We start from the raw sequence: 72089 nt of genomic DNA, 5'->3' as shown, positions 1-72089 counted from the left end.
GATGATCTCGGCGTCACGACCAGGACACGTGGCACCTCGGCTGACACGTCGGCGTCACCATGCCACGTGTTGGTATTCAGAAAATATATCCCCACACTATTAATTACTGGGATTAACAGTTGGCCACATGCAAGTCTCTGCCCTTTGTCTCCTTCGAAGTGTTTCTATTTTAAAATTGCAAAGTTACTACGAAAGTTTTATAAAATTAATTTCTATAAAAATAGGGGCATAACATCATTTGTCTTAAATGTCTTTAATCAATTATGAATATGTTTTTAAGAAAAGGAGAAAAATTTTGAAAAATGAAAGCTTAAACTATTTATTTATTTGTGGAGAGTTACATTTTGATAATTTTTGTGTAGGTACGGCTGTTTATTTGTGGAGAGTTACATTTGATAATTTTTGTGTGGGTACGACTATGGTGGATATTGATTCATCTGTCTGTTTGGTTCAGGCCTATTTTTTTAAGGTTTGGGGATGTTATTTTAGTTTATACGGTCACGCTGAGCCAATATTTTCAACCCAAAATATTAATGGGTTGGATTTGAAATTTATATTTTTAACCTAGCTCGACCCACTATCAAATTAATTAATTATTTATATACTTATAATACATTAATATATATATATTTTTGAGATCTAAACTTTGTTGATTTTATTGAAACTCACATTTATGGTGATATATGATTGAATTTGTTTAAGAAATCCTTTAATTTATACACAAAATCTTCAATTTATAATGATGTCAATATATTTATTTAAGAAATATAATATGTGATTGAATTTAACTATAGAATAATTTAATTTTTTTAACATATAACATGATGGGTGGATTTGAAATTTATAATTATTTTTTAGACTAGATTTGGACAGATATAGAAGCCCAATGTTAAGGTTGGGTCGGCCTTGGGCAGACACAAAATCTCTTATTATATGGTGTTGGCCCGGCCTGGCCCAACATTTGTCCAACCCTAGATACAACTAGTAGCAGATCAATTTTTTTGTGGTTTAGTGTGAAAGGAAGAAGGGTAGCTGTTGTGCACAACGGTGATGCTAGAGACCACTAATTTAGTGGCTCTAAACCCACCACTAATGAGGTGGCAAAGCAAAAGCAAAAGCAAAAGCAAAAAAAAAAAAAACAAAAACAAAAACAAACAGACAGACACAATACAAAGGGGGTGTTTGGTAGGGTATTTTTGAGCCAACTTATGGCTTCTGGCTTTTAAAAAGTTATTTTGGACTGTTTGGTTAAACTTATTTTAAACAGCTTCTGATTCTAACAACTTATTTTAAGTCAAAAAAGCTGATTCTGAGAAGCTGCTCACCCCTTGTTTCTGATTATCAGTTTCTGCTGTGAAGATATTAATTCACGGTTATACACTTAAATTTTTTTATTTTTTATTTTTTAAAAAATAGAAAAAGACCCAAATGGACTATAAAATATTATTATTATTTTTTATGAGAAATGTAGACTAATGGTGAATAATAAAAAATAAAAATTAATTGACAAAGCTACTTCACAGCTTATTTAACAAACACTACTCAGCAACTTAAATCTATAATCTAACAGTTATACCAAACAGATTAACAGCTTCTGATTAAAGTCATAATCTATAATCTGTTAAGTTCTAATCTATAATCTGTTTTAACAGCTTACACCAAATAGCACCAAACTGTGGTTTAGTGTGAGAGGAAGAAGGGTAGCTGTTGTGCACAATGTTATATTTGATGAAAATGTTATCAATGTTTTATTAATTTAATTCTTTATAGGTTTATTTTACTTGATATACTAAAAAAAAAAAAGAACAATTCAAATAATTAAAATGAATGTCAAAATGGACCAAATTAGTTGTAGAACAGTAGGGCATAACAGCCGCCCCAACTTCAAAGGGAGGAGAAGTTGGAAAATTATGTCTAGGGCTGGTGGTGATGACTGCTGTTAATTCCTAGCCAGTAATGAGAGGGGATGTTGAATTTTGTGGAGAAAAAAAAGAATAAAGATTAGGGGAAAAGGATGCAGAAGTAATTAAATTTAGTTAGAAAAATAAGAAGAATATGAATTGGTATTTGTCAAAATAAACTATGATTTTTGTTTAATTATTTACAAAATATAAGTATATAAATTACGTGTCTTTCATTTTTTTATCTGACAAATCTAAAGTAACCTCTTCTTTGATTTTCTGCATTTTACTAACAACTATTTCCTAATCACATAATAATAAGAATAATAAGAATACTTGAGAGCATGAGAGACTTTCGCATATTAAAATTTTTATAATTTTTTTTTAACAATTTTATGTACTCCTCTTTCGCATCAATTCAAATATCAATCAATGCCATAACACTCTTATTATTATCATTATTTTTAAATAATTGAGGGAAGCCAATTGGGGATTGGATCATGATGGTCCAGTCGAGCCTACAGTGAGCTCATTTAGATTTATTTTGATAATTTAAATTTTTTATTTTATTGATTCAAATATTTTATTTTGTAAGATCTTTTAAAAAAAATTATGTACACCAAAAATTAAGTCAATTGGACATAAAAAATCATTCAATCAAACTACATTTGTTTGTAAATAATTAACCGGTTACTTTCAATTTTATGTTGACCATTAATTATTCTTTCAGACAAATATGATTCGATCAAGTGGTTCTTAATATCCGATAGATTTGAATTTTGGTGTGTAAGATCTCTTTGTAGGGTTTACAAAATAAACAATTTTAATCATTAAAAAAAACTGTAATGCTATGTTTGGTTGATGGATTTGGGAAATGATTTGAAAAAAGAAAGGAAAAATGTGTATGAAACTATGTGAAATATTGATATATTTTATTCATATTTCACTTATATTTTTTCTTTCTTTTTCCAAATCCCTTTCCAAGTTCTCCAACTAAATACAGCATAAATGAGCTCTCATTAGGTCAAGTTGGACTGTCTAATTGAATATCCCAACGAAAGAGAATCCAATCTCAAAATATAAGAGACTAAAGCCTTGTTTGGCATAAACTAAAAAAGTCAAAAAGTCACTATTCTATTTAAGTCATATCATCTTATTTAAATCACATCACATCTCTACCACATCACTTCAAACCCAACTCATACCCAACCTATATTTCATAAAAAGTCAAAAAGTGCACTTATTTAGGATATCCCAAACCACCCTTAAACAAGTTTGGCAAGTTGAAAAAAAGTCAAAAAGTCAAATAGTTACTCAAAAAGTTAAAAAGTTATCACTATTCACCAAAAGTCAACAAGTACAGCTGCACAACTCTCAATCCTAATTTTCCCCTATACACTAATTTATACAATTTTTTAATACACATTTTTCCATAAAAAGTCAAAAAGTTAACCAAAACAACCATATTTTTTTCCTCAACTTTTTAGTTCAAAAAGTCAAAAATGCACTTATTTAGGACATCCCAAACAATCCCTAAATTTAAATAAAAGTCAGAGGGTGAAAATTAGGGGTCTTTTGGGAACACACCAAAAAAGTCAATTTTTTGACTTTTTAGCTTTTTTAACCAAAAAAATAGTTTTTTTATCCAAAATAATCCAACTTTTTGCCAAAAAAAGTCACCAAAAAAGTCAAAAGGTCAAAAAATTAATTTTTTACCAATTTTCCAAAACACCGCTTAACCTACCCCTTGTAGTTTACAAAAATGCTCTTTTTGGATTAGAATGTAGTCTTGATCTCTTTCTCGAGAAGTTATATTCGAGTAAGTGGTGTATGATTAGTAAGGTGCCGTTTGATAACACTTACGTTTTTAGTTTTTTGTTTATATTTATAAAAATTTTAAAAACTCAAATAAAAATTTGTTTGGTAAAATTTTTGATTTATAAATCAGTGGTCTCAGTTTATAAATTTGACCAAAAAATGAAAACACAAAAAATGTGTTTCCATTTTGAGTTTTCAGTTTTTTTTTTAATCACCTAACATTAGCCACCACCCGCCACCATTTTCCACTACCGTCTTCCGCTATCACCACCCACCCTTCTCCACCACCTGTCACCACCACTCACCACCCACTTGCTACCACCAGCCACCACCCGCCACCACCACCCACCCCTTGCCGCCGCCACCACCACCACCACCCACCCACCCACCTGCCACCATCACCCACCATTCACCACCACCACCACCACCACCACCCACTTGCTACCACTTACCACCCGCGACCGTCACCCACCCACCCACCACCGTCACCCACCCACCACCACCACCACCACCCGCCATCCGCCACCCACTTGCTACCACCACCTACCACTCGCCGCTACCACCACCACCACCGCCACCACCCACCACCCGCCACCACTCATCACCCGCCACCGTCACCCACCCACTCGCCACCATCCACTACCACCAGCCATTCGCTACCCACCCGCCACCACCACCACCACCACCATCCACCACCCACCACCCACCACCGTTATCCACCCACCCACCCACCTACCACCACCACCCGTTACTTACCCGCCACCCACCACCACCCGCCATCGGCCACTCACCACCCACCACCCGACACCTACCCGCCACCTACCACAACCCGCCATCCGCCACCCACCTGCCACCACCACCAACCACCCGCCACCACCACCTCCCACCTCCCACTCACTACCACCCACCACCCGCCACCGTCACCCACCCACCCACCCGCCACCACCACCCACCCGCCACCACCCGCCACCACCCACCACCACCAGCTACCCACCACCCACCGTCACCACTTTCCACCACCGTCCTCCGCCGCCACTTGCCATTTCTCACTCTTTTTTATATTTTAAATTTTTTTTAAACATTTTGTCAATTACCAAACACATTTGTAGTTTATGTTTTTCTAAAAATAAACAAAAAATAAAGAAAAACTAGTTTATAAAATTTTTGTTAATATAAACTGAAAACGTAAACGTTACCAAACACACCCTAAACAATGTGAGATTTATAATTTTGTATTCATTAAGGCTAAATTTATTTAGGATAAAAATAGTAAAAAGTGAGAGAAATAAAAATAAAATATTTTTTTGAATTTGTTAGCATGAGAGTTGTGAAAGTTATAAATAAGTTAATTTTTTTTTTATACAACTCATGAGAGTATGGTAATTAAATTTTTAATTTTCTTCTAAAAAAATAAAAAAATACAAAAAAATTAAATTTATTATAAAACTAAGGAGTACTTAAAATTAGAATTCTTATTTTACTGTAAAATTTTCATCTTAATCAATTTCATATAAAAAAATATATTTTAATTTTTTTTCTTTTTTTCACTCTGCTTTTTATCATTTATTTGTTTTTAAATAAAACCTAAAAGAAAATGACAGGCATAATAATTTGTGACCAAGGACATTGAATAAATTTTTCATACCTAATAGTGGGACCCATAATTAGTGTGAAAGAAAAAGCGAGTAAATCCAACTTTTTTATACTGACTTTTGCAAAACTTTCTCCTTCAAGATGAAATGGAGACCCCCATCACTCAATTGGCTGGAAATAGATTCTGTCCAATTTTGTAGATTGGACTGGATAATCGAGAGATTTGGGGTGTCTCTTGGGCGGTCGTTTGGGCTCATTGCACGATTTATTTCGATAATTCAATTTATTTGTATTTTAAAATATTTTAAATTAAATATATTTATAAAAAAATTAAGTTAATTGGATATTATTAATATTTTCATCTACTCACATTTATATTTATTTTAATACTTTAAATCACAATGTCATTTGTTTTTGTAAATATAAATGTGAGTGGATGAAAATATTAGCGATATCCGATTAACTTGATTTTTTCTAACTATGTTATACTCGATGTATTCTAAAGTATGAACGATTCGAATTATCAAAATTGATCCTGAAATGAGCCCATAAAATAACACGGTAGTGCTTGCTGTGTTAGGCATCCCAAATCCATAATGGAATTTGATAGCCTAAGGGAAAATTACCATTAAGTTAAAATTCATTATAAATTTATGACAAAATTTATAATTTTAATTAATTTATTACTTATTTATAATTATTTTTTAAAATTCTAACTGAACTGTAATTTTTTCAAAATTTATTACGTTTATTTTTTCAGTTTTGGCGTGTAGATTGTCAATAGATTTTTTTTTTAATTGATCTAGTAACCATAATTACATAATTTTATAATATTAGAATTAAAAATAATAATCATGATTAAGTGCAGACACATTTATTAAATTAATTTAAATTTTCATAAATGTACATTGAGACTTAAAAAAAAACTAAACAAATAAAACATTAAACATGACTCATAAAAAAGCAAAATCAATTTAGGAAAAATTAGTGAAACATTTCCCTTTAATTTTATGTAGTACGAGAGATCAAAGATATTTTTTTTTTATTAGTTAAGGTCCCTTGAATAAATTTTTCTATGATTATACTAGAAAAATTTCTCTGAGTCAAGTGAAATTTCTCTTAGTTGAATTTTTTCTATAACAATATTGAGGGACCTTAACTAATAGAAAATATTATATATCTTTTATTTTATAAAATTTTAATATCAAGAGTCTTAAAAAAAATTCTCCGTGAATTTACTATATTTTTTTACAAGGGAAACATTATAGTAGGTGTCTTCAAAGAAAATGTGTATCATATGTACCTCATAATTTAAAAAAAAAATAAAAATCATAACTTCATAATTTCTAAGTCATAATTAAAAAAAATTATCATAACTAAATATAAGGGTAAATTACAATACATCCCTTGAAATTTGTTTAAAGTACAGATTGCCTCCTGTGGTTTGAAAAATTACAATTCCCTCATTGTTAGTATTTTTTATTTAACAGAATTAACTAAAAAAATAAAATTCATAATTACTCTCTTATATAATAATAAAATTACCTAAATTATTAATTGAAATATGGGGATTTTTTTTAAGGTTCCTGGTATTAAGATTTTATAGTATAAATGACACTCAATATTTTCATAATGCCTAAGGTCCCTCAACATTGATCCAGAGAAAATTTGATCCAAAGAAAATTCGATACAGAGAATTTCTCTGGACACGTCACAAAGAAATTTCAAAATTTCTTTGGACCTCCCAAACCCAGAGAAATTCCCAGACAAGCATTTCCAGAGATTCTCTCACCCAGAGAATTTCTCTGGACTCCACAACCCAGAGAAATTTTCTAGACAAATATTTCCAGAGAAATTCTCTCAACCCAGAGAATTTCTTTGGACTCCACAACGCAGAGAAAATCTCAGACAAACCTTTCCATATTTGCCAGCACTTGTATTTGAACCCACAGTTGAAAGGCCATGGGAAAAAGATCAAGAGGATTTGTATTGCGTGTCCAGTGGAAGGCACTGTTGGTCATGGAGAAAAGCAAAAGCCTTCACACTTCGTTGAGCTTGATCCATCTTATCGATCACCACTTCATCTTCACATATTTATCATATATACACAATTATATATATATATATATATATATATATTATTCCTGTAATTCATCAATCTCAAAGACCATTTTTGTGAAATTGATTCAATTTTCAGTGTTATGCTCCAACTTTGCTTCGAAATTTTCGCGAATTTTGTCCAGGTGAGGGACAATTTCTATACTTATATACATACACATAGGTATATATGTTGGAAGGATGCGCCACTGAGTTGTCACAATGTTGGCGAGTAGGTCGGCGAAGACGGTGCTGATTGGTGAGCTGGTATGGTGTCGATGTGAGCCAACAGCGACTTGGGTCACAGTGTCAGTGTGTTCGGAGTTGCTGCGATGGGCGGTGTGCAAACGACGGTGATCCTCGGCAGCGGTGGGAGATAGACGAAACATTGGTTTGATGTAGGGGAGAGAGAGAGCAGAGAGTGAAAAGAGAGACCAAACTCAGATTTTGAAGCCCTTTCGTTTCTTCTTAAATTTCTCTGTGATATATGAGTTTGGGGTTGAAGGACCTTAGACATCGCAAAATAACATTGTGGATCTCTTCCATTATTAAAAGCGGGAGAGAGACCTTAGACTAATTTTTCCTTAAAATATATTTTTAATATCATTAAAAACGGTTAATTAACGTAATGATTTATTAATAAAAGAAACGACTTATTATGAAATTAAAAATCTCAGGAGGTGAAATGTAATTTTTAAAATTACAAAAAGTGATTTGTATTTTAATCAAATTTCAAAAGATATAGTTATAATTTACCCCAAATATAAAGATGTAATTAAAAATGTCATAAATCATAACTTAAAAAAAAAAATTATAATTAAAAAAAAATCATAATTAACAAAAACATATCATACATATATTAAAAGTATGAAAAATGCGAGGGACCCAGTACGGAGTGACCCCCAACGACTCCCGCCCACGTGGCTGTGGGTGATTGGTATGAAAGAAAAAATAAAAAATAAAAAAATTTAACGAATGACATTGCGCCACGTCACTGGGGTAGACTCCAGTAGGGTCTGTAGTGTTATAAAAGTATAATTAAAATATATTTATATATGGCCCTTATCAAATCCACCAATCAAACAGCTAAGGAGATCAGTGTAATTTAACGAATATTTTACAGTAGCAGACAATACAGCAGTGAAGAAAGTCTATGGCGCTTGATGTCTCCATTCAACCTCTCTCCTCTCTTCCTCTACTGAGACCAGAGTGAGAACAGAGACAGAGATCAGGAATCCCACTCTCTCTCTCTCTCTCCCACACACACACTCACACACACACACTACAGCTCGTCCAATCGTAAGAGAAATCGATTTGATCAAAATCGATCTTCAAGTCAATCTCTGTTTGAGTACAAGCTCGTAGAAGCGGGGTTGCACCAGAAAATGCCCAATTGGGAGCTGAAGAAGTGCTGCAACCATGAACAAGTCGTGTTCCTCTCCACCATCTCTATCTGCACTGTGGTCATTCTTGCGGTATCTATTTCTTTATCTTCAACTTTAAACCAAAATCACATTTTATTAAAGGCCCATTTTCCTTTTACACTCACTGAAGTCTACATTTGATACAAATGTTTGTTTTTCAACTCCTTTATTAGTTCATAGAAGAGCAAGTAGGTGTTTTCCATGTGGGTGGGTATGTTGTGTACCCCATTGATCAATTTTTTGGGATCAAATTGGTTTTGAAGCTGTGAAATGTTGAAGATTTTGGAATTATAAACTTTGTTTAATTCAAATAAGTGTTGAATTGGGGCACTTATAGCATTAATTTGTATACTGTGCTTTTTGTGGTCTCTGGTTGTCTTGATCTACTGGTCCAGGAAGTCTCTACTTTTGTAGTTTTGTTATAAAAACTACATAATTCAATGATTTTAGTATATCGGATACCTATAGAAGGTTATTTTCTATGTCACTTTTAGTTATGGCGTATCTTATCATGAAGATCAAGGGTTGGCCTGTTGGATGAGTTATTCTTTGCCACTTGTGATGACTGGGTTCAAGTCACCAACGTACCAGTCTGCGTGCAGCGTGCATATAGATATCGGCTGTATCGTACAATTTTGACAATGCTCAGAAAATGAGAGAAAAATTAAGGAATATTTTATAAAATTGATTTTAGTACTTTTCCTATATTGACATATATAGAAAAAGGGGTGATCCATACGAGACTCCCACTAAAGCATAGGGGCTAGGTTTTGAGAGGTTGTTTCCATGGGAGTCCGGATCCTCGGCCGCCCATTCCTGCGGCCGTTCTTGCGGCACCCCCAAAACGACCGTTTTGGGGGAAATTTCAATTAAAAAAAGAAAAAAAAGAAGACAGAACAGAATCAAAGAAGGAAGAAGGGAGAAGAAGGAAGGAGAAGGCAGATCTCCTTCTCTGGCCACCTGTGTCATGACTTACCAAGAACACAAGAATAATTTGAACAATCCAAAATAGCCATGGTCATCATCCAAAATGGCCATTTTTCCCAAGAACACAAACAATAATTTCATAATCATTATCAACAACAATAATTAAAATAAAAAAAAAAATTGCAGACCCATCTGTGAGAATCAGAGAGAAAGAGGGGAAGAGGATGGCCATGGTAATTTCCCAAGAACACACAAAGAATACAAAAAATAAACCCAGAAAAATTTCCCAAGAACACAAGCTCTGCATTTCAGATTCTGATTTCATAATCATCATCAACAACAATAACTATAAAAAAAAAAATGCAAACCCAGAAAAAAAGAAAAATATGTGAGATCTACAAATGAGATCAGAATCTGATATAAACCCAAGAACACTGATATAAATAAGACCTACAAACCCAATCAACATATATGAGATTCACTAAAACTGATATAAACCCAAGAACATCGATATAATTTCATCACCCATTTGAATGCAAATCAAACACCTTCAGTTGCATCCATGAATCAAACCCACTTTGAGTCGAGTCCGAATCAAACCCATTTTGTGCGGAGTTGAATCCATGAATCAAACCACCCATTTGAATGCAAATCAAACACCTTCAGTTGCATCCATGAATCAAACCCACTTTGAGTCGAGTTCGAATCAAACCCATTTTGTGCTGAGTTGAATCCATGAATCAAACCCACTTTGGAACACACAAAGTGGATGGATGGCATCTGTTCCATGGTGCTGAGTTGAATCCATTAATCAATCCATGAATCCATGAATCAAATCCATGAAGTGAATCCATGAATCAAACCCACTTTGGAACACACAAAGTGGATGGATGGCATCTGTTATCCATCTCTCTCTCTCTCTCTCACACACACGGCGATGCAGATTTCTTCTCCCTTCTTCCTTGATTTTGTTCTGTCTTCTTTTTTTTTTTTTAATTGAAATTTCCCCCAAAACGACGTCATTTTGGGGGTGCCGCAGGAACGGCCGCAGGAACGGGCGGCCGAGGATCCGGACTCGTTTCCATGGGAAGCCTTGCTAGCTACCCTTTGCAGACAATTATTTGCGGAAAGCTTGAGAAAATAAATTATTTGCAGAAGCTTGCACAATGTCTGAATTAAAGTTGATGATTAAGTAGAAGATTGAATTGATTGGAATTTTAGCTACTCCTAAAGCCAAATTGGTGCATTGAGCTGTCATGGTAGATTGAAGAAATTAGGAGCTTTCACTTTCTTCAATTGTTTTAGGTTGGTTGTTTGTTGAGACTTGTTATTATTTCTTTGTTTGCAACTTTGTGTTTCTAATCTCTTTTTCCTGCTGTAGCTATGGAGGACGATACTGCTATTGCCATTCAAGCTTGTTACTGTATTTCTTCATGAAGCCAGCCATGCTATCGCTTGTAAACTCACATGTGGCCATGTAAGAAGCTTTTTTTTATTTATTTTTCTTTGTTTTTACTGTCCAATATGTGTGTTAGTGTCATTTTATAGTGGTTCATGTCATAGATTTGCTATGAATATCTATATGAACGAGTCAGAACTCCCAGCAGAAACCATGTTTTTTGTGCTTAATAGCACAATAGCAACCCAAACTTGAAATTGTCTCCACTGTTTTCAGCATAATGTTCATAGCAATCCCAAGGATGCACAAATAAATATATGCTGACCATATTTGACAAAAGCTGTTTTGAACTTGAAGCAGCTTATTATATAGAAATGACAGCCCAGTATAGCTCGTTTCAGAAGTCATGTAATCTAAATCATTCGCAATTATAATTGAAGGCTTTGGTGTGATACCTGATTAGGCCATCTGGTGTCCCATGTCATTTGCTGAATGGAGGACTGTAAGAAATAATGAATAGAGAAAGAGAGAGAATAAATTGTATGTATTATTATTGATTGATATATTGATCTCTATTACAATGATTCATGATTCCTGTATATAGAAGAGGGTGAGTGTGTAGTAGGTAAGGAGTAGGTGAAGTGGAGGTGGTAGTGGTGTAGTGGGTTAGGTTTAGTGGAGTAGGTGAGGTGGTAGTGGTGTAGTGGGTTAGGTTTAGTGGAGTAGGTGAGGTGGTAGTGGTGTAGTGGGTTAGGTTTAGTGGAGTAGGTTTAAGTGGGTGAAGTAGGTGGAGAGTAGGTGGATTTTAACAGCCCCCCGCAAACTCAAGGGGGATAGGAACTAACCAACTTGAGTTTGGAGAGAGTAACAAAACAAGAAAATACATAAAAATAAAAAAGGATAGGAGACACTGTATGGTCGTGTCAGACCGTTGGTGAAGACACTGTATGGGGTGTCATAACGTTGTAGAGGACACTGTATGGTGGTGTCAGACCGATGTAGAAGACAGTTTATGGGGTCATGTCGGACCGTTGTAGCAGACAATGTGGTGACAGTTGTTGTGACAGTTTACGGAGTCTTGCTGGACCCTTGTAGAAACTAACCGGAATCAATGTCGGGACAGTTTACAGAGTCTTGTCGGACCCATAAAGGAGCTAACCGGAATCAATGTCGAGACAGTTTACAGAGTCTTGTCGGACCCATGAAGGAGCTAACCGGAATCAATGTCGGGACAGTTTATAGAGTCTTGTCGGACCCATAAAAAGTCGCACCCTCAAAAGGTGTGCCCAATCTTTCAAAAGGCGTGCCATCAAAAGGCGTGCCTAATCCATAAAAGGCGTGCCATCAAAAGGCGTGCCCAATCCATAAAAAGACGTGCCATCAAAAGGCGAGCCCAAGTCATAAAAAGATGTGCCGGACATGATGGCGAGGCACGTGAGTGCCTTGACTGGCGCGCCCGTTTGTCGTCTGGCGTCAAGTGGCGCGCGATACGCGTGGCTGCCTCGCTATTTAACCAAGGTTGATGCTGAGGCTGAGGCAGACAAAAAAACTTCTGAAAATCCTCTGAAAACAACTCTTCCTTTGCTGAGAAAGAAACTCTGTAATACTCTGTAACCAACCCGTCTCTGAAACACTCAGCAACATGGCCTCTTCTTCCCGTCCAGCTACCCAGAACATGGCCTCCTCTTCCCGTGGTCTGCTCACGCTCTTTCCAGAACTGAACGAGTCCACAAGAGAAATAACTGGTGCGGTGACCAGTGAACCTCAACCAAACACCTCTGGTTTTGCTCCGTTGAACTTTCCGATGCGGTCGGTGGAGCAAAAAATGGCGGTGCAGTCGGATGTGGAGGCCAATCAGTATACCTTGAAGTCATGTGTGGAAACCATGACTGCGGTTACAAATTTGTCGAACCGGCTGCAGAGTAGGACAAATGAGGTGCAGCAGTTAAACGCCCAACTGGCTCTGCTCCAACGCATGTATAAGGATGCGCGAGCAGAGATAAGTGTGCTAAAGGCGGAAAACAAGAAGCTGAAACGGAAGGCCAGTTTTATGTTCCGATTTGGAGGGCCGCCATATGCTGCAGTGGAGGAGCAGGGAGTAGTGATCATGCCCAGTGGAGTGGGAAACACGGAGGCAACACCGGCAAGGGCCGCCCAAGACGGTAGCAAGAAGAAAAGACCGGCGGAATAGGCGAGAAGAAAAATCCTACTGTTCCGATTTGTGTTGGTTGTGTTTTGGTTTGTTTTGTGTTTTTTTATTTTTATATTTTTTTTTTATTTTTATTTTTTTATGGTGTAAAATGCTGATCGGGGTTGATCCCCGGCATGAAGAAATGACAAGTTTGTAAAATGTTGTTTTTTTTTTTTTTTTTTTTTTTTTTTTTTTTTTTTTTGGGAGTGTTTTGTTGAAAAAATAAAAATAAAATGAAAGAAAACAAGGGAGAAAGAAAATAGATAAAAAATATTTATAGATGGATTATATGAAAAACATCAGTGCGATTGTTTCAAAATAAAGTGGGGTATTTAAAAAAGAGGAAAAGTGACTTGGAAAAAATAAATAAAAATAAGTGATTTTTGAAATCAAATGGAGGAGAGAGAGGGACAAACCCATGTGATAAAGTGGAGAGAGAGTCGGTGAGTGGGGTGCAAAAGGTGAAGGAGAAATGATGGATTGAAAATGGTTTGGGTCAAAAGTGGACACTGTTAGTGGGGAACATGAGTGCATTGATTATTTGATATAATAATAATAATAATAAAAATAAAAAGTTAGAACAGTTGGAGAGAATGAGTGGAGTATGGTAAGGGTTTCATCCAAAGCCAAAATTCCTGCAGCGAATCACTTCGCAAATCCTAGCATGAGCTTTTTCTCTTTCCAGGCTTATTCATGAATTTCCTGGTGATTTCAAGAGCCTCTGGTGGCATTGTGGCAGCAACTGAGAACACCCCAACCTGGATTTTGGGTGGCAGCAACTGGAAAATATCATAGATCTGATTTTTAAAAATCTCGTGACAGCATTTCATCAGCTTCATCCAAGACAAACATTTTGATGTAAACAGGGCGAAGTGATTGTCTCCGCAACATGTCAAACACACGACCAGGAGTACCAACAACAACATGAACCCCACTGGAGAGAATGCGCTGATCTTCGCGCACACTAGTCCCTCCAACACAAGCATGAACCTTCACACTTTGCTGGGCAAGTTCAAGAGTGGGTGGAAGAACCAAAGCTTGGCACTCAACCAAGCTATAATCTAGCTGCTGCAGAATTCCAGAGCAGAATGTTGCAGTGTTTCCAGTTCCAGACTGTCTCGTCATATGAGGTGAAGAATTCTTCTCCATCAGCCTCACACATGACTACAGTTGCACAAATCTTTGTTGATTTTATCAGCGGAATAGGTTGAGGTCCGGCGGGCGGCTAAGGTGAGGTTGCCGCCCGCCGGGGAAGCGAAAATACTAGGTTTTAAACCAGCTCTGATACCATGTAAGAAATAATGTATAGAGAAAGAGAGAGAATAAATTGTATGTATTATTATTGATTGATATATTGATCTCTATTACAATGATTCATGATTCCTGTATATAGAAGAGGGTGAGTGTGTAGTAGGTAAGGAGTAGGTGAAGTGGAGGTGGTAGTGGTGTAGTGGGTTAGGTTTAGTGGAGTAGGTGAGGTGGTAGTGGTGTAGTGGGTTAGGTTTAGTGGAGTAGGTTTAAGTGGGTGAAGTAGGTGGAGAGTAGGTGGATTTTAACAAGGACTTCGCAAGAAATGCTCCAATTTAGATTTACATACATCAATGGAAAAATTCATTCACCATCCAAATTGGATTTTAAATCACTAAATTGCTAAAGCATGGACGAGGGGAAGTTATGTCTTGATATTGTAAATGGATCTCACCTATGGAAGTTAATGATATTGTAAATGATAAAAGGATTTACAATAAAAAGGATTATGCAACCAAACATGGATCTCATCTATGGAAGTTAATGTTATCATTAACTTATTAACTTCCAAAAATGGAATATTTTCAAGACATAACTCTGATATTGTAAATGGATCTCATCTATGTCTGAATAGGGCACACTGATATGCAAGGGTCTTTGATTAAAAGATGATGTCCCAGAAACTCTGAGTTGCCTTCTTTAATGATAAAAATGATTATGCAACCAAACATAGAAACCTTGAACAATTTCCAGTGTATTGCCCTATCCAATTTTCATTAATAACTTGCTCCTACACTTTAGAGGAACTTGTTGAAGAAGTGTTGGTTTTCTTGGTGAATATTGGTGCAGCATTTGCAATTTTTTTGAGATCCCCTTGTTGAAGAAGTGTTGGTTTTCTTGCTGCTTTGCATCATTTAGATGTTTTCTCATATACTTTGATATGCAGGTGGAGGCAATCCAAGTTAATGCTGATGAAGGTGGATTTACACAAACACGTGGTGGCGTATATTGGGTGATCTTGCCAGCTGGATGTTGTCCCTTGCTCATTCCTGATAAATTTTCTTTTTATTGCCAGAATGCAAAACTATTATTTTCATGTGACAAAATGCATTTTTGGAACATGCCAAGCATCCTTGACTTCCATGTTACTGAGTTATAATGCGCCCACATTATTCACCATGTTTGCTCAAGCTTTTTTATATTGTTGTTTTTGAATGACAAGAAGTTTCTTTTGACATTTTCAAACTTATCTTTGGAACTGGCTCACATTGTTTTTTTGTGGCATTCCAGATCTTGGGTCCGCATTTTGGGGGATGGTTTTGATACTTGCATCCACAAATCTTCTCACGGCAAGAATTGCTGCTGGATGTTTTGCCTTTGCACTTCTTGTTGTACTATTTGTAGCTAAAAATGTAAGGTTGTGGATGCTAAAGACATTCACTTCTTTGCTGATTCTAGAACTCATTGGGTTTTTGAAATCCTCATTGACGTGTGATAATTCATAAGTGACTTTACAGAGCCTTTAGCATTTTTAATAATAAATATACAATAGGCGTGTACTTTTCACTGGTTTAGTGGTTAAAACTCGCTCTATCAGCCTTGAGGTTGTGCGTTTCAATCTAAGGATTGCCACTTTGTGTAAATAATGTTAAAGGTTAGGTCTGTACCCTATTTATCCCCTCCTAGACCCCCATCCAATGGGGACTAAACAGACCGTGGTTTTATATTCTGTAGACATGTCTGCATTTTGAAGTTCTGAAATGACTCTTTATAGCATGTCTTCAGGAAAAGAAAAACTTCCTTTAAGAGACAACATAAGATTTAGTGTAATTTCGGTTTTAATCAAAATTAAGTCTTTTTAGGGAAAATTACATATACCTCCCTTGAGGTTTGGCTAAATTACAGATACCCCCTGAGGTTTCAGAAATTACATCCCGCCCCCTAAGGTTTGTATTTTCATAACAATTTGCCCCCCTAAGGTTTAAGAAGCACGGACACTTCTAAGAAGGTGACGTATCCGTGTCGTGTCCGTGTCGGACACCGACACTCTTTGGACACTCTTAGGACACGTGTCCGATACTCTTCAAAACGTGTCCTATTTTTTAAATATTTTTAAAGACCCGGACGCTCTTTGGACACTTGGAGGACACACGTGTCAATTGTTTAAACAAATGTGTCTATTGATTATACATATGTGAAACTAATTATAAGTTTGAACAAAACAACTTAAGATACAATAACAAAACAAAAACCATATAAATTTATAGGAAATAGTGCTATATTGCATTTTTTATTATTTTTGAATGATATATTCATATATATAATATATAATAAATATATAAAATTATATATTTCATGCGTGTCCTCCACGTGTCGTGTCCTGCATTTTTTTAAAATTAACGTGTCGGCGTGTCTGTGTCGTATTCGTGTCGTGTCACGTGTCCGTGTCCGTGCTTCTTTTAAATTTCATAACAAATTACCCCCTAATTTGTTATGCAAATATAGCATTCAGGGGGGAATTTGTAATTTCTCAAACCTCAGGGGTATTTGTAATTTAGCCAAATCTCGAGGGGGGTATATGTAATTTGCCCGTCTTTTTATGTTAATCTGACTTTCAAATGCCGCCTTCGTGGTTCAGCATAATTTTTGAATTGTTTAAAAATATTGCATTAGTTGTACTATTTAACAGTGCCATATTTGCATGACTCTCACTTCCTGTATTTTGTGATTTAAACAGTGGACACTTCGGGGGCTTTGTATTGGTATGACCTTTCAGAATCTGGATAAATCGCGCTTCCTGAATACATACTGGCTGCAATATGAATGTGGTATTGATGTCTTCATTTTAAACCATCAGGTTTTATTATACTCCTTGGTGTAATTTGGGTTCTGCAAGAAACAACAAAGATCCGAATTCTGCGGTACATTATTCTATTCATTGGTAATGCCTTCATGCTTTTCTTACTGTTTTTCCATTTTTGTCAAATCAAATGCATCGAACGCTTTTGCTTCAGTTGAGGGATGACAGAATTGTCACTTATGTCTATCATTGGTTAAGTGCAGGTGTAATGAACAGTCTGTTTTCAGTATATGGTATGGTCTTGGAGTTAATAATTTATTATAATGTCAAGTGCGTATTAATGGAATTACAGCTGACTTGCAAGGAATGTGTGCCAATGCAGACATATACGATCAACTAATATCCCGAAGAGATCACTCTAGTGATGCTGAGAAGTTTGCGGAATTTTGCCCTTGTCCTTGTAATGGTGTTGGATGGGGTGTTATTTGGTGAGCATTTTTGTCATAAGGAAGTGCATGAATTGTCTTCTCTGGTAAAATAACACAGAGCCCCCAACAACTCTGATATTTCTTGCTCTCTAATTTTGAAGAAATGTACCTGCAGGGGATTCATATCTTTTTTGTTTCTTTGTGGATCCATGTACCTCGGCCTTGTGATCTTGTCTTGAGGTATGATGTCCTTATTTATCATTTTTTTAGTAAAGATATGTGGGTATGTTTTTTTTAAAAATATTTTTGTCTAGGATAATGCTGGGAATGTCTGACATGAGGGACATGTTATAAGCTGATTGATATTGTATAATCTCATGTGGACACTTTCTAGTATGCTCGGTTGGAGTATTCTGTAATGAATCATATAGCATTTGAATGTTCAACTAAATGGTGATAATGGTATGAGATCATCTGTTGATGGGCAAATTGATCTTACCTAACCTAAACAATTGTTAACGAAAGCAAATAGCTTGTTTCAAATGTGATGAACACAACGGGGTTCAAATGATGAATATAACATATTGGAACAATATATTTGTTTTTTTGACTTTCCAATGATCTGTTCACATAGGGGTCTCTCTGTTTTGCTTTTAGCAGCATTCAGATTAAGCTTATTTGTTACAGATTATCGTGTTGTCTGTGTACATTAGCTTTGTTGATCGCAAATGCAGGTGAAACAAAGTTCGATAAATCTCAAATATTCAATGGATTCAAAGCATGACCTAGTGGATGACATAATGTTGAAGCATGTGAGAGAATCACAAGCGAACAAATGTACGACTCACAAGCATTCACGTTACATATGACTCGTCTTTACTAAATAGAAGTACCTCTACCCTCTGATATCCTGATTCTTTGGGGATTCAACATTCCTCTTATGAGATGTTGTCCTTGACTTTTAAAATTCTAAACCAACAATAATTTTTCAGGCAACTTCAGGGGATAAATCCTCTTAACAATTTTGTCTTTTTCCTTTTATTTTTCTTTGGTGGAGAGGTTGTTGGTGCTCTTTACCCTCTTGTTATGCACATCAGATGGAATGAGTTTGTATTGTTTTGAATTCTGTTCAGTGGAAATATTATTTATAGGAGTAAAATGATTATGAAGTTTTATTTTTTGATTTTATTTCATTTTTTAGCATCTCGTAACGTTGCGTGCAAATTGCATTCTAAATTCTTTAAACTGTATGTTGTTGTCAGTATATTGTCGGTGAGATCACCATATTTTCATTAAAGAGATGCTCTAATCATGCTTTCATATCTTTATTCTCTGTTCATTAACTTAGAGGTAGGTTCTATTTTTGACCACCTTCCTCAGCCCACAGCCTTCCCAACCTCGTGAACTTTTTTTGAATTTTTTTTTTTTGAAAATAGAATTTAGTTGGACATAAATAAACAGTAAAATGTTATTTTTAAAATTTTTTGAGTTATTTTTGTACTAAAACAAATTAGGTGAAAATGATGAATGATTTTTATTTTTATTTTATCTTTTTTACTAGATTGACTTCTAAATTTTTTAAAAAATAAAACTTGAAAACCAAACCAAACCAAACAATGTGGGTAAGAACTGTTGTCAGTGTATCTACAAAATAAAAAAATATATGTAAAATATTAAAAAATTTACTAAAAATAAAAAATTATAAAAAAATAAAAAAATCAATTTTTAGGGAAAAAAAAAATTAACCAAACAAGTTATTATGGAAAAAAAAAAAACATATTAAATAAATTTTTACAAAAAAAGACAAACATAAACATAAGGGAAATTCTATTATATACGCCCTTTGAAAGGGGTATACCATATGCATTCCTAATTATGTAATTTTTTTTAGTTATGGCTAATTTTCTTCTTTACTTAGTTATAACTCAAAAAATATGAAATTATACTATTTATTTTTTCAGTTATAGTGTTTCCCAGCAACAGGAGAGTTCAAGTAGATTCAAACATTCACTTTGATTGATTTGAGTGATTTGGAGAGAATAAAAAAAATTGTGGGAAATAGATTTCAATCCCTTATTTGAATTACCAAATATGAGAGAAATGGAAAGAGCATTGTGTCGTGTGATTATTATCATTCTGATTGTTCAACATTATGGCTCATTGTGTGTGCGCACATTTAGCCTTCTATAAATAAAACCAAAATGTGAATGTGCACATTATGAAATCTGGTAGAACATAACTCTATGACACTATATGTATTCAACCTCAATCTCTCCTTATGTTGGAGAATGATATTTGTCATTTTTCATCCACTAAAAAATAATATAATATAGTCCCTAACCTATCTTTCTCGGTCTCTCTTCATTTCACAACAAGTTTAGATACAGAATAGATTACGGATGGTAAACTTGAGACTCTATCTAAAGCCAATAATGATCGACCTAATCTTGAACCTGAATCTCCATCCAAACCTTGAACCTGACTCTCCATCTTCCCTTTCGGTGAGAGTTAACATTATCGCTGATAGGTGTAACGCAAGGGATATATATACCGTATATTCTATGGGTTTTTCTGATAAAATATTTATAAGGCTAGAATAGGCCACAAAAAACCTCCAATATAAGAAAAAAGATTTGATGAAATATAAGTTCAAATGTATAAGATTTATTAGAATACAAAAATATCTTATAGACTCATTGTGATACAAATTCATTAAAAATGATTTTTAAATGGGAAAATAACTACACAATGGAATGGGAAAATGACTACACAATGGCATAGAAAAAATAAAAAAAAACAAATATGGAGAGATGCAAGTCTTGCACTCCCACAACTTTTTGCTTGTACCCTATTACATAATGACTTGTATCCCACATTTTGAAAATTTTTTTTGTCTCATTGTGCTATAATTTCTTTAAAAAAAAAAAAGAAGAGAAAATTAGTGAAACGTTCTTTCTAACTTTGGGTAGTAGGAGAGATTCAATATGTTTTTTTTTTTATTAACCAAGATCCATCGATGAAATTTATATGTGATAATACCAGAGAAATTTTTAAAATTTTTTGTGTTAGGGCGAAATTTCTGTATGTCAAATTTTTTTTATGAAAATGCTAAGGGGCCCCAACTATTATAAAAATATTATATATCCTTTATCTTATAAAATTTGAATATCAGGAACTTTAAAAAAAATGAAAATGATTAGTAATTCGAATTTGAATTTACCCAAAAGCCCATATTTGTGCTTGCCTGTCGACCGTTCGGACGATCGCTCGGCCAACCACCCATACGACCGATGCAATACTTTTCTATTGCAGTTGTTACTCTTGTCAACTGCAACTATTATCTTCTTGTCAAATGACTAACCGAACAATTGATAAATTAAAATTTAGATGATTTGAGTAAGTTAAAATTCGGGCAATGTAACACTGCTAAAAAAAAAAATTGAAACTTGAATAAAATAACATATGCCCATTGGCGTACCGATTAACCCAATAATATCAATAAATACTTTCCGCAAAAACCCCAATTTGGGAACCCAGTAGAAGAAGAAGAAGAAGAAGAAGAAGAGAAAGCACAGCTCAAGCATCCAAGAAGAAGAAGAATAGCAATGTCGGACTTTCTCCCAGACGAAATCATGGTGGAAATCCTCCAAAGACTACCCACCAAATCCCTAATCCAATTCTGGTCTGTTTCCAAATCATGGTACTCTCTTATCACAAGCCCTAGTTTCATCAATACCCACCTCAATCACTCACTCACTCACTTCCAATACCTTCATAAACAGCTATGATAATTTCCCACTCATGAAGTATCATCTGTTTAAAAAGTATAATATTTGTGACGAAAAAAAAAAAATCACCAATTGCAAAAATACAAAATAAATACAAAAATTCAAAAATATGAATTAAGTGGATGTAAAAATGAAAAATAAAAATTGATTAAAATATTTAAAAAATCATTAAAATACAAAAATATGAATTAAAAATTTTAAAAATTATGTTTGAAAATTCAAAACCAAACAGGTTTTCTGACACTTATCTTGGCATGGATTTGGTGAGGGAAAAGTGGGAATATGAGGGGAAAAGAAAAAAAAAATGAAAATGATTATTCCTTGGTTAGTTACTATAGAATACAAATGATGAAAATTAAATACATTAAAAAATATTATTTTCTTAAGAAATTTTCATCCAAGATCTTTTTTATTTTTATATTTGTTGGTGATAATTATAAATAAAATACCAGAAAATACAAATAATAAAAATTACAATAATTATTGTAAGGGCTGAGGCGCGGGAAATTCGCTCTCTTTAAGGAGATTCAAGCCCTCTGCGGTTAGGCAAAGTCTCACACTGGTGTAACAAAAAAAACCTTAACTTGTCTCCCTCAAGATATAACAGTCCGACTAAGTCGTATGGTCAACACTGCACAATTGGTCGAATCCAAAGTTTCATCACATATACCATTTTTTATTTGCCTGATAATCTTACACAAACATAATAAAACAACAAACACTCCTTCTATCCGTCAAAATAAGAAGTTAGCTCAATTTATAGGAGATGAAAGCTTGGTGGACAAGTTTCATGGAGGATTTTTGGAAGTTGCTTGGAGGATTCGTGGAAGTTGCTTGGAGGATAAGTATAGGTGAGGAAGCTTGGTGAGAAAGTTCCTTGGAGGAGACTTGGAGGCAAAGAAAAAGACTTGACTTAAGCAAAGACTTGGAGAGAAAGAAAAGAAAACTTGAAGGGAAAGAAAAGAAACCAAACCTATAACACATTATAATATTAAAATATCTGTTAACATTTCGCCACCTATTTTAATATTATAGATAGCAAAATTTGAGATTATTAGGCAAAGAAGGATATTATGCATCATGGTAGGTGTGCTCTGCATTGAACCTCTATTAGTGAAATAATAATATCTACTCCAGAGCCAATTGTATGCTCAGTATTGAACTGTGACTATTTAAGGGAAATAAATAATTATTGTACACACATAATATTCCAAGTGTTCACATAAGCTTTAAGTGCCAGCACATTATAGCCTGGTGCGATCGTAGGATTCATGAGTGTGTTTGAGAATTAACCCAAATCTCATAGGTAGCAGCTTCACTACCACACTCATATAGGTGAATTCTGTCAAGGGTGCTCTTATAACTATGACACCCCACTCAATAAAAGCTATAGAAATTCATTAAGAGTTTTTTTAATAACTCAACCTGTACAACGTTACATGATAAATGAACTTACATCATAGGGATGGATAAAAAGGAATTTAGTGCATTTCTTACGGCCATCATATGATCGTTCTTCTCATTGAACCCAGTTACAAGATCTCTGGTCCCTGTGTTGAATATCCTCATACATGGCTCCTGCTATATTCAATGGGCTTCAACCTCATCCCTCTTGATGTATTACAGACTCTATCCCTTGCTAAGACCTTAGTTAATGGATCAGCAAGATTATCACCAGATTTAATATAATTCACATTTATGATGTCATTATTCATATAAGATCTCACAGTATTGTGTTTTCTTCTAATAGGTCTGATTTACCGTTATAATAACGGTTATTAACTCAACCAATTGTTGCGGTGCTATCACAATGAATCAATACAGGTGGAATCGGTTTTTTTTCAACAAGAGATTTCATTTAACAAATCTCTTAACCAATTTGCTTCTTCACTAGCTGTAGTTAAAGTAATAAGCTCAGCCTCCATTATTGAATTAGCAATAATGGTTTGTTTTTTCGATTTCCAACTTATAGCATCACCTCCCAAATGTAAATAAGTAACCAGTGGTTGATAATGAATTACCTGACAAGGTATTCCAATCGGCATCATTGTAACCTTCTAATACTGCAGGATACTTATTATAAAATAAGCCATATTTTATGGTACTAGGAAAATATTTCATAATCCGCTCAATGGCTAGCCAGTGATCACTGCCAGGCTTGCTAGTAAACCTGCTAAGTACTCGTACTGCATAGGCAATATCAGGTCTAGTACAGTCAATAATTTTGACCCCCACCATTTTTAGGTTTAAAGGAAATTTTTCTTCATGAAAAATTACATCACCTGATTCAAAAATTATTTTGTTTTCAATATCAAAAAATCTATAGTTTGTACCATTTGTTGCATATCCAAGAAAAGCACAAGTGGTAGCTTTCACACCTAATTTATGTCTTTTAGGGTCCACAAGTCTGACAAAAGCTAGACAACTCCAAACCCTCAAATATCCCAGATTTGACTTATGCCCTTTCCACAACTCAAAAGGTGTAACTTTTGTTTTTTTATGTGGCACTATATTCATAACATAACATGCAGTTAAAATTGTTTCTCCCCACAAATTTGAAGGAGCACTTGCTTCAATTAGCATAGCATTTATTAAATTAGTTAAAGTTCTCTTTTTCCTTTTTGCTACACCATTAGATGCAAGTGAATATAGTAGAGTAGTTTCATGGATTATTCCTAAAGACTGAGCAAACGAGTTGAATCCAAAAGATTCATACTCCCGGCCTCTATCACTTCTATATCTTTTAATATTTTTACCAAATTGATTTTCAACTTCAAGAAGGAATTCTTTAAATTTTTCAAAAGCATCACTTTTATTTTTCAACAAGTATACATAAGTGTATTTTGAAAAATCATCAATAAAAGTGATAAAATATCTATTTCCACCACGTGTTAAAACTCTTTCAAATTCACATAAATCAGTGTGAATTAATTCTAACAATTCAGTATTTCTCACCACACTTTATGAGGCATTTTAGTTATTTTTGCTTAACTGTAAACTTCACATTTCTCAAACTTATTTGTTAGTCTGGGAATTAATCCTAAACTACTCATGACTCCCACATATCGGCTATTAATAATATGACACAGACGAGCATGCCAAAAATTTATAGAAGATAACATGTAAACAGAAACATGTGCTTTCTTATTCTCTGTTAAAATCCACCTACTCTCCACCTACTTCACCCACTTAAACCTACTCCACTAAACCTAACCCACTACACCACTACCACCTCACCTACTCCACTAAACCTTCACCCACTTAAACCTACTCCACTAAACCTAACCCACTACACCACTACCACCTCACCTACTCCACTAAACCTAACCCACTACACCACTACCACCTCCACTTCACCTACTCCTCACCTACTACACACTCACCCTCTCCTATATATAGGAATCATTGTAACCATAACTAAAAATCAATCAATATAACATTAATATCAATCAATAATACAATTCTCTATTTCTCTTTATACATTAAATTTTCTACATGGTATCAGAGCAAGGTTAAGCACTTAGTATTTTTCGCTTCACCGGCGGGCGGCAACCTCGCCTTGGCCGCCCGCCGGACCTCAACCTAATCTGCTAGAATTTTCTACACATACCTTGAAATTTCTTCGAGTCCACCACCACTGCCCCTCCTCTCACTGTTGTCCTCCCATACACCACCGTCTCGGTCGTCTTCATCTACAATGTTGCAGTGAAGGATCTCAAGCGTGGTTTTGTTGCATCCAACTCAAAGGATGATCCAGCCAAGGAAGCTGCAAATTTCACCTCCCAGGTTATTATTATGAATCACCCGGGTCAGATTGGTAATGGGTATGCTCCAGTTCTTGACTGCCACACCTCCCACATTGCTGTCAAGTTTGCTGAGATTGATCGTCGATCTGGCAAGGAGATTGAGAAGGAGCCCAAGTTCTTCCGTGAACATGCTCTCCTTCCTTTTACTCTTGGAGTGAGGCAGATGATTTGCTGCTGTAACAAGATGGATGCTACCACTCCTAAGTACTCAAAAGCAAGGTATGATGAAATTGTGTAGGAAGTCTCTTCCTATCTGAAGAAGGTTGGTTACAACCCTGACAAAATTCCTTTTGTCCCCATCTCTGGTTTTGAGGGTGACAACATGATTGAGAGGTCCACCAACCTCGATATGATTACACAGCCCAAGAGGCCATCAGACAAGCCTCCTCTTCTCCACATTCTTGATAACACCAACAGCAATAGTTTGACGCATTTATTAGAGAAAAGGTCCAAAGGCAGCTCCTGTCAAAGCTGATGCTCAGCAGGCTGTACCACCTATTGAAGTGCCAGCACTATCCTTGCACATGGGGGGCACCCACTCATTTCTTTATTGTTTTCTTTTACTCACCCATGTGACCCACGATGCAACCTATACTTTTTCTTTTCTTTACACTCTTGTTCCCCACTTTCTTTATTATATATATATATATATATCTCTTTTTATTATATTATATTAAAAAAAAAAAAAAAAATCTTCATCTCTCCTCCGTTTGATTTCCAACTCCATTATTTTTATTTTTATTTATTTTCTCCAAACCACTTTCCTTATTTCCTCCATCTTTCATTTTTTGATTTCAAATATATTTTTATTATTTTTTCTTTATTTTTCTTTCACATTCTTTTTAATCTTTTTCCAATTCCCTTCATACCATATAGCTTTGCACACCAAATCATATTTTATTCATCTCAGGGATCAACCCCGATCACAATTTTACACAAAAAAAAAAAAAAAAACAACAAACAAACAAACCACCACAACACACCCGCACCCACAGTGGGATTTTTCTTCTCTACTCTGCTGCAGGTCTCTTCTTCTTGCTTTTCTCTTGAGTGTCCCTTACCGGCGCTGCCTCCATACTACCCACTCCACCGAGCACATTCACTCCTCCCTGCTCCTCCACTACAGCATATGGCGGCCCTCCAAATCGGAACATCACGGTGGCCTTCCGCTTCAGCTCCTTGTTTTCTGTCTTTAGCACACTTATCTCTGCTCGCGCATCCTTATACATGCGTTGGAGCAGAGCCAGCTGGGAGTTTAACTGTTGCACCTCATTTGTCCTGCTCTGCAGCCGGTGCAACAAATTTGTGACCGCAGTCATGGTTTCCACACATGACTTCAGAGTATACTGATTGGCCTCAATATCAGTTTGCACCGCCATTTTTTGCTCCACCGACCGCATCGGAAAGTTCAACGGAGCAAAACCAGAGGTGTTTGGTTGAGGTTCACTGGCCACCGCACCAGTTATTTCTCTTGTGGACTCGTTCAGTTCTGGAAAGAGCGTGAGCAGACCACGGGACGAGGAGGCCATGTTCTGGGTAGCTGGACGGGAAGAAGAGGCCATGTTGTTGAGTGTTTCAGAGACGGGTTGGTTACAGAGTATTACAGAGTTTCTCTCTCAGCAAACGAAGAGTTTTTCAGAGTTTTTCTAGCAGGTTTTTGTCTCTGCTTCCAAGCCTTAGCCTCCACTTCGGTTTATAAAGACCATGACAAAGAGGCCGACACGCGTTCTGTCGATCACGTGCATCGCCGCATGTCTGGCGCACCTTTTGATGGCACGCCTTTTTATGGATTGGGCACGCCTTTTGATGGCACGCCTTTTGAAAACATGGGCACGTCTTTTGATGGCACGCCTTGGGCACGCCTTTTGATGGCACGCCTTTTGAAAGATTGGGCACACCTTTTGAGGGCGCGACTTTTGAGGGCTCACTATATATATCCATATATATATATATATATTTGGGCAGCCTATATACACCATCATACAGTGTATTTTTTAAGGGTCCGACAAGACTCTATAAACTGTCCCGACATTGATTTCGGTTAGCTCCTTCAAGGGTCCGACAAGACTCTGTAAACTGTCCCGACATTGATTCCGGTTAGTTTCTACAAGGGTCCAGCAAGACTCCGTAAACTGTCACCACAACTGTCACAACATTGTCTGCTACAACGGTCCGACATGACCCCATAAACTGTCTTCTACATCGGTCTGACACCGCCATCCAGTGTCCTCTACACCGTTATGACACCACCATACAGTGTCCTCTACATGGTTATGACACCCCCATACAGTGTCCTCTACAACGTTACGACACCACCATCCAGTGTCTTCACCAATGGTCTGACACGACCATACAGTGTCTCTTATCCTCTTTTATTTTTATGTATTTTCTTGTTTTGTTACTCTCTCCAAACTCAAGTTGGTTAGTTCCTATCCCCTTTGAGTTTGCGGGGGGCTGTTAAAATCCACCTACTCTCCACCTACTTCACCCACTTAAACCTACTCCACTAAACCTAACCCACTACACCACTACCACCTCACCTACTCCACTAAACCTTCACCCACTTAAACCTACTCCACTAAACCTAACCCACTACACCACTACCACCTCACCTACTCCACTAAACCTAACCCACTACACCACTACCACCTCCACTTCACCTACTCCTCACCTACTACACACTCACCCTCTCCTATATATAGGAATCATTGTAACCATAACTAAAAATCAATCAATATAACATTAATATCAATCAATAATACAATTCTCTATTTCTCTTTATACATTAAATTTTCTACATTCTCAATATTTAATTTAAACATTCCATCACATGCATATCATTTTCCCACAAATATGCCTTTTTTAGTGATTATATATTGGTCAGATTCAATAATCTACTTGAAACCAGCTTTGTTGAGCAAATAACTCGACATCAAATTTTTCTTCATAGACGGTGCATGCAACACATCTTTTAAAATAAGCACACGTCCAGAGGTAAATTTTAGCTCAACATCCCCACACCCGAGCACTTTGGTTAAACTGGAGTCACCAAGCATAACAATCATCTCCTTATTAAAATAAGTAAAATCTTTGAACCAATCTTTATCATAGCAGACATGCCTATTGGCACCAGAGTTTGCCCACTACCCTTCCACAGATTGAACCATAAAAATATCTGTAATTATAACCACAAATGGTTCCTCGGTAACATTAGCCTGCGGTCGAGACTGTTGTTTCCGAAATTTGCAAGTTTGAGCAATATGCCCACTTTTGCCATACACAAAGCATGTCACATTTGTCAGATCTTGTGAAGGGGGTTCTCGGTTCCATTTTTTTTTCCTCGGGTAATTTTTATTTTGTGACCTTCCAACATTTTTCCAAAATTTCTTAACTGGCTTTAAGTGACTATTTTTATAAAATCAACCTTTAGGTGAAGTATTTCCAGAAGTTAAATTTACGTTTGCTGTGGAATGCTCTTGTGTCATAAGCGCATCTTGTCCTCGTGCTTCCTCCTCCACCCGAATCCGTGTGATTAGAGTCTCCAATGACGTCTTTTTTGCTTGTGACGCATTGACTTCTGGAACTCCTTCCAAGATGATGGTAGTTTGTCAATAATACTTGCCACAACAAGATTGTCTCTAATTTTGATGCCGTCGGATCTAACTTCAGCCATTAGCATTTGAAAATCTTGAACTTGCTCCATCATTGATTTTCCATCTATCATCTGATAGCGGAAAAAATGGCTTGCAGCGTATTTTTTCGCGCCTGCCTCTTCAGTGTCATATTTATTCTGCAAGGCTTTTCAAATTTTCTTGGCAGTGGTGTAAGTAGTATCATAATAATCATAAAATTGATCCGAAAGACAATTCAAAAGATAATACCGACATTTATACTCATCTGTGTTGTATTTCTCGATTTTTTCAAGATAAGCGGCATACTCCTCGTCAATCATCTCTTCAAAGGGGACTTTGTTCGGATTTTTCTCGATCAGGATATAGGCTATCTTGAGGAGATTGAGGTAGAAAAGCACCTTACCTTTTTATCTTTTGAAATGGGCTCCCTTGAATCGGAAGGGCTTGTTGAGATCACCGGTATTCTCGTTGGGCTTCTCCAATACTGGCTCCATGAATTTTACTGTTTGAATCCCCTTAAAATTGTTGGTGATAATTACAAATGAAACATCAAAAAATACAAATAATAAAAATTACAATAATTATTGTAAGGGCTGAGGCGCGGGAAATTCGCTCTCTTTAAGGAGATTCAAGCCCTCTGCGGTTAGGCAAAGTCTCACATTGGTGCAGCAAAAAAAACCTTGCCTTGTCCCCTCTAGGATACAACACGCCGACTAAGTCGTATGGTTCACCAATACTGCACAATTGGTTGAACCCAAAGCTTCATCACATACACCTTTTTTTTATTTGCTTGATAATCTCACACATATATAATAAAACAACAAATACTCCTTCTATCCTTCAAGATAAGAAGTTAGCTCAATTTATAGGAGATCAAAGCTTGGTGGACAAGTTTCTAGGAGGATTCTTGGAAGTTGTGAAAACCTGTATTTAATTATTCAAAATAATAATAATAATAAATAAATAAATAAATTAATTAATTAACTTTATCCAGAGTTTATATAAAATACATAATAGTGTAAAAATTAGTTTTAAATTAACCAAATTCAATCACTAACAAAGACATTATTAAGAATAATAATTTTGTGGGTATTCAATATTTATTATTTATAAATTATTTTAATTAGGATTCAATATGATAATTATTCTTACTAAATACCTTAGTTAAAAATTTTAGTGTATCAATTTTAAGCAATTCAAACAAATACAAAAAAAAAAAAATAAAAAAATAACAGATTTTTGGTGGCAACTTTGCCACATATTTATTTGCATGTAAAGATAAGAACTCTCACCTCATCATAATTCTTGGGTTGAGAAGATACCAAGTGACAAAAATGATGAGAAGAAAGACAGAGAGAGAGTGAGAGTGAGTGAGTGAGTGAGAAGCCTCACTCAGCATGTTTATATACATGAGCATGCTACTCTTGGAATAAAGAATGTAAAGGAAACTAAGAAAAGAAAATGTGTGAAGGAGTGAGTTAACAAGTGGAGGAGGTCAAGAAGGTTTCATATTTTCCTACCATTTCACTATTCCATTTCAATCCTACAACTAAGTAAGAAAACTCTCTCAACTCACTCATTTTTTTAATTATTGGAATTTTCAGATTATATTAATATGATAAAATGACTAATTTATAGATTAGAAATTTATATATATATATATATGTAAATTTTGTGATGTATATATCAAATATTTGAAGATATTAATAGTCTTAAAGTCATGGCATTATTATGGAAATAAGCTTGTATGTATAGTTTATACCATTAAAGAGAGGATTGAAGAATTTATTTGGTTCTTGAATCTGCTAGAAAATTTGTATGAATTTTTAGACAATTTTATACTCAAAATTTGAAGATGACTTCTTTTACAAAGTTGTTTAGAATGATGTCTACTTCGTCTCTGAAGTTTTGTAACAATTATGGAGTTTTGTACGAATTTATACAGATTTTTAACCAAATCTGGGGCTATAGGCAGATTTCACTATGTGTTTGAAAATCATTAAAAATTTTATATTAAACCAAATCTGGTAATTGCTAAACAAAAAATGAAATTTGAGAAGTCTAGTTTCATAATAAATTTTTAGATTATGGAATTGATTTATAAATTTAAGTATGGAATTAATTTAAGAAAATGTGACAAATCTGTGTCATAAATTTCTCTTGGAATTTTTCATAATTATTTATAATTTATTTTTGGAAAATGCTTTCTGAAAAATGACCATAACATGTTTATTGAGTATTCTGTAGATTTATATGAATTTTAGAGTTGTATAAGTAATTTATTTATAATTTTAATTACGAGTTAAGCATTCTGAAAATTCTGGCAGATTAAGGAGGAATAAAAAAATTATCTCTTCAATTATTTATTTGGACTAAAAATTTAATATTGTGCTAGTCTAATATTGTAGATTAAAAATCCATGCATGTGTGTAATTATGATTTATTGGTATCTAAATTATTATTTCATACCATGGTTTAAATAAATTATTTATTTAAATTTTGCACATTTGTTTACTATTGTGTGACATGTGTAATATTTTATGTTGAGAATTTTAATGAGTTGGTATAACATTATTGGTAATTAAAGTTGAATTATTGTGAATATCTCAACAAGTAAAGAAACACGAAATTTAACCAATGATACATTAAAATTTAAAAGTGATGGGGTGAGCCTGGTTTAGAATCTTGCGCAAGTGAGTTGCGAACCTTAACATGGCACGGGAAGGTATTTCAGCTCTAATCGGTGTAGGCGATACAAGGTTGGTAGTGCGGGTGTTTACAACATAGACTGTTTCCTTGGAGCAGACCGTGATATCACGACTCGGGTATGTAACCCTGGTGCGTGGGCATCATTAGTAGTTACAGTAAGTAACATTTGAACATTTGACCAAGGGAGAGTCAGAATTGCCCGTGGTCATTGCTTAGCGGTTGAGTGAAAATAGTGCTCCGCGGGGAGTTATTTAAATTTATCTGATAACCTAAATCTATAAAAATTTAAAAAGAAAGGTGGGCATATTCCTTATGATGAAATACTGCTTCCGTTTGTTATATTTTTTTTTTGATTTATTATTATCTATTGTTATTATTTTAACTGATAGCATTCATTTTATGCTTACTAATGTTACTTATTATTATGTTACTGCACATTATTCATAAATTGTGAGTATTATTATCGGGGTGGGTATTTTCGGGTTGTAGTATCTTATTGAGCTCGTCCCTCACTGGCATTCCTGTTGCCCTGGCGTTTTATGCCAGGTACCAAAGAAACCGAAGGAAACACCGAGGCCTTACAAGGTGACACTCAGCCTTGGTTAGCTTGAAAAGTGCCCAAGATCCATGAACCATTTTTTTAAGTTTCTAATTTATTTTATTTGTTATATTCGTGTTGCTTTTATGTACTAAGACTAAGTTTTAAGTTTTTATTGGAGTTATAATTTAAGAACTTCTAATTTCTGAGTCGTTAATTAATGCTAGTAATATTGGTGACAACAATTGAAGAGCGGTTAATTATTAACAAAATTGATTTTAAGTTCTAAATCTTATTATGATGTCCTCAAATCTTGGGGCATCACAGAAGTTGCTTGGAGGATTCTTAGAAGTTGCTTGGAGAATAAGTGTAGGAGAGGAAGCTTGGCAAGAAAGTTCTTTGGAGGAGACTTGGAGGCAAAGAAAAAGACTTGACTTAGGCAAACACTTAGAGAGAAAGAAAAGAAAACTTGAAAGGAAAGAAAAAAAATCAAACTTATAATATATTATAATATTAAAATATCTGCTAATATTCAATGGGAGGAAAGATACAAAGAATAGCAAATTTTGTTCTCACTTTTCTTTCTTTTGCTTTTTCCCTCCCTTCTTTATGATCCCAATCATCCCAAGTGGCATCCACATCAATTTTCTTGGTTTTTTTTGTATTCTAAAAATTTGGTCTATTTAATTTTTTTTAGGGTTCTTCTAGTCTAAAAGCACCTGGATTTTTGAAAAACGACAATTTTTAAGAAAAGTCATTAGAAACCAATAAATTCAAAATAAAATCCATGTATTAAAGCACTTTACCAAACAGATGGAATTAGAAATTGAATTAAGATTTGGGCGATGGGATGATTGTGACATTTACCAACCTTCTATCCAATATGGGTGTTGACATTATGGACTAAATGATTATTGAAAATATTTTAACCAACCTTCTAATCCAATGTTTTTGGTTGTGACATTATGGATGAAATGATTATTGTGCAATATTTTAGTAAAATCAATGGAATGAAAGAGTGGGTTTGGATTTGGGTTTGGGTTTGGGGTTGGGTTTGGTCACAGGTGACAAATGAGGGAATACGGTAACTCTAGATTAAAATATAAGGTAAAAAAATAAGTGTATTTAAGGAGTAGTTTGAGATGTTTTAAATAAGTATATTTTTTGATTTTTTATAAAAAGATATATATAAAAATAGAGAGGAGATATTAATTGATGTAACCAAAAAAAGATAGAAAGATAAGAAAAATGCTTTACAGCTCTAATTTTTGAGTTTTAAAGCCAGATCTAATGAGCTGTCAGTGGATCCTACCCGCTATGATGTGATGCTTTGGTCTTGGTTTATTTATTTTTTCTTGCCATGTCATTAATGCTCTGAATCATTGCTGAAAAGATAAAAAGATGGACTAAATTAATGTATGACAAATAAGGCCTTAGAATAATTTTTTATTTTTTATTTTTTTTGAAAAGACATAAAAAAAAAAGAGAAAAAAAAGAAAGTAAATCTTCAATTTTTTAATATAAATTATAAGTTTTTTAATTTTTTATTAAATTTTTAAATTTTAAGTTAAAAACACTACATGCCAAACGAAACCTACGTAGTGGGGAAAATATGAAACTGACAAACAAAGGTTGAAAATGGAATGGGATAATGGTGAATAAAAAGAGATGCCAAGGGTGAATAGGAGTAGGTAGGGGTTGCTGGAAAAGATAGGGAAGTGATAATAGGTTGAAAATCTGGAGTAGAAAGAGAAATACAATGGAGAAATAAATAATAAGAAAAGAAAAGAAAATTATATTTTTAATTAAAAAATTGTCTAGGTGGGGGTCACTTGATTTTATTTGACAATAAATGAAAAATTACTTCACAGTGGAATCTTAAAAAAATTATTACATATGCATGTAAAATTTTATAATTTTAATTATGGATTTATTATATTTTTTACTCTTAAATTATTACCAATACATAAATCAAACTTTTTTTAAGCTTTAAATTATCAATTTAATCTATTAAACCCTTAAAATATTTATTTCAAACATATTTAGTTCTTGAAAGAATTATATAAATAAAATAATGCTCTTAAATATTATAAATTAGTAAAAAATCCTACTTAATTAAGATTTTATTAGAACAAAAAATTTAAAATTTTATTGTCTTTAGAAAATATTTTATTTCGTTGTTAGTTTAAATTAATATTAAAATATGGTTTATCAATCTTATCAATAAAATTATACAAATATTATATATACTAAAAAATAATTTAAATAATAATATTTCGTCACAAATAATAATAGAATAAAATAATATATTAAGGAAGTTATAAAAGAATTTAGTGAAAAACTTAAAAATAATAAAGGAGAAATTATGAATGAAATTTAGCATATAATACTAAATAAAGACAAGCATGTAGTCACTGTAGAAGATAGGTAAGAAAATAATAACGGGTATAAATAATTATCCTTATTCTTATAAAAAAATTGACAATAAGAACTAACGTCCACTTTTTAAAGACAATAAAAATTTAAAGTTTTTGGAAATAAAATCTTAACTGCATAAGCTCTTTTACTAATTTATAGGTTAGAATTAAATACTTTAGGGACTAAATAAATTTGAATTAAATATTTTAGGGACTTAATTGATGGTTTAGAGACTAAATAAATTTTAATTTATATATATGAACGATAGGAAACTCAATCGATAGTTTAAATACTAAGTAAATAATTTGACAACAGTTTAGAAGTATAAAGTGTAATAAACCCTTTAATTATTACTATATGCATCTTATAACTAAAGAAAAAAAAAGGGCATAATTTTATATTTTCTAAGTCATAATTAAAAAAAAAAATCATAACCAAAAATCTCATAAGTTGTAATTAAAATAATATCATAATTGAATAAAAAAAATTAACTAATAAATACACGAGTATGTAAAGTAGAATTTCCTAAATTCAATTTGAAGCAAGTACCAAATAATTTTTCCTTCCCTCCAAGAATCTTGGCTCCGTTTGATTAGAAAGAAATAAATTATAAAAAGTAAAAATGGTAGAAAATAAAATGAAAGAAAACAAAACAAAAATAAAATATTACTTCTCATATAAATTTAATTAAGATAATATTTTTGCAAAAATATAAGAATTCTTGTAACAAATTTAAACTTTCTTGTGTGCTAAGAGCATTCCAATCAACTCTCTTATATTACTTTTTAGTCAAAATAAGTTCTTTTGTCAAAAAAACACCTCCAGCATTTCCCTTATCTAGGGGTGTAATTTTGGCCCGTGGCCCGCGAGCGGCCTGAGGTGGGATCGACTCGTTAAGGCCCGAGCCTAAGCCCAGCCTGAGGCTTTGGGTCAGGGCTTGGACCATCGTTTTGAAAGCCCGACCCAGCTCATGGGCCCGAAAAGTTTGGCCCGACCCATTGGCCCGCTTAAGGCCCGCTCGGCCCACCCGATGTTTGGTGTTATTTTTAATGGAAAAAATAAAAAAAAATTATTTTGGCTTGCTCAAGTCCACCCAAAGCTCGAGCCCAAGTCCATGGGCCTGACTCGAGACCCGACCCGCTGGCCCGCTCAAAGACCCACCCCTGGGCCTGGACTAGGGCTTGGGCCTAGTTTTCATGCTCGTGGCCAGGTTCGGCTAGGCCCGATTTTTTGGCGAGAGCCCACCAGGCCCGACATCGGCTCGGCCCGGCCCGAGCCGAGCCCGAATGGACTGGGCCGGGCCAAAATTACATCCCTACCCTTATCCAACCTCCTAAATATAAGAGTTGCTATAGTCTCTCCCTATTTGTAGGGAGTTATTGTAGCTCTCTCAAAAATGCAATTATGTTTTTTTGTTATTTTTTTAGGGCGAATTATATTAATGGTCTTTATAGTTTGAACCTTGTATTAGTTTGATTCCTAATTTTTCAATTGTGACATATTTGATCATGAATTTTGAATTTTGTTCCAAATAAGAATAATTGAAAATATCATTGCTCAATTTCAAGGGCAAAGTCGTTAATTTGATAAAATATAAAATAATTTGACAAAAATAAATGTCAAAAAAATATTTTTTAATTTTTAAAATTTATTTCTACCCACTAAAGATAAAATTATATAAAATTGATAAATTTTCTAAACATTATTTATTTATTTTTACCAAATTAATTTTTATTATGTGTTTGGATGAATAATGTAATGGACATTTGTTTTTGTTTTCATTAAATTAGTTTTTATTTTTCCAAAAGTAAAGTATAGAGACAACTTAGATATCATTATTAAATCAATCCGTTAACACTTTGTTTGGAAACTTAGGAGAGAAAAGAAAAGAAATGATTACTTAAGTTATAAGAGAAAAGAAAAGAAAAGAAATGATTGTGATTTTTTTCCTTTTTGTTTGGATAAGAAAGAAATAAAAGAAAAGAAATGATTGTGATTTCTCTTATTTTTGTTTGGTTAGATTTCATTAAGAGAAAAGAAAAAAAATTATTTTATGTTATATTACTAAAATAACATTTTTATATTTTCAATCATTTTATTTCTTTTATTTTTATAGGGACAAAATTGATATTATGAAAATAGTGGTTTCTTTTCTCTCCCAATCTCTCCACTTTTGGGAAGATTAAAAATGAGACTTATAAGGGAAATGAGTTTCTCTCAATTTTTTTCATATTTCTCTCCACTTAGGTTATCCAAACAAGTAAAAGAAATACATATCGCTTAATTTCTTTTCGTTTCTCTCCAAATCATTCAATTCAAACATAGCATAAATCAAAAAATCCAAAACAAAAAATATTTCATATATTAAAAGCCTAGCAACTACCTATTACATGATTATCAACCAAACACATAATAAAAATTAATTTGGTAAAATAAATAAATAAATATCTGAAAGATTTATCAATTTTACATAATTTTATCTTTGATGGGTAGAAATTATTTTTAAAAATTCAAAAATATTTTTTAACATTTATTTTTATTAAATTGATTTATATTTTATCAAATTTATGACTTTACTCTTGAAATTGAGCAATGATATCTTTAATTGTTCTTATTTAAAATAAAATTTAAATTTTAAGATCAAATATATCATAATTGAAAAGTTAAAAATTAAAATAAGACAAATACCAAATTATAAAAATTGTAAGGGTAATTCGTCTTTTTTTTTTTAAAGTGTGACTGCACATTGTTACAATAGAAGAATAATTAAAAATAATATTTTAATAAAATAAAAAAATAATACTAGAGAGTTTTTTTTTTTAAGTGCGACTGCACGTTGCTACAATGGAATAATAATGAAAATAATGGAAAATAATATTTTAATAAAATAAAAAAATAATATTAGAGAGTTTGTTGAGGTTGGTAGAAGAAAAAGTGACTCTTTCAAATAAGGGGTAGGTGGATGAAGACTCTTTCAAATAAGGAATTAATTTTTTAATGATATTTATTTTAGGATAAAATTAGGGTGGGTGAGCTGATAGGAATGCTCACCAAACTGAGCTGAACTCAAGGCCTATAAGACGAAGAAGAAGAAGAAGAAGAAGAAGAAGAAGAAGAGAAAGCACAGTTTCTCTTGCGATGTCGGACTTTTTTCCAGACGAAATCGTGGTTGAAATCCTCCAGAGACTACCCACCAAATCCCTAATCCAATTCAGGTCTGTTTCCAAATCTTGGAACTCTCTCATCACAAGCCCTAATTTCATCAATTCCCACCTCAATCACTCCCTCACTTCCAATACCTATAAAAACAGCTACGATAATCTTCCACTCCTTATAGTTAGGCAATGTATTTCTGTTCCACCACCCAGAACAGAGCACTACAAACTCTGTATTGATACTGAAGAAGCATTTGATGAATATAAACAGCTTGAATTCCCTTTTAAGACCTGTCGTCTCAGCTTCTTTTTCGCAATTGGGTCTGCGAAAGGTTTGTTTTGCTTTTTCGAACAAGATCGGTATTTTCTTTGGAACCCATCGATTAGAAAGTCCATGGCCATACCCAAGCCTACAATCAAGACGTCTTTTCATCGTCATGGGTTCGGATTTGATCCACGTAACAACGATTATAAGGTGGTTAGAATAGATAATTTTTATCCAACTAAGGACGAACCAACAACACACATTGAGGTTTACTCCCTTAATGCGGGCTTGTGGAAAATGTCTAGCACAGCCATCAACTCTTATCCGGATGGGATTACTTTAGGTTATACGGAGCGATTCGCTTCTTATTTAGAAGGGGCTGTTCATTTTGTTGCAAATATGAAGAAATCCAATGATCCATTGATTTTGTCGTTTGATTTGTCTGATGAGGTGTTTCAAACGATGATGTTACCAAATGGTATGGTAGGTGTGAGAACTGAGATGAGTACTTCAGTCTTTGGGGGATTGCTTTCTCTGTTATGTTATGAATATACTGCGGTGAACAAGTCCTGTTCCATTTGGATAATGAAAGAGTATGGAATAGTTGATTCTTGGTGTAAACAGTTCACAGTTGATCTAAGCGGAGGAATTGCACAGGTATTAGGTATCCGAAATAACGGTCATGTATTACTGGTGGCAAAAGCACCAAGGGATTGGGTGCTTTCTTCATATGACCCTTCGAGCCAACAAATTAAGAATTTGGGTATTTACGCTACTTCAAACCATTTTGTTGTTGATACTTATGAGGAGAACCTTATCTTACTCAACAAACCAAAATGATGCATTTTCTAGAAGGCTAGTGTGCAGGAAGAGGAAAGACATTTAAAAGCTCTATTCAACTCAAATTTCAACATTTTTACATTTCTCAGTTATATCTTATACTAGATTTGGTTTCCTGCCTATATGGCAAACCTTAATATTCTAGTTTTGTATGTAAAATTGTTATCGAATGCTATGACGACTGGTCAGCATTGTTATATACTGTTTTGTGGTAATGGTTGATAATTGAACATTAGCAAGTAGAAAATGGTGGGAAATAGTTGAAATATTAATGTTCTATATATATATTTTTTATAACCTGAACTTGTCACATCTAATCCATATTTAACCTGGAGATGTGTTTATTCTGCATTGATATAATTTGACTATGGGTTCAGGCCAAACATTTAAGAGTTATCATATTAACCTCATAATTGTAGCAGGTATGGTATGGGTCATGATCTTTTTTTTTTTTTTTTTTTTTTTAAATTTTTTTATGGGTTTTGATTGACTGAATCTATTACGTTGTCTTAAATGTGGGTTTTTGCTTATGGTGGTTAGTTAGCTTGGTGAACTGATTTTAGATCCTTAAGATACTAATTGGAAATGGAATTGGATTGTTAGACACGAAATCGGAAGCACTTAAGGTGCATACTGATCAATACGGAATCTAAGCTTGCATACCATCAAGTACATATAAGCATGCAGGAAGATCCCCAACACCTCCAACTCCCAATCATTAATCTTTCTCCGAAGGATAATATCGACACATGGTCATCGTCCCTCCTCAAATACTCACTCATTGAAGCCTCCCTATTGAAGGTGACCTTGGCAATATTAGTGAAGGTCACCTCCAACTTCTCCTCTCCACACCAATAATGACCCCAAAAGCTCACTTCATCACCATTACCCACCACAAACAGGAAGTTACAACTGAAGGCATCTCACCCCCTTTTCAGACTGTGTCCCAATCAACCAAGTGGTATTTAAACTCCTCCCATGCTCCTTCCCAAAGAAAGTGAAGTATTTTTATGGTTGGTAATGGTAGAAGTAATACTTGTGCTTCATTCGGAGAAGAAGACCTTATGCTTTGTTATCTCTCAATTGGCATATTTTGGGGAAACACGAAGTGAGTGATACCTTTGGAACTTTGGTCATCAGCTTCATTGTGAACTTTGGTCACAAAGGAATGTCAAGATTATCCTTTCTTTGTCTTCATTCTGATTGGATTGTAACTTGTTTGTGATTTTTGTTTTAGCGGAATGTATTTCTTATATTTGTTTCATTTATGTATCGTTGGACTGTTTGTCCAACAAAATTTCTACTCACACTCTTTTTTTTTAATGAAATTTTGTTTATTTTGAAAAAAAAAAGGAAGAAAACTTTATCAATATGAAAGGAAAATTACATAAATTGTTGATTAACAAGCTGTCCAACTTAATAACAGTAAAACTAAGAGACAAAATCCAGCATGACAACAATTGTGACAAAATAAACTACAGGCCACGCTCCAATCCTGACGATGCTTGTCTTTACCTTAAACATAAAAAATAAAAAAAAGTTACTAGTTATTTATAATAAATAAATAAAATTGTTAGTTATTTACAATAGTAGTCATTTACGCATGGCTAAATAAATATATCAATAAAATCATTTTTATTTGTTTCTTGGAGAAGGTTAGATTTAAATGTTGATTTCCACTTATGGCAGTGGAAATTGTTATGAAGTTGTAATGCTTCAGAAATCTTATCAATATGAGTTGGTTATTTGTGAATTTAATTTTGTGGTTCCCAGGTCAACTCATGACCAAAGCACTCAAGCACGAATAGAGACACTTATTACTGATACTAAGGCTGTATGGTGAAATTGATCTCCAGTTTGAAGAATTGAACAGAGAGATAGAGGTAGCATATGAAAGTTGAAACCATAGCAAGAAACAGCATGCTGAGGTCTACCCCAAACTCCAGACTATTTTTTCTCAAATTCATCACAGAGATGTTTCAAGCAATGTAAGTTTATGATGTTTTAAGGAAACTCTGGAAAAAACTGCCCACTTCTTGTGTGAAAGGCATGGGAGTGGCATTAACACTTCTTTTTTCTGAATGAGTGGGATTAACAGTTAGAGTAACATATTTGTAGGGAAAGATATTTCTCAAAACTTGTTTGAGATTCTTGGACCATGTGTAAATGAATTCTAAAAGAACTAGTGTTATGAACTCTGGGCAAAATTGTTGGATTCTCTTTGAATGGGTGGTACTTGAATGAGCACGTAGGTTCTAGGAAACAAACTTATTGAAAAAGGACGACAATAGAAATAGATGTCTGGTTAGGAATTTAGGATGAAATGTAGATTCAAGGAAATCTCAAGGGGTTGGTTTAGTGGGTGCAACTTGGGGTTTGGGGGCGTGCTTCCTCTAGGTCTCAAATTCAACTCTCACTAGGTGCTATCAATTCTTTGGGTCCATGTCCGCAGGATCTGCTCGAGATTTATCCGATCTATGTGGAGGGTGTGCTTTTCGTGGGTCTTGGATTAGTTGAGGTGCGTGTGAGCTAACCTAGACACCTGATTTTATAAATAAATAAATAAATAAAATGATTCAAGGAGAATTTTTTTTTATAGAACAAGTGTTGAGAAACTTTTATGGCAACAACATGGGATTCTTGCCCAGGAGTCATGTCACAGGACTAATAATTTAGTATATATATTATAGGTGAAAATTTGTGGTAGAATAGATTATCCAGAAATAGGGTCTAGTTGGTATTCTAGCTCCATAACAAATATGGCCTTTTGTGAGAGTAGCAAAATGCCCTAAGAAAATGCCTATTTGCCTAGGTTTTATGTCCATGCAAATACTTGGTAAAATGTCAAAACAATTGTCACAAAAGAGAGAAACTACAGGAATTACATCATCTAGTTATCACAAATGAAAATATTTTCGGAGGAAAATATTTGCGTAATGTTTTTTTTTTCTTTGCAAAGGTATAATGACTGCCCTCGCAAAATGCGTCTTGTTGGCTATGGCAAAATATGTGCCTTGTGAATCATCATGTGTTTTTGATGGCTTACATTGATCGTCACTATTAATTTTTAAATCTCTAGTTTTCTGGAGGTAGTTATTGGTTCCATATTTTCATGAGGATAAATTCAATGCCTTTAAAAAGAGTTTTTAATTATTTATTTATGCTTTTATCAAAAAATGATTGAAGAAAATAACTCGTTTTATTGTTGATAGAACTCCTTATGTTACAAGCAAATATATGCATCTACGGAGATCCAGGAGCTTAGTGATCTGGTAATTTCTTTTCAGTTTAGATTGAGTAAACTATTACGTGATTTCCACATTCATCAGTTACTTTGTAATGTTTTTGATGTTTCTAATATATTTTTTCTGGAACAAATTGATTTGATGAGGTTCACTGCCATTTCTCAAGGTCATGTCCTTGACAGGGGTGTAGGTGTCAAGGGCAAAGATTTGAATGGCAGCACCTCCTCAGAACAAGGGTCTTGCAATAAGGAATATAAGAGGGATGATGATTTGGAGGAACATTTAAGAAAAATGAAGGCTAAATCTGCTAAAATGCTGAAGAAGTTGTCTTAAAAAAAGGATCAAATATTGTAGACAATTGGCAAATCATTAATACCTACAGGGCAGGCATCTAATGCACAGCTATGTTCCAGGTGCAAACTAAAGCTTATTAAAAATTTCTATTGAATTGTGTAATTTGTGTCATATTGTCCATTAATAATTGTGTTCAAAGTTCTTTATTGAAATTTAAGATATTGAACTAGCCTAACAATTTGAGTTAATAGATTATGTATGTATACTATTTTGATTTTTTTTTTTTCTCTTATATATTATGAATCCTTTTTTCTTAAAAATTATTTTTTTGAAAAGTGTGTGCCATCAGGTATGCACTTGCACTTTGCACTTTGCACATAGGCTCCAAGAGCCTTAATGTTCTCAAGTGCACCTCCCATTTTTCATCAACATTGGAATGAGAGGATTTTATTGAAGGTTTGCCATTTATACACTTCCACCTAATTCTATCCACTCCATCCAGCTGAATACTTACACCATAAAGGGTTTCAAGAAAGTTTTCCAAATTATCCAACTTCCCAATCGTGGATAGGCCAAAAAATCTAACTTGGTGAATCTCAAATAATCTCTTACTAAAGCCTCTTTATTTGCTGCAGTATTGTAAAGAGCAACTTTGGCAAAAAGGGGATATCTCCACACCATACATCATATCAAAAAGAGATCCTACTTCCATCTCCTGACTTGGAACTTCACGTGCGTGGTAAAATCTGTCCAACATTTGCTCATCCCCTTCCTCAAACCCTTCCTATGAGGTACACTAAACTATTCTGATGTCCAGCCTCCTCGTTCCATGCCAAACATACAATTATTCATCCTTGTAAATTTTTCTCTTCTTTAGCATACCTCTAAAGCCAGTTTCCTAATAAGGCTTCATTAACGCTGTATTTGGTTGGGGGATTTGAGGAGGGATTTGGAAAGAGAAAGGAAAAAATTAGGTAAAATATGAATAAAATATATCTATATTTCATCTAGTTTCACACACCTTTTTCCTTTCTCTTTCTCTTTCCCTTTCCAAATCCCTCTCCAAATCCCCAAACCAAACACAGCATAAAAGAACGGAAAAGATGCAACCCCAAGGGGTTGGTGTGGTGGCAAAACCTTAGGTCTTGAGGGTGTGCTCCTTCCAAGTTTCAGAGATCGAAACTTCTTAGGTGCTAACAATTCCGTGGGCCATCGGATTGGGAGAAAACCCTTGAATTAATTGAGTTGTATTTGTGGAAAACTCATTGCCGAGAGCCTGTGCACCCTGGGGAGTAGTCGGACTTTGATTCGGACACTTCGGTGCCAAAAAAAAAAAAAAGAAAAAAAGAGAACTGGAAGGATGCAAACCCAAACCACCAAACTCCATGGGAGTCCATACTATTCCAACTTGAAAGATGGATCTTTGGATTCTTCATTCCAACTAAATTTCATATAATTAACCCCAAAATGACAATATTGGTATGATATCATCTGTCGATGGTAGATTCATCCTACCTGACCTAACAACTGTTGAGGAAAATAAACAGCTTGCTTGAAATGTGGTGAACACAATGGGTTCAAATGATCTATATAACATATTGGAATAATATATATATTTTTTGTCTTTCAAATGACCTGTTGATATATAGATTAAGTTTATTTATTATATATTATCATGTTTTTTTGTACATTAACTTTGTTGATTGCAAATGCAGGTAAAACAAAATTGGTTAATTTCAAACATTCAATGGATTCAAAGCATGACCTAATGGATGATATAACATATGACTTGTCTTTACCAAATGGAACTGCCTCCGAGATTCTGATCCTTTCGAGGCATACCAGATGAAAAAGTCTCTATTGTTTTGAATTATGTTTAGTGGAAATATCAATTTTAGGAGCAAAACGATTTTGGAATTTGAAATTTTTTCTTTCAGCATCTTGTAATGTCACATGCAACTTGTATTCGAAGTTATTGTTATCAGTACGTTTTTGTTGAACATCATCATATTTTCATTGAAGAGGTCTTCTAGTCATGCTTCTTATGTTTGTTTCATGTTCACTCTGTTCAACACTATTTTTTATTTATTTATTTTTGGGTACCATTTTGCGGAGATTTTTTTCTATTCTTTGGGAGTGAGCTCAACAACTAATGTTAAAAAAACTAATTCAGTCGACAAACTCCTAGTTCTTGGCCTTTTTTAATGATTTTTTAGAGTGATTGAAAGTGCGTTTTTGACGATAAACAAGTTTGTTAAATGAGTTAAAGATTTTTTAGTAAAATAATTTTTTTTTAGCCTCAGTCAAACTTAGCTCATGCTTGGCTTGGCACCAACAAAGCGAAAAGAAATCTATCATTATTCCTTGGTTAGTTACTTTGGGAAACAATGATGAAAAGAAAATCTACGAAAATTTATTAGTTTCCCAAGAATGTTTAATTTTTTTCCCCCCCCAATTTAATCGGAGACCCAAACAAGATGCTAGAGACATCAATTTATTATTGAACCAGAAGAACACTTTTAATGGCGTTTGTATGACTCTGTTCTAAGAACGTTAGAATCACATAAATTTATTTACTTATTTATTTATTTTTTCACATCATAGAGATTATGTTAGGTTTTATTCTTGGCAATTCCGTTTGACAAAATTCTTTTCAGTTGTATTTATTTTCGCACCTTTTATTTCAGTGAGGCTATGAGTTTAGTAGATGCGAATCCAACCCGAATCGTGCCTTTGTCAATTTCCATGGATCAAAACCGAGGTTGTAATAGGATCAAGTTTTTCAGATTTTTCAATTTTGATCGTCCCGCTCGAGCGGGAAAAGTGACGCTCGAGCGGGGATTGCAAGCTCACAACATCTCTGCTTTGCCTGAAAAAGTACTGGATGGTGTGATTCTCCGCTCGAGCGTGGAAACTTCCACTAGAGCGTGAAGCCTATAATTCCCACTCTCGAGTGGACCGCGCGAACACAGATTCTTGGATTTTTATAAGGAATTGGTTTTCTTCCAAAACTAGAATTACTTTAGTTTTCTATAAGTAGTTGGATTTCTCCTAAAACTTGGACAACTTCTCCAGATCTTCTTTTTGGATTCCAATATTTATATCTGGGAATATTTTGCTAGTTTTCTTTGATGTTTTTATTGAGTATTCAACTCATGGTTTAAGAAGCATACATCAATAGTTTGTTTGTTTATTCTACACAAAAGAGAGAGTTGTTCTTCGGTGGATTCTGAAGAATTCGAGCCTGAAGCTTTGGTGGATTCTGGAGTGGCTCATCGCCAAGACAATTCCGAGGTGAAGACGGGGTTGGAAGAGACACTTAGAGGTTGGTTCAATTCGGGCGTAGATTCGCTAGGTAATTGAGAGTATACCTGTGTAATTCCTTTATATCTTCTTAGTGGATTGTTTTGTGGCTGTTGCCCATGGTTTTTTTATCACAATTGAAGGTGTCCAATTGTGGTTTTTCCACGTTAAAATCGTTGTGTCGATTTATCTTGATTGTTTGATTGGGATTGCTATATATTGCTTAAAATTGATACATAATCACAAATCAACATCTAGGGAATTTTTAGATTTTTCAAATTAGTATATTAGTAATTAGATTATAATATAGACCAATATTTCTCTATAAACTCGAACTTGAAACCACGTAAGTACCCTCTCCACGACTGCTTTGGCAATTGCCCGGGTGTACAAACTGGAAGAAAATTTACTCAGAGCCGAACTAAAAAAGAGAACTATAAAAGAGAAAATTATTTGTTAATTCAACATTGTCAAAGGCTTCTTAATTTCAAATATCAATTACAATTCTCAATGTTATCTATTGCAGGTTAATAAACTGAGATACTCTTGTTCAGTTCATTAAAAATGATTTGAGATCTGCTTGAATAATTCAATGATATGTACTATAAAATTTGTTTGAGACTAATTCAAAAATAAACAATTAAATTTGAACATATTTTCAAATTCATTAATTTTACCAACTCTTACCAGATGGGATTACTATAGGTTATTTATTTCACTGCAAATATGAAGAAATCCAATGATCCATTGTTTTTGTCGTTTGATTTGTGTGATGAGGTGCTTCAAACGATGATGTTACCAAATGGTATGGTAGGTCAAAATACCCTTTAATCCATCAAAATTGTATCAATTCGCATCAATTCGTATTGCTCTGACTGTTAACCGCAGTTTAAACTTTAAAATTTATAATTCGCCTTCTAAATTATTCCGCTCCGCTATAATTAATGTATATATTTTTTAACCTTCAATAAAATATCAATATAAAAATGAATGTGAGAGAGATTTAAAATATAAAATTTATTACAAATTAGTAGTTATATATATATATATATAACATATTATGTAAAATTATTTTGTGTTATATATATATAAAATATTATACAAAATATATTATGTAAATATATGATAATTAGTTAAAATATTTTTTAATCCGCCAATCTGCTAAAAACCATCTGAACCGTAATTTGTCAATCTACAAATCCATCAACCTATCATTTGGTTTGTAATTTTACTTTCAAATTGCCCGAACTGGATACATCTCTAGGCGTGAGAACTGAGATGAGTGCTTCGGTCTTTGGGGGAATTGCTTTCTGTGTTATGTTATGACGATGCTGCTCCAAACAAGTCTTGTTCCATTTGGATAATGAAATAGTCTGGCGTAGTTGATTATAAACAGTTCACAGTTGATCTAAGCGGAGGAATTACAAAGGTATTAGGTATACGAAATAATGGTCATTTCATTTGTTATACGAAAAAATTTACTCCGACAGACCAAAAAAAAAAAAATCAAAATATACTGACTCAAATATTTGTATTATTAATTCTTAAATGAAAAGTTTGCTATCGTTTTGGTTTTTTTTTTTTTTTTTTTTTTTTTTTTTTTTTTTTTTTCATCTTTAGTGAACTTTTTCCTTTTTTCAATTAAATTTGTTTTTTTTTTTTTAGGTAAATCTAAGTTACATACATCTATAATATAATAATGTTGATCAACAAATTTGAAAAAAATTGCACTAAAGACTAAAAAAAAATTCTATTTTTTGTTTTTTATTTTTCATTTTTTACATCTTTAGTAAATTTTTTACATCACACATGGAGCTAATGTGTTGATGATGTGACAGATTCGGTTAGTTTTTTGAATGAAAGTTAGTATAGGAGTAACGTGGAAACGATTACAAATCAGAAGGGCCAAAGTTAGAATGATTATAAATATGAAGGGTCAAAGTAGGAAAAATCAAATATGAAGGGCCAACGTGAAAAGAATTATAAATATAAAGGGCTAAAATTAAAAAAAAAAATCAAATTTAAAAGACCAAAATAAAAAATAGATAAAATATTAAGAGGGTAAAGTGTGATTTACACTTTAATAAAATACAACTATTTTATCATACTGTCAGTGCAGTAACTCTCATCAAACTATATATATAGAAAAAAAAGGGCAAGGACAATTAGGGATGGCAATTCGAACCCGGCCCAACGAGGACCTGATCTCGATTTGAGCGGTTTTTTTCTGAAAAATATTCCCAACGGGACGGGGATGGTATTCAAAAATTAATTCTCGATCAATTTCGGGCCAAGGACGGGCATTAATGTCCCAGCCCCGTCCCCGACTCCGACCCGTTCTCGTTTGTTCCCAAAGTGAAATTACAATTTTACCCCTATATATATATAAACCAATCACCAAACCCTCATCTCACTTCATCTCTCTCTCTCTCTCTCTTCCCTCTACTCTCTCTCACACTCTCGTACCTCTCCTCCTCCTCAGCGCCACCGCTGCCACTGTTTGTGACGCCGATTATCTCCCTCCGTCGTCCATCGCCTCCGTCGTCGCAGTCACAGCTTTCGTCTATCGCCTCAGCGGCCCTGTTGTCTTTCTCTGTTGTCGTCGCAATCGTTCATCGCCTCCGTCGTTCATCGCCTCATCCGTCCTTCTCCGTCGTCCATCACCTCTGTCCTCTTCAGATTTGTTTCTAGATGTATTTATACATGTATGTGCGTGCTTTGTCCATTTTTTTTTTTGGGTAGTGGACAGATCTGTTTGTGTATGTATGTATATATGTATGTGTTTGTTCTGTCCATTTTTTTTTTTGGGTAGTGGATCTGTTGATAATTTTGTTGATGTTGATGTTGAAAATGAAACAATTGGGGATGATGATGATGATGTTGTTGTTGATGGTGTTGTTGAAACAGATTTGGGCCGGAGAATTTTCGAGGTCGGGGAAACCCGATCTCCATTAGGGGCGGGGACGGGGACGGGGACGGGGACAGTGATAGGTTTTCCGTCGAGGATTTGGGCCGGGGACGAGGAGATTTTCACAATCGGGGATCGGGGACGGGGAGTGTGATCCTTGATTTTGCCCTGACCCGTTGCTATTCCTAAGGACAATCATAAACAAACACTATCACCAGTCTTGATATATGTAAAAAGTTCCTAAATAAATAGGAAACACTATGGTGTATACCCTTTTAAAGGTGTGTTTCATATATACTTTATAGTTAAAAAATAAAATAAAATAAAATAATTATATATTTTTTGAGTTATAACTACAAAAATTTTAAAAAAATTATCATAATTAAAAGCCGCATGAGACATAATTAAAATAATATCATAACTAAAAAAAATAAAATAATTAAGAGTGTATATAGTACACATTTGTTAAGAATGTGCATATTATAATTTCCCTAAATAAATGCATGTGAAAGTATATTAAAATTTGTAAGAATCTTTAAAGAATATGCCAAAGGTATTGAAATTAGGGTTAATTACATGTTTATCCCCAAACTATACGCGTTTTGTCTATTTGATCCCTTAACTACTGATTGTGTTTCTGTAGTCCCTAAACTTTAAGAAAGTATGTCTGTCAAGTTCAATTTGTGTTTGCCGTCCAAATCATTAACGAAATAGCGTTAGTGGAGGGTAAAAGTGACATTTTACAGACACATAAAACTGAAGAGAATGTTCCCGCCAATCCTTTGATATCATTTAATTTTTTCACTATTAGATTAGGGTTAAAAAATATCATTTGAAATAGACTTTTTGAATTTTTTGACTTTTATAAAAAAAATAAATAAAATGATTATACTTTAAATGTGACATTTTATCTTATTAACTATAACGATCCTAGGTTTTCCCCTTTATGTACAGTATTCTGTACTTAGGTTCCGCGGTTGAGTATTGTTGCATTTATTCCATTTCCGTCCTTTAATTCCTTATATTTGAATTTTAGGATGTGTTGGGCAGGTTTGTATCAGGTTGGGAGTGTTTTGAAACAAATGGTTGTTGTCCAGATTTTGGTGTCTTTGCTCAAGCAAGACTTTTGTCGCTCGAGCGAGCTCTGTGTTTTAGATCCTTCGCTCGAGCCAGGGTTCCTTCGCTCGAGCCAGAGTTGGGTGATGTGTCTGGTGGCTCAAGCGAGAAGTCTTGCGCTCAAGCTTGCGTCTGCGTCTGGTTCTGGACTTGAAAGTTGCAATTCTTCACTTGAGCGAGATTTCCTTCGTTTGAGCGAGCGAGGTCTATGTTTTGGGTTTCTTCGATCGAGCGAGCTTTTCTTCGTTAGAGCATGCTTTTGGGTTGTAGACCTGAAGCTTCGATTTGTTGGCTCGAGCGAGGCTTTCTATGCTCGAGCGAGGTTTCTTTGTGTTTGGTTGCTCGAGCGACCACTCCTTCGCTCGAGCGAGCCTCGAATATATCAGTTGGCAGCAGCGGGTTACACTTCACTTTTTCATCATCTTCTTTTATACAAACCCTAGACTAGCTGCTCTTTCTCTCTCTCTATATACCTTCTCTCTAGGGTTTCATCTAGTTCTAGTAGTCTTCTACCCTGGTCCCTTTGGAAGAAAGGTAGAGCTTCGCGAGGGCTTCGCTTTAATCTAAAAAGTTGTGGATTTGGAGCACTTTGAGTTTCACCTCTCTTCTCCTTTGAGCTCCGAAAATTAAGATAGGAATAACCTACTCTATTCTATGAGTTTTAACATAAATTTTGGTCATTTTGATTAAATGTTGTTGCTTAGTCATTTTGAGAAAGTTAGGGTTTGATTTGAGGTTATAAAAAGGGGGGTTTTCAAATGTTAAAACCTATGTGTGTATGAGTCATTGAAAAATGAAATTGTTGTTGTTAAATCGATGAAATTAAGCCTTTGGGCTAATATTGAGAAAAGGGGAAAAATGCCCTAATTATGTTGGATAATTAATTTGGGGAAATGTGAAATTGAAGTGAAATTCATGAAATTGGAAAATTGTGGGAGTAAATAGTGTAGTTAGATAATTTAATCACTCACTTATGAAAATGTCGATATTTTATCTGTTGATAAATTTATTATCTGTTTAGAGATAACTGCTTTGGGCTATCGGTGGAGGATAGTCTTGATTGTTGTAGACATTGTATGATGATTAGGGAAAACTGAAACTAATTACATTGAATATATCATTGAATATGACGGTTGGGATAATACAACAAATGTGTGTATTGATAGATTATTGTATATGATAAGTGTTTAAATACATTGTATACGTATATTGTTTGGGAGGAGATAGGGGATGTACTCCATGGTTTGAGAGGAGACAGGGGATGGACTCTCAAACCTATTTCAGACGAGATAGGTGATGGACTCCACTGATACAGCAAATCTGTGTATCACTTGAAATATGGAAGTGTTGAAGTATGGAAGTGTTTTAATATGTGTTATAGTCTCGTTGAATTGTTTGGCTAAGTTCTGAGCCATATGAATCGAAACTGTATAAGTGAAGGAAACTGAAATGAAAATGGATGTACTTGATATTGAATTGAATAGTGTTGTAAGTTGGTTTATAAGTGTCAACCATATATCAAATGCTATTGTTTTAGTTATTTCTCATACTTGGTTTAGTATATCTCTACTGGGCATTGGCTCACCCTATATGGGACATCATTTTCAGGTTCAGGTGATATGCCACCTCCAAGGACATAGCTTGGGAGGCTTAGAGGTTGAAGATCCCTTTTTGTTGTTTACCTTCTTGTGTATCACATGTAAATTCAAGCTGAGGGCTTAATGTGTATGAGTTAGTACTCTTTTTTTTTGTAACCAAGTGTTGGCTTGGAAAGTTGTAAGCCCGTAGGGTATTTACTTTTGTTGTCAACATGTAATACTTTTGTGATAAATACTCTGATAAATAGATGTACTATAGCGATCCCGGTTGTCCCTTTACTGTTCTGTTGTATTCCGGACTCGGTTCCGTGATATTGGTGGTGGTATACCTTGTTGTCATCCTTTAATTCCACTTGATTGAGTTTTAGGATGTATTGGGCAGAGTTGTTATAGGTTGGTTAGGTTTTGGTTTCAATTCTTTGTTGCCCTGTTTTTAGGAGGTCCGCTCGAGCGGGTCTTCTTGCGCTCGAGCGGAGATTGTACGCTCCCAGTTTTTCGTGTCCCCGCAAAACTTTTGCAGGTGTGATTTTTACGCTCGAGCGGGTTTCTCTACGCTCGAGCGGTGGCGCTCGAGCGGGTAGTATCTTTGGGTGTAAGTTTTGGGAGGGGGAAATCTACGCTTGAGCGGACTGGTTTTTGCGCTCGAGCGGATGTACTTTATTCTTGTGTCTTGGCGCTCAAGCGGGTCTTATTGCGCTCGAGCGGACCTAGTTTTTTGTTCTTGACGCTCGAGCATTGTGTTCCCCGCTCGAGCGGGAATGTCGTATATCAGTTAGCAGCTGGGCATTTTAAAATCACTTTTTACATTCTCACTCTCTCTCTCTTACTTTCTAAAAAGACTTTTTAAGAGTTCCTCTCTCTAGAAACTCCCTTCTCTCTAGGGTTTGATCTAGCTAGAGTGTTTCCCTTCCCTTCGACCTTTGAAAGAGTTGGGTTGATCGTTGAGGGCTACGTTTTGATCCGAGTATATTGAGTTTTGGAGCACGTTGAGTTTCTTCACATTCTTTCCTTGAGCTCCGAATTTGAGGTAGGGATTCCTATTCACTCTTATGGTCTTTGACCTAGATTTTTGGTTGTTTTGATAAAGTGTTGAAGTTGCGAAATTTTGGGACTTAGGGTTTCAAAATGTTGAAAGAGGGTTTTGTTATTTTGATTTCAAGAATGTGTATTTTGAGTTTCAAAATAATGATATTGTTGTTGGTTGTTGAAATATAGACCATTGGGTCAATATTGGGAAATGTGGTAGAAAACCCTAATTGGTTATATAAATTAATTGGTATGATTAATTTGAGAAAATGGTGGTTATATGGAATTGAGTTGGAAATAATGAAATTGGTTCATTATATGGTTGAATAGTGGAGTTAGATTCATTAATTGCTCACTTTGGAAAACATTGATATTTTATCTGTTGGAGCTTTTATTTTCTGTTTAGAAATAATTGCTTGGGCTACCGGTGGAGGGTAGTTTTGATTGTTGTAGACAATGCATGATGATTAGGCAAAGTAAAACTAATCAATTGGATATGTCATAGAGTATGACGATTGGTAGAATACATTAACGTTATGTATTGATTGATTATGTGTATGACCTTTGTGTATATACGTTGTGTGTGTGTGGGAGGAGATAGGGGATGTACTCCACGGTTTAGGGGAAGATAGGGGATGGGCCTCTAAATCGGATGTTGTTTGGGAGGAGATAGGGGATGGACTCCACTGATACAGCTCATATGCTTATCAGATAATGTGTTGACATAGCTCATATGCTTATCTTTGGAAGTGTTGATACAGCTCATATGCTTATCTTTGGAAGTATGGATATAGCTAATATGCATATCTGTTGAAATGTGGATACAACTTGTATGCTTATCTGTTGAGATGTTGATACAACTAGTATGTTCATCCACTGTAAAAATGGGAAATGTTTAATATGAGTCACTGTCTCATATAAGTGGTTGGCCAGGTTCTGAGCCATTGATGTAAATTGTGAAATTGATAAGAAATGGAAACTGAAATGAAACATGAACATAGTGGTCATAAAATGGAAATGGGTTATGAATTGGTTTATGAAAATTGAACATTTATCAATTGCTAATGTCTTAGTCTTTGCTCATACTGTGTTTAGCATATCTCTATTGGGCATTGGCTCACATTTTATGGGACATTATTTTCAGGTACAGGTAGTATGCCACCTCCAAGGACATAGCTTGGATGATGATGAGAGTTGAAGGCTCTTTTTGTTTATTTTGTTTGTATTACATGTATATCAAGCCAAGGGCTTATTTTGTATAGAGTTAGTACTTTTCTTTTGTGTAACCAGGTGTTGACTTGGAAAGCTGTAAGCCCATAGGGCATTTGCTTTTGTTGTTAACATGTAATACAGTGTAAAAAGTACTCTGATGAATGGAAATGGTTGGTTTCTTTTATATCAATGCATGTTTAAAGTAATGGGTTTTATGTATTATTTTGAGGGCGTTACAACTTGGTATCAAAGCGTACCGGGTTCGAATACTTTGGGCACGTGGAAAGTGATTAGGATCACAATGGGTTTGTCTCGCTTGATAAAGACTTAGATGTAGTGTCATATGCTATGTGCTTAAATTGATAACATGCTTATGTGACTATGTAGGTATGGAATGTAGTTTCTAGGATGTTGGTTGGATCCTTGGGTTTCTGGGAGTCTTGTTGGAAAAGCACTTGATCAATGCTGTTTCTAACCGGAACTCTAGTAACGCCACGGGACTATCATTATCCGGAAATGAAATTCGTAAGTGCTTATGTGTCTATGTGCTTACGTGGAGTGAATTACAGTTGTCCATGTATTAGGATGCGAATGTTTAGTTTCGGCACATTTATGAATGTGCTAACGTTCTTCGTTACCTTTATTAGGATGTCAGGACGAGGACGTGGTAGATGAGACAGGCATGGTAGGCAGCAGATGCCTTTACCGGATGATATTCCGGCACAGCAGGAGGGGGTTAGCCAGGCCAATGTGGCCGAGCTAGTAGGTCAGGAGGCTATAGGCGCTTTAGCCCGAGGGATAGCCGATGCTTTGAGGGAGTCTGTGGGTATTTTCCGAGTTGAGAATCCAGTTCAGGCTCCAGTTCAGGCCTAGGTTGTTGAGGCAGGGCCTTTCTTCTTGAAGAGGGAATTCTTCTAGTCCAATCCGGACGAGTTTGTTGGGGATTCGAAGGAGCCACTTAAGGCTGACGAGTGGTTGGAACAGATGGAGAAGACGTTCGAGATGCTTGGCATCGAGGACGAGGCTTTAAAGGTGACCTTGGCATCCTTCTAGCTGAAGGGAGATGCGGGTCAATGGTGGAAGTACGAGAAGGGCAGTGTTGGTGGTGCATGGGAGGCGTTTGTGAATGCTTTCCAGGAGAAGTTTTTATCTTTAGTTGCTAGGGAGAAGCTGAGGGAGCAGTTTTGCCAGCTTAGACAGTAGAGCTTGTCAGTGGCCGAGTTTGAGGCTACTTTTACTAGTCTGTCCAGGTTTGTACCTGAACTGGTGGCGTCCGAGGAACGCCGTTGTTTTGAGTTTGAGCGGAAGTTGAGGCGTGGACTCAAGTTGAGGGTTGGAGGGTCCTTTATTCGAGAGTACAGACGTTTGGTTGATGTTGCTGCTCATATGGAGATTATGATACAGGAGGAAGACGAGGGGCAGAGAGGCTCCAAGAGGAGCCAAGATGGTCAGGGTGACGGCATGAGACAGAGGGGTTCTAACCCTCAGCAGTCTCAGGGTGGTTTGGCTAGATCGACCTTTCCAGTGCCGAGTGCGGGCTCTGGGAGAGGTAGTCAGGGAGGCTTGACTTGTTTTGTGTGTGGCCAGCTGGGTTACAAGTCTTCGGTTTGCCCGCAGAAGGGAGGGGGTCAGTGAGCTGCTTCTTCTTCAACTAGACCTCAGGGCCAGAGTCAGGGCAGGGGCCAGCCTTTGTCTTGCTATCAGTGTGGTCAGCCTGGGCACCTAAAGAGGTTTTGCCCACAGTTGAGTGCTACTTCAGGAGTGTCTGGTTCTAGGCGGACGCAGAGTTATCAGCCAGCTCAGTCTGTGCAGGCCTCGAGGGCCAATCTGGGAGCTTCGTCATCCCAGTCAATGCAGCAGTCTTTTGCTCCTAGAGGTGAACAGGTAGATCAGGGGCCTACAGGGCGCGTGTATGCTGTTACCGCGTAGGATCTAGTACCGGCTCCATCAGTTGTGAGAGGTACCTTCTTGTTTTGCAACTCGGTCGCTAATGTATTGATTGATACGGGTGCATCTCATTCTTTTGTATCTGCTACATTTGCATCTGTTTTGGAATTGGAGTTGGCACAGTTAGCATCTCCTATATGTGTGGTATTGCCTATTGGTGGTGAGTTGATCTTGAAACAAGGTGTTAGAGGTTGTGATATAGAGGTCGCCGACCATAGGCTTCCTTTCCCGTTTGTTGTCATGCCCATGAAGGGTTTTGATGTTATTTTGGGTATGGACTGGCTATCGTCATACCGAACTGTTATTGATTGCTACCACCAGAGGGTCACAGTTTGTACCTTGAGCGGAGAGTATTTCCATTTCTTGGGGAATCGGGTTGGTAGTGTGTTGCCACCGATGTATGATCCGCGAGGGCGGAATAAGCTTAGTGGTCTACTTGCTAGCTTTATAAGTGGTGAGTGTGATGAGACTCAGATTGTATTGCCGAGGGTGGTTTGTGAGTATTCGGATGTTTTTTCCGAGGATCTCGTTAGTTTGCCACCTCACCGAGAGATAGAGTTCTCTATTGATTTAGTGCCCGACACAATGCCGATTTCTATGGCACCTTATCGTTTTGCCCCAGCCGAGTTGAGTGAGTTGAAGATTCAGCTCCAGGAATTGCTAGATAAGGGTTTTGTTCGCCCTAGAGTTTCGCCGTGGGGAGCACCAGTCCTCTTTGCTAAAAAGAAAGATGGTGCCTTGAGATTGTGTATAGACTACCGGAAGTTGAATCGGGCTACAGTCAAGAATAAGTACCCTACGCCCCGTATAGATGATCTGTTTGACCAGTTGAAGGGTTCCTGTTGTTTCTCTAAGATAGACTTGAGATCGGGTTACCACCAGTTGAGGGTTAGGGAGGAGGATATTCCTAAGACGGCATTCTGTACACGGTATGCCCATTATGAGTTTCTGGTGATGCCATTCGGGCTTACCAATGCACCAGCATCTTTATGGACTTGATGAACCGGATCCTCCGGGAATTCTTGGATCGATTTGTAGTCGTTTTCGTGGATGACATTCTTATCTATTCGCCTTCTGAGGAGGAGCACGAGGAACACTTGAGAGTGGTGCTCGAGTTGCTTAGAGCCTATAAGCTGTATGCCAAGTTTGGAAAGTGTGAGTTCTGGCTAGGAGAGGTCAAATTCTTAGGCTATGTGGTATCCGGGAAAGGGGTGTCTACTGATACATCCAAGGTAGAGGCAGTGCAAGATTGGGCACAGCCTAAGAGTGTGTTTGAGATCTGTAGTTTTCTGGGATTAGCTGGGTATTACAATCGATTTGTGAAAGATTTCTCCAGGCTAGCTTCGCCGTTGACTAGATTGACGCGAAAAGGGGTTAAGTTTGTGTGGAGTGAAACTTGCGAAAAGTCGTTCCAAGAGTTGAAGGTTAGATTGACCACCGCTCCGGTTTTGATTATTCCGGAGAGAGGGTTGGGTTATGCGGTTTATTGTGATGCCTCACGAGAGGGTTTGGGTTGTGTGTTGATGCAAGAGGGGAAAGTGGTAGCTTATGGCTCACGTCAGTTGAAAATACACGAGAAGAACTATCCTACACACGGCCTAGAGTTAGCAGCAGTGATCTTCGCTTTGAAGATTTGGAGGCACTACCTTTATGGTGAGAGGTTCGAGGTGTTCTCGGACCACAAGAGTTTGAAGTACCTGTTTACACAGAGAGACTTGAATTTGAGGTAGAGGAGATGGATGGAGTTCATTGAGGACTATGATTTTGAGTTGCATTATCACCCGGGAAAGGCCAACGTAGTGGCCGATGCCCTTAGTAGGAAATCTATTAGTGATGTAGCTTGTATAGCCATCCGGGAATGGAAGATGTTGGGTGCACTTGGCGAGTTTAACTTGCTTCTGAGTGAATCAGCTGAGGCTGCGGCCTTGTTTTCTGTTATTGTGCAGCCTACACTTGTGACCTGAGTGTTAGAGGCACAGAGAGGTGACCTTGAGGTAAAATCCCTCCGAGAGAAGATCTCAAATGGGAAGGTTGAGAAGGGTTTGATGGTGTATCCCGACCTGAGTGTGAGATACTGAGACCGTTTGTTTGTGCTGGAGTCTTGCCGAGAGGAAGTACTCCGAGAGTTCCATCATTCACGTCTTGCGGTGCATCCGGGAGGCACTAAGATGTATCGAAATTTGGGTCGCCAGTTCTGGTGACGGGGTATGAAGAGAGATGTGGCTGTTTTCGTATCGAAATGCCTTACTTGCTAGCAAGTGAAGGCCGAGCATCAGAGGCCAGCGGGTTTGTTGCAACCCTTGCCTATTGCCGAGTGGAAGTGGGAGCATGTCACAATGGACTTCGTTGTAGGTCTTCCGAGGACTCAGCGGGGTAGTGATGCCATTTGGGTGATTGTGGACCGGTTGACTAAGTCGGTGCACTTCATTCCTATGCACGTGAGAGATTCGGTAGATCATCTCGCCGACTTGTATATTCGGGACATAGTGAGATTGAACGGGGTCCCAGTGACGATCGTCTCAGATAGAGATCCTCGTTTTACTGCTAGGTTGTGGCAGAGCTTACAGAGTGCCTTGGGCACTAGGTTGACCTTTAGTACGGTTTATCATCCTCAGACTGACGGGCAGTCCGAGCGTACTATTCAGATCCTTGAGGATATGCTTCGAGGTTGTGTCCTTGACTTTAGTGGGACGTGGGAGAGGCACTTGCCCTTGGTGGAGTTTGCCTACAACAACAGTTTTCAGTCTAGTATCGGTATGGCACCGTTTGAGGCCTTGTATGGCCGACCGTGTAGGTCTCTAGTGTGTTGGGCCGAGGTGGGTGATGCACCTTTGTTGGGTTCGGAGTTGGTTAGGGAGACCACGGAGAAAGTTGAGCTTATCCGTAGAAGGCTTGTTACAGCCCAGAGTCGCCAAAAGAGTTATGCCGACCGTAGGAGGAGGCCTTTGGCGTTTGAGGTAGGTGATCATGTCTTCTTGAAAATATCACCTAGGTGAGGTTTGATGAGGTTTGGGAAGAGTGGGAAGTTATCCCCTCGGTTTATTGGTCCCTTTGAGATCCTTGAGAGGGTTGGCGAGGTTGCTTATCGTTTAGCTTTACCGCCGCAGTTGTCCGGAGTGCATGACGTGTTTCATGTGAGTATGCTTCGGAAGTATGAGCCGGATCCGTCCCATGTGTTAGATTGGACCGACTTGGAGATAGATGAGGATGCCTCGTATGAGGAGAGACCGGTTCGGGTCTTGGATAGGCGGGATCAAGTCCTGCGTAGCAAGACCATTCCTTTGGTAAAGGTTTTGTGGAAGCATCACGGAGTGGAGGAAGCCACTTGGGAATGTGAGTTGGAAGTCTGCGAGAAATATCCGGACTTGTTTGTTGATGTGTAACCATGTATTGGTAATTTTGTAATATCGTTGAACTTTAAGAACATTACATGTGTCTTAAGTTGTACAACATTGTGAATGTTTTGGTTAATGGAAGTTTGTTTTAACATTGCGTATGTTAAGTATATTGTGAAAATGCAAGCATAATGATAATGTTGCATGTATTTTGGAATTGTGGAAAATGAGTTGAAATTGGTAAATTTCAAAAGAATGCATATTGATAATGCAGGTTGTTATGAATAATGTGATATGCCTCTTGAAAAGAGATGGGATTGACCGGTAATGGGTCGGGCTGTTTAATATTATGTTGTGATAATGTTGGGAATTGAGAAAATCTTGTTTTTGAAAAAGTTGTATTTAATTTCGGGGATGAAATTCTTTAAGGGGGGAGGTTATAGCGATCCCGGTTGTCCCTTTACTGTTCTGTTGTATTCCGGACTCGGTTCCGTGATATTGGTGGTGGTATACCTTGTTGTCATCCTTTAATTCCACTTGATTGAGTTTTAGGATGTATTGGGCAGAGTTGTTACAAGTTGGTTAGGCTTTGGTTTCAATTCTTTGTTGCCCAATTTTTAGGAGGTCCACTCGAGCGGGTCTTCTTGCGCTCGAGCGGAGATTGCACGCTCCCAGTTTTTTGTGTCCCTGCAAAACTTCTGCAGGTGTGATTTTTACGCTCGAGCGGGTTTCTTTATGCTCGAGCGGTGGCGCTCGAGCGGGTAGTATCTTTGGGTGTAAGTTCTGGGAGGGGGAAATCTACGCTTGAGTGGACTGGTTTTCGCGCTCGAGCGGATGTACTTTATTCTTGTGTCTTGGCGCTCGAGCGAGTCTTATTGCGCTCGAGCGGACCTAGTTTTTTGTTCTTGACGCTCGAGCGTTGTGTTCTCCGCTCAAGCGGGAATGTCGTATATCAGTTGGCAGCTGGGCATTTTAAAATCACTTTTTACATTCTCTCTCTCTCTCTCTCTCTCTCTCTCTTACTTTCTAAAAAGACTTTTTGAGAGTTCCTCTCTCTAGAAACTCCCTTCTCTCTAGGGTTTGATCTAGTTAGAGTGTTTCCCTTCCCTTCGGCCTTTGAAAGAGTTGGGTTGATCGTCGATGGCTACGTTTTGATCTGAGTATATTGAGTTTTGGAGCACGTTGAGTTTCTTCACCTTCTTTCCTTGAGCTCCGAATTTGAGGTAGGGATTCCTACTCACTCTTATGGTCTTTGACCTAGATTTTTGGTTGTTTTGATAAAGTGTTGAAGTTGGGAAATTTTGGGACTTAGGGTTTTAAAATGTTGAAAGAGGGTTTTGTTATTTTGATTTCAAGAATGTGTATTTTGAGTTTCAAAATAATGATATTGTTGTTGGTTGTTGAAATATAGACTATTGGGTCAATATTGGGAAATGGGGTAGAAAACCCTAATTGGTTGTATAAATTAATTGGTATGATTAATTTGAGAAAATGGTGGTTATTTGGAATTGAGTTGAAAATAATGAAATTGGTTCATTATATGGTTGAATAGTGGAGTTAGATTCATTAATCGCTCACTTTGGAAAACATTGATATTTTATCTGTTGGAGCTTTTATTTTATGTTTAGAAATAATTGCTTGAGCTACCGGTGGAGGGTAGTTTTGATTCATCAATCAACACGTTATGTATTGATTGATTATGTATATGACCTTTGTGTATATACGTTGTGTGTGTGTGGGAGGAGATAGGGGATGTACTCCACGGTTTAGAGGAAGATAGGGGATGGACCTCTAAACCGGATGTTGTTTGGGAGGAGATAGGGGATGGACTCCACTGATATAGCTCATATGCTTATCAGATAATGTGTTGATGTAGCTCATATGCTTATCTTTGGAAGTGTTGATACAACTCATATGCTTATCTTTGGAAGTATGGATATAGCTAATATGCATATCTGTTGAAATGTAGATACAACTTGTATGCTTATCTGTTGAGATGTTGATACAACTAGTATGTTTATCCACTGTAAAAATGGGAAATGTTTAATATGAGTCACCGTCTCATATAAGTGGTTGGCCAGGTTTTGAGCCATTGATGTAAATTGTGAAATTGATAAGAAATGGAAACTGAAATGAAACATGAACATAGTGGTCATAAAATGGAAATGGGTTATGAATTGGTTTATGAAAATTGAACATTTATCAATTGCTAATGTCTTAGTCTTTGCTCATACTGTGTTTAGCATATCTCTATTGGGCGTTGGTTCACCCTTTATGGGACATTATTTTCAGGTACAGGTAGTATGCCACCTCCAAGGACATAACTTGGATGATGATGAGAGTTGAAGGCTCTTTTTGTTTATTTTGTTTGTATTACATGTATATCAAGCCAAGGGCTTATTTTGTATGGAGTTAGTACTTTTCTTTTGTGTAACCAGGTGTTGACTTGGAAAGCTGTAAGCCCATAGGACATTTGCTTTTGTTGTTAACATGTAATACAGTGTAAAAAGTACTCTGATGAATGGAAATGGTTGGTTTCTTTTATATCAATGCATGTTTAAAGTAATGGGTTTTATGTATTATTTTGGGGGCGTTACATGTACACTTTATTCTCTTGAATATATTGTCAATTTCTTGTATCATGAATGTATGAAATTATGGGTTTATTTTGAGGGCGTTACATTAACTTTTTAGTTTATTTTGTTTTTTTTTTAAAAACTATTTTAACCAAAAAAACCAACCTAACCAATATGCCAAACAAGTACGTAATAATTTGAGACTAAAATAACTACAAAAATACAAAATAAACTAAAAAACTAATAAGATAAAATATTATATCCAAACTATAGTTATTTCATTTTATTTTTTTTACAAAAGTTTAAAAAATCAAAAAAACTCATCCCAGACAAAACTTTTTAACTCCAAACTAAAATAACTAAAAAACCAAAAAACCAACCCACATCTCAAACAAATCCTCAATAAAATCATAACTTCATATTGCAATTAGGCCCAACAATTTGTCATTAGAGCTAATTCTCATTCTTACCATGTTTGACATATCATTAAACCTTGCCCCTGTAATATATACTAATCTTGTCCAAGCAAAATCAACACAACAATTTCATTTTTTCTTGAAATTCTTTCTTTTCCCTTGTATATTCATTTAATTCAAAGATTAAACACAAATATCAGACCAACCAACAAACAAACACAGTTAAACAAACTTTCACATCTTAAAAAAAAAAAAATACAAGAATTACCCAAAAAATACTAAAAATAGTTAGAAATCTTCATCAAGCTTGAAGACATGAAGCCAACCATTCCCATTCAAGCTATTCATCACAGAAGCCTTCTGATACTCCCCAACTCTCTTTTCAAAGAAATTAGTCTTTTCTTGCAAACTAATCAGCTCCATCCAATCAAATGGGTTCTGGGCATCATACAATTTTCCATATCCCAAAACCCCCAAAAGCCTATCAGCCACAAACTCAATATACTTACTCATCAGATCACCGTCCATCCCTACTAGTCCACACGACAAAGCGTTGCACAGGAACTCTTTCTCTATCTCTACCGCATCAGCAACGATTCCCTTAACTCGCTCCTCACTTAGCTTTTGAGTCAACAGCTCGCAGATCAAGCAAATGAACTCGCAGTGTAAACCCTCGTCTCGCGAAATCAACTCATTCGAGAAGGTGAGTCAGGGTATCAAGCCTCGTTTTTTGAGCCAGAAGATTGAGTAAAATCTACCGGAGAAGAAGATTCCTTCGACGCAAGCAAACCCTTTTGAAGACTCAATTTCACACACCTTAACCCGATTTTCATACCACAAACCCTAGCCTTGACCTCATTTTTGTCACCCTAATTCGCCTTACGTGTTTGGCACATGCGTTGAGAATGAAATGTCCATTTTGACCTTCGTAGCAGCCTTTTGTATCACATGAAATGCACGTGCAACGCTATTCCGTTAATGATTTGGACGGCAGACACATATTGGACTTGACAAACACACTTTCTTAAAGTTTAGGGATTACAGAAACACAATCAATAGTTAAGGGACCAAATAGACAAAACGCATATAGTTTAGGGGATAAAAGTGTAATTAACCCTCGAAATTATTAATATTTTAGCATTACATGCTTCTTAATGAAAATTTATAGAATTGTCGTCAACATTATTCATCTATTCTAATATATAAAGTGAGGGTTGCTGTGGGTGTTGACATATATATGTCTCATAGTTTTGGTATTTTCAAAATATTTATGTAGTTGATATTTATGTTAAAAAAAAAAAATAAAATAAACAAAACTTGAAGCTAAGATCATTAATTTGGCAAAACAAGCTTTTATCACTTGACCAACACATACTATATCTATAAGTTTTTATCATTATTTTTAGGGTTAATTACACTTTTATCCCCTAAACTATATGCGTTTTGTCTATTTGGTCCCTTAACTATTGATTGTGTTTCTGTAATCCCTAAACTTTAAGAAAGTATGTTTGTCAAGTCCAATATGTGTTTGCCGTCCAAATCATTAACGGAATAGCGTTGCACGTGCATTTCATGTGATACAAAAGGCTGCTACGAAGGTCAAAATGGACATTTCATTCTCAACGCATGTGCCAAACACGTGAGGCGAATTGGGGTAACAAAAGGAAAATGTTTGGTGGTCACAAATTCTGCGACTCAAATGGCCCGAAAATGTCAAAACGACATCGTTTTGGCATTTTTAGAGTTGTTTTGTACCCAAAACGACGTCGTTTTGGTATTTTCGGGCCACTTGAGCCACAGAATTTGTGGGCATCAATCATTGCCCGTAACAAAAATAAGGTTAAGGCTAGGGTTTGTGGTATGAAAACCGGGTTAAGGCGTGTGAAATTGAGTCTTCAGAAGGGTTTGCTTGCGTCGAAGGGATCTTCTTCTCCGGTAGCTTTTACTCAATCTTCTGGTTCAAAAAACGAGGCTTGATGCCTGGACTTACCTTCTTGAATGAGTTGATTTCACGAGACAAGGGTTTGCACTGCAAGTTCGCTTGCTTGATCTACAAGCTGTTGACTTAGAAGCTGAGTAAAGAGTGAGTTAAGGGAATTGTTGCTGATGCGGTGGAGATAGAGAGAGAGTTCGTGTGCGACGCTTTGTCGTGTGGACTAGTGGGGATGAACGGTGATCTGATGAGTAAGTATATTGAGTTTGTGGCTGATAGGCTTTTAGGGGCTTTGGGATGTGGAAAATTGTATGATGCCTAGAACCCATTTGATTGGATGGAGCTGATTAGTTTGCAGGGAAAGACTAATTTCTTTGAGAAGAGAGTTGGGGAGTACCAGAAGGCTTCTGTGATGAATAGCTTGAATAGGAATGGTCGGCTTTATGTCTTCAAGCTTGATGAAGATTTCTAAATATTTTTTGTATTTTGTGGGTAATTCTTGTATTTTTTTTTTATAGATGTGAAAGCTTGTTTAACTGTGTTTGTTTGTTGGTTGGTCTGATATTTGTGTTTAATCTTTGAATTAAATGAATATACAAGGGGAAAAAAGAATTTTAAGAAAAATTTGAAATTGTTGTGTTGATTTTGCTTTGACAAGATTAGTGTATATTATAGGGGCAAGGTTTAATGACATATCAAACATGGTAAGAATGAGAATTAGCTCTAATGACAAATTGTTGGGCCTAATTGCAATATGAAGTTGTGATTTTATTGAGGATTTGTTTGAGATGCGGGTTGGTTTTTTAGTTATTTTAGTTTGGAGTTAAAAAGTTTTGTTTGGGATGAGTTTTTTTGATTTTTTAAACTATTGCAAAAAAAATTAAAAAAAATAAAATAACCATAGTTTGGATATGATATTTTATCTTATTAGTTTTTTAGTTTATTTTGTATTTTTGTGGTTATTTTATTCTCAAATTATTACGTTCTTGTTTGGCATATTGGTTGGGTTGGTTTTTTTGGTTAAAAAAAATGAAATAAGCTAAAAAGTTAATAAGAAAAAATGTTACATTTAAACTATACTCATTTTTTTTATAATAAAAGTCAAAAAAATCAAAAAGTCTATTTCAAATGATATTTTTTAACCCTAATCTAATAGTGAAAAAATTAAATGATATCAGAGGATTGGCGGGAACATTTCCTCCAATTTTATGTGTCTGTAAAATGTCCCCTTTGGCCTCCACTAACACTATTTCGTTAATGATTTGAACGGCAAACACAAATTGAACTTGACAAACATACTTTTTTAAAGTTTAGGGACTACAGAAACACAATCAATAATTAAGGGATCAAATAGACAAAACGCGTATATTTTAGGGGGGTAAAAGTATAATTAACCCTTATTTTTATATTATTATATTTTCTTGAATTGCACACACATTGTATGTATAGCCCCTTAGTTAATATAAAATGTATATCTCAATTGGTGTGAACGATATTGTGTATATGTGTCTGTGTTTTTTTTTTTTCCCCAAAAATAATCTACCGATACAGTAATTATCCATTTAATAACAGTTATAATCTAATAAATTTTGAATGACTTTTCCTAGACAACAAAAACTGTCCAAATCACTTTCCTCCATCTTTAAATTATCTAAATATAAAATCACAACCCCATCATTAAGCTCTGTTTGGTAAGCGATTAAAATAATTAAGGACAGTCGTGCTAGAGGCCTTCAAATTTCGAGGCTCGAATGCCTCGAATCATGATATATATATATATATTTCGTGTTGGTTTGGTTTTTTTTTTTTTTTTTTTTTTTTTTTAAGGGTGGTTATGTGTAGGAGTCTGCTAAAAAACTAGACATTCCTCACAAACTCAACCTGTGTAGTTTGATAAGGTGAGTGAGTTGGGTTGGACTGGTTTGATGATAAAATTGACTAATCAGTTAGGTTGCTGGTGAAGATTTGTTAATTCCGTACAGTTTTGTATGAGTCCCTACTATATTTTTCAAATCAGGACGACTAACTGATCAGTCAATTTTATCACAAAATCAGTCCAACCCAACTCACTCACCTTATCAAACCACATAGGCTGAGTTGGTCCGAGATGTCTAATTTTTTAGCACACCCATACACATAACCACCTTTGCTAAAAAAAAAAAAGAAAAAAAAAAAGAGAAAAATCAAACTAACACATAAAAAAAAAAAAATGCCTCGAAATTTCGAGACCTCAAGCATTTTTCAATTAAGAATTCAAAAAGTGATTAAAAAATTAAAAAGTTAAAAAATCATACAAAAATCTAAAAATCTTTTCCATTATCTTTACTTTTTACATGTTTTTGGGTAAAAATTAAAAATTTATTCTAAAATATTTTAATTTTTTCACCTTATTTTTTAAGAGAAATTACAATTTAATAGGTTTTTCAAAAAATAATTACAAATTAATGAGAAAATTTATGATCTTAATTGTTAATATTTGTAAAAGTTATCATTGATTTGTAATTATTTTTTCAAATTATCACTCATTTGATATTTCTTTTACATTTATAGCCTCTCCAAATAACTTTTTAAATTATTATATTTTAGTCATTCTAATGGATTAATTTTTACAATAGTTATTTTAACAAAATTTTTCAAGACTAGTTACATTTGATGGCTTTTTAAATAATTTGGTCATATAAATAGGTAAAATAAAGAATACCGCTGCTATACATAGATAAAACAAATTAAGCCAAATAAGAAAAAATATCGTTTTTATATTTTAATTAGAAGAAAAAGTAAAGAGATTGGTTGGAGTTGTTCTTAGCCCCCTCCCCACTCCTAACACACACACACACACACACAAAAACAATTACGTGTAGATTGTAATAAGTAGTTTTATTATCTAATATGTCATATGATAATTAATAGTATTTTTTATCAAATACTATTAAAAAAAGTCACTAATTATTAATTTTTAGCGACAATTTAAAAAATTTGTCACAAAATATGTCACTAATTATAAATTTTAGTGACAGTTTAAAACAATCATCAAACAAAAATCACTCATTTTCAATTTTTAGCGACAGTTTGAAAAATTTGTCATAGAAAGACATCAATAATTGTTAATTTTTGAAAATTTATAAAAATCGTGACAAAAAAAATCACTAATTGTCAATTTTTAGCAATATATGCAAACAATCATCACAGAAAAATTATTTTTAACGATGATTTTAGTAGGACTTATTTTTAATAGGACTTGATGGGAATTAATTCTAACTATTAGGACCTATTAGTAGTTTACTAAAAAAAAAAAAAAACTCTAAAATAAAAAAATTTCCAAGCCAACCCTAACACTATATTAAGATTGAGTGATTTGGAGAGAAAAGCAAAGAAATTAGGAGATATGTATTTCTCTTACTTGTTTGGATAACTTAAGTGAGAAGAAATGAAGAGAAATAGAGAGAAACACATTTCTCTCATAACCCTCATTTTCAATCTTCTCGAAAGTGGAGAGATTGAGAGAGAATATAAACCAACAGATTCTTATAATTTCATAATACCAATTTTGTCCTTGTAAAAATAAAAGAAATAAAATGATTGATACCCATGCCCTTATTAAGGGCTTTTCATATCCAGCACAACGTTTTTGACTCTCCACTTCTCCAACTCTCTCTCCGCTTTCTTCTGGCTCTTCTTTGCCGTGTAGTTAATCATCAATCCTATTTTCATTGTTTTATTTTGTTATGTATATATGTACTATGGCTTGAGATCACCTGTCTTAATTTGTTATACCAATTTTCTGTCTCGTTATTTCGAAAGTTTTTGCCACGGCCGACGATATGCGGAAGAGGAAGCAACAAATAACCACCAATCTGGTAGACATTTAATGAACTATGTAATACTTGGAGCAAATATAAAGGATTGCAGGGCTGTTGAAAAGCCTCTGGTACCTAATCTCATGTTTTTCCAATGCTCTATTTTTTCTTTTTCATTTTTACTAGATCTTAGCAATCTAGTTCTATAGAAAAAAAAAAAAAAAATCTAGAACTGTAAGGTTATGTCTTTATTTAACGAAATCACCATTAGTAGAATTAGACGATTTAAAGGAAGTGAAATTAATTATATTGAATCTTCACAGTGGCGATTGGTCAAAAGATTTTTTGTGCAAGAATTGGAGATGAGTAATCTACAGGTATATAATGGGAACCAAGAAGAGGAAAAAAAAACCCAGAAGAAGGGATTTCATATAACAGAATAATGTAGCTCGGCTTTTTCGGGCCCCCTTTCGAAAGTTTGAAAAAAGGCTTACAGTTCGGACTCCCGCGGTTCTGAATCTAATCTTACAAGTGCAATGTGAAATTGATAAATACCAAAGAGTCCAAATCCGACAAATCGTTTGGAAAATTGATTTTGAATCAAACATGCCAAAATTGGACTGCTTTGCCAGATATAGAGTCGCCGCCTAAATATTTTATTTTGAGAAAATTTAGGAAACTCATGACTCGTGCCAAAGGCCACGTGTCCGTCATCACCAAGATTGTCTCGGCTCGGGAACTTAAGTAAGAGAGGGGAAGGTAATGAATTGGGCACCCCCGCTCGCCCGATCAAAGATCGGCCTTTTCTAATCATAATATGATTTTTATCAACATTATATGCTCTTGTTCTGGTTTATTAGGCTAGCATTTACTATGTGATGCGCGCATACAAGGTATAGACTAGTTTGTCTGAATTGGAACAATTCAATTTCATGTTTTTCGAAAAGGGGTTGATTTTTTCACTTGACAAAGTGGGCTTAAAGTTTGTGAATTTGCTACTTGACAAGTGGGCTTAAACGTACATTCATTGAATCATTCCAATTCAAGCAACAAGCCTTTATCCACAAGCACTCAAACAGTTTAACAAGTAAGCACTTAGCCTCATGGCAAACATGCTAGTCATGGCAGTCACTTACACTCATGCAAGTATGCTAAAGCACTAAGAACTCACCTAGTACTCCAAGCTAAGATAAAACAAAAAAGTTAGAAAAAATATGCATGATACCTTACTATACAAGATGGCTAATGCAACTAAAATAGGCTCAGCTACTTAACATGTTATTTGTAACAATTTCATAGCACGCGTTTAAACACGTATTCAACGAGGTAATAAATGACAATGCAAGTTTGAATGATGAACCAAGCCTCGATGTATGCAAGACAAATGAATTGATGAAAACATGCGATATGCTAATTGAAACGTGATGCCCCTAATCTAACAATCAAAAGCGGATAAATAAAAAGGAGAAAGACGTGGGGTTAGAAGATATACACATTATTACAACATTGATGCCTTCGCGCAGGAGGGTTTGAATGAATAAACTAGCTAAGCTAAACTGCTTAACTAATTTATTACAAACCGAATGAAATAAATTAACTAACTATTCTAAGCTAATTAATTAATTATTACAACAAATTAATTAACTATTCTAGCTAATTACAAAAACGACTAATTAACTGTTCTAGTTAACTAATTAAACAATTACAACAACTAACTAACTAATTAATTACGTACAAGAAATTAACTAATTACAACAACGAAATACTATGCTAAACTAGCTATTCCACCTCAGGAAATGAGGAATGCATAAGGATGCAAGTTTTTCCACCCGAAAACAGCCACTGTCTTGCTACTGTATGCCTTTGTTGCACAACACTTACATTATTTTCCTTCTCTAGATCAACTCTGCTTTGTTTTAGAAACCACTACTGAATTTTTCACTTGTGGCCGGCAGGCCAGAAGTGAGGGGTTACCGGCCATTAGAGGTGGCCTGCCGGCCACTGTCCTTGCTGCAATAGAGGACAAACAGAGCAAGAATAGGGTATTCTCAAGGGTTTTTTGCACACTTTGCCTCTCCTTATTAGCAAATAGGTCGAGGGAGGGACAAAATTTGGTTTACAAACCATCAATTAAGCAATTTCATTGCATGATGGCTTATAGACCAAATTACAAGTTCAATAAATGCAACAAAACAAGACTCCAAAAGCCACCTCCCTATTATGAATGATCAAGGGAAGTAGTTAACAATGAATCTTGAGCCGTTTTCATCACTAGTGAGCATGAAACAACTCAAGACTCAAGGGTTCAATTAACGTCCGATTGAACCCTACCAAATTGATTATCTTACACCATTTTAGTCCATTTAACTCCATTTTAATTACCAACCATCTTTTAATTCATTAAGTCTAAGAATGAGTTAAAGTCCTCTAAGGGAGTGAAGTACCAAACCAAGAGTTAACTTAAGACATGGAAGAGATGTCATGCCGTTGATAATGAACCCTTGAAAGGGATTAAACCATTAAGCAAGAGAACCTCAATCTCATGCTTAAAAGAACAAGAGGTTTGAAGCAACTCTCAAAGAAAAACAAAAGCCAAGAAAGGGGAGAGATTGTAGAGATTATTAGTGCTGAAAATAAGTGAGGAAAGCACTAAAACATGTAATCAACTCAAACAAGTGGTGTCTAGAGGCCTAAAACACCAAGCATGTGAGGACAATTACACTAGAAGCATGCTATACAAAGCTCAAATACAACTAACAACCCAAAACAATCCTAAAACAGTCTAAAAATAGTCCTAAGACATGCTGGAATTAAGACAAAAATGGCTAGAATAATAAGCTAATACATTGAGCAAACTAGGCAAGCAAGCAAGACACAAGGAGAGGAGGTTAACCTCTCCAATTTTGGACTTCAAAACATAATTTTAGCCACTGAAATGACTCTGAAAAATAGTGTTTAAAAGCTCAAAAAAAGATAATGCAAAGGTGGGAAACACAAGGGTAAAGGCCTTGAGAGCAAGGTATAAAAAAGGGTGGACCACCCCTCTTTAAAACCACAAGTTTCAGCCCATAAAAACAGAGGTTTTACAGCCCAAAAATAGTGGAAAAAAGATAGAAAAACAAGTATGCAAATCAAGATAAAAGGGCAAGTGTTATACCTCTTGAAGCAAAGATCAATTCTAGGCAACAATTCAAGCCAAAACCAACTTCAAGAGCTCCAAGAAGGCCTCAAGGAACCTCGGTCCAAAGGTGATCAACTTTGATTTAGGAGGTGTAGGCAAAAATGTAGTGTATGTAGGCTAATGTGTACAAACTTGCAAGAGAGAAAGAGAAATGTAGAGAAAGAGATTTTTGTTCCAAAAATGCTAACCCTCAAAAATGGGGGAGGAGACCCCCTATATATAGAAAAACATGCATTTGGCTGAGATATATCCCTCTATGGGAGAGTAGTTCGGAAATACTCTTGTGATCCAATGAGATGCTCGAGATCCTCAGCTAATAACTTGAAAATGAATGAACACTCTGGTCGGGGGTGCCGGAATTAGCACTTTAACGAATAAGTCAGTGTATACTCTCTTGATTGCTTGTATCTTAAGTTAAGCATGCTAGTTCTCACATACCTCTTTTGGTTGATGCTCCTCTTATTTATAGTTGTTCTTGATGTTGATCGTTGGGCCCACCTTTTGTCCAATGAACAATCGCTCACCCGACTATATCTTCATATTCGCCCCTATTTACAACTGATAGAGCCCAATCTAGCTATTCGGCCTCTTTCCCTCGGGGCTGGAGCTGTATTGTACACGATCTAATTTCTTTCTTTTAGTATATTCGACTATCCTATGTAATAAATTATTCGGCCCCCACAATTGCCCCCCAATCATCCTATTAACGTCAGTTAGTCGGCATGTTTGGTTTTAGACCTGAGAGGGTCAAAAAAAAGTATGGCGGTTTCTCTTTTTCCAATGCGAGCGTCAGATCGCCTACTCTTTTTAGGCATGATTGCAATTTCCCATCCCTTCGTACGCTTCATTCATTTAATATGATTTGAAACCATGTTGTTTCTTCGTTTGTATGCTTTTTCAAATGCACAAGGCTTCTAGTCAGCTGTCAATTCAACTTCCTCGCTTCACGCCCTCTGCAACTTCTTTCCATTCCTCATTGCCTTCATTTCTTGTAAGTTTATCTCTCTTCCATTTCGACTCCTTTTCCTTGTTTGTTTACTGTTTAGAGTACCCATTTTTCCTTCTATGATAGCAAAACATCTGAGAGCCCTTTTTTCGGCGGAGCGTGTCTTTGGTTTCCTTCGTCATTTCTCCATTCCTGACGAGGTCCATCTGCCACTCTTGGCAGAGAACATGATTGATATAGAGAGGACTGATGAAAGTACAATCGTCTTTCCTCTCTTGT

At 35.5% G+C, this 72089-nt stretch overlaps 2 protein-coding genes and 2 pseudogenes across 6 annotated transcripts; 3 read left to right on the top strand and 1 right to left on the bottom strand.

Annotated features, from left to right (window-relative positions):
* The first annotated feature begins 8488 nt into the window (after positions 1-8488).
* Positions 8489-19001, top strand: LOC114320756 (uncharacterized). Of its 2 annotated transcripts, XM_082908998.1 has the most exons (11): positions 8507-8884; positions 10800-11019; positions 11142-11237; positions 15545-15629; positions 15889-16010; positions 17336-17360; positions 17456-17539; positions 17662-17691; positions 17781-17886; positions 18002-18066; positions 18561-19001. In XM_082908998.1, exons 2-10 carry the CDS (start codon positions 11017-11019, stop codon positions 18063-18065), a joined length of 615 nt encoding a protein of 204 aa, XP_082765124.1. In that variant the 5' UTR covers positions 8507-8884; positions 10800-11016; the 3' UTR covers position 18066; positions 18561-19001. The 2 variants fall into 2 exon arrangements, with proteins under 2 accessions (XP_028123620.2, XP_082765124.1); XM_028267819.2 differs by lacking the exon at positions 10800-11019 and having other exon boundaries at positions 8489-8884.
* An 11467-nt stretch (positions 19002-30468) lies between these two features.
* Positions 30469-44570, top strand: LOC114284677 (uncharacterized). 4 transcript variants are annotated; one of them, XR_014356634.1, is made up of 5 exons: positions 30469-30605; positions 42190-42249; positions 42405-42635; positions 43152-43307; positions 44232-44570. XR_014356634.1 is itself a non-coding variant. In XM_082908997.1 (4 exons), exons 1-4 carry the CDS (start codon positions 40868-40870, stop codon positions 44233-44235), a joined length of 318 nt encoding a protein of 105 aa, XP_082765123.1. In that variant the 5' UTR covers positions 39427-40867; the 3' UTR covers positions 44236-44570. The 4 variants fall into 4 exon arrangements, 1 of the variants encoding a protein (XP_082765123.1); XR_014356633.1 differs by lacking the exon at positions 30469-30605 and adding an exon at positions 39427-40965; XR_003636984.2 differs by lacking the exon at positions 42405-42635.
* A 17262-nt stretch (positions 44571-61832) lies between these two features.
* On the bottom strand, positions 61833-62849 carry LOC114284680 (ribonucleoside-diphosphate reductase small chain-like; annotated as a pseudogene).
* Positions 62850-63190: 341 nt separating this feature from the next.
* Positions 63191-64469, top strand: LOC114284681 (ribonucleoside-diphosphate reductase small chain-like; annotated as a pseudogene).
* The last annotated feature ends 7620 nt before the right edge of the window (positions 64470-72089 follow it).

Source organism: Camellia sinensis, chromosome 15, assembly GCF_055761805.1.
Source record: "Camellia sinensis isolate YWXY chromosome 15, ASM5576180v1, whole genome shotgun sequence".
NCBI classification, from domain to species: Eukaryota; Viridiplantae; Streptophyta; class Magnoliopsida; order Ericales; family Theaceae; genus Camellia; species Camellia sinensis.
Note: the sequence above shows the minus strand (reverse complement) of the source record. Positions and strands in the feature narration are given on the sequence as shown.

Coding starts and splice junctions, on each gene's coding strand:
- LOC114320756 (XM_028267819.2), top strand. CDS start 8,795: ATGCCCAATTGGGAGCTGAAGAAGTGCTGCAACCATGAACAAGTCGTG. Junction 11,238..15,544: donor GTAAACTCACATGTGGCCAT/GTAAGAAGCTTT, acceptor TTTGATATGCAG/GTGGAGGCAATCCAAGTTAA. Junction 15,630..15,888: donor GGTGATCTTGCCAGCTGGAT/GTTGTCCCTTGC, acceptor GTGGCATTCCAG/ATCTTGGGTCCGCATTTTGG.
- LOC114284677 (XM_082908997.1), top strand. CDS start 40,868: ATGAAAGTTGAAACCATAGCAAGAAACAGCATGCTGAGGTCTACCCCA. Junction 40,966..42,189: donor ACAGAGATGTTTCAAGCAAT/GTAAGTTTATGA, acceptor TATTGTTGATAG/AACTCCTTATGTTACAAGCA. Junction 42,250..43,151: donor TCCAGGAGCTTAGTGATCTG/GTAATTTCTTTT, acceptor TATTTGCTGCAG/TATTGTAAAGAGCAACTTTG.